Source organism: Pinus tabuliformis, chromosome 9, assembly GCF_031772625.1.
Source record: "Pinus tabuliformis cultivar Carrire ecotype Pingquan chromosome 9, CPIR1, whole genome shotgun sequence".
Lineage (NCBI taxonomy): Eukaryota > Viridiplantae > Streptophyta > Pinopsida > Pinales > Pinaceae > Pinus > Pinus tabuliformis.
In genome coordinates this window covers 1261445108-1261517196 of record NC_142307.1, presented here as the reverse complement: position 1 = coordinate 1261517196, position 72089 = coordinate 1261445108, and positions in this window count along the sequence as shown.

The window sequence follows — 72089 nt, the reverse complement described above, 5'->3', positions numbered from 1 at the left end:
TTGTGTTCTAGAAGACCTAAGAGGCTAAGATCATTGCATCCATTACATAAAGGCTGTTGAGATCAAGAAATAATCTTGCTTGATATTGGAAACATCAATTACATGTATATGGAAGTCAAAGTTTCCTCATTTATGAAGATTGAGCTAATTCAAACATCCCAAGGAAGTTATAATATGACACTAAGTTATCCATATTACAAGAAGAATGAAGGTTGAAGTGAAGAGAGATAAGAAGATATTTGTGTACCCTTACTCAAGCAAGAAAAGAAGACTAAAAGAATAGCCAAAAGCTCTATGACAACTCTATATTGCATTTGAACTTATAGTGGAAAAATGTTTTTTTTGGCATTCAAACTTACGATAGAAACATTTCTTTGAGGCATTTGAGTTTACTCTGGAAACATATTCAAGGCATCTATGATAGCACCACGAAACAATAATACAAGGTCAAAAATATACGAGGTATCCAAAGTTTTTATGAGTAAGAAAGTATAGGAATACAAATGATGAATTTCTTTGTGGAAGAGTGAGTTTTGTGGCATTGCTAGTCCGAGTTTTGTGGCATCTTGTGGGAAGTTCTATGGCTCAGTATTATGTGATTTTTGTAGCACTGCATGTCTCTATCTCTTATGCGTTTATGTGGCATTATTTTATGTTCATATTATATGCGAGCTATGAGACATGTTTTTATGTGATTATATGCACATATGTGAGGACATCAAGGACGTTACTCTATGATATATGTGAAATGTAGTGGGTAGATTTTGTCATATGTATGTTATATGCAAAGGGAAAATGTTTTTCATGAATATATGAGGCTCATCATCTCTGTGGTATATGCGAATATCTGATGCCCATTGTGATATGAAGTTGACCTCATTACAAATCTTTGTGGAGAACAAACTAGTGACATTTTTATTTTGACTCAATGGAAATTCACCTTGTTGAACCAAAAGTTTGTCGTATATAGTCTGAGGAAGGGACCGAAATATATGTAGATCATCTTTGTAATTAAAAGCAGAGACTTTGTAAAGTTTGGGGAAGAATTGTGATAAGAAATATGAAGGTATATAAAACTAATTTATGTGGCCCAAGAATGTGAAGCAACTATGCTACTGAGACTTCCTTCCTATACATAAAAGAAGGAATAATTACATCATTAAATCCAACCTATCTGATACAATGAAGTCTGATAAGGGACTAAAGATTATAAAGAAACTTAATCCTCCTCTATAGATAATGTATGTGTAAATAAAATTGCAAGCAATCCAAAGAAAAATCTATGGTTAGAATCTTAGTTTGATGATTGAAGGTTTGAGGCACCTTTGTTGAAAGAATATGATACATATTAACTAGAGAAAAAAGATTTGATTTCTACAAGGATGGATAGGTAAGAGGTCTTGAAGACTCTAGACATTGAAGTATCTAGGGTTTGTAAACCTTAGAAAAGAAATGACATCATGCTGGTGTGAGGAAAAGATTGGAGTGAGTTAACTTTTATAAAAAAGATAAGTACTTTATATCTCCTCTCTTTGAATACTACTATCACTGTTGTCTTTATCTTTGTTAGTCTCTTGCACTTTTCTTAATTGCATTTTTTCTCCCATGGCCTCATAGTAAGGATTGCAAGCTGATGACAAGGGTTGTCTAGATCTTGACAACAGATGAAGGAAATGGAAGAACACAACAAAGAAAGAAGACTTTCCAAGTCAGGAATACTGGAAGAGAAGGTAGTCGAAAGTATCTCTTATCCAAGAAGATTCAAGATCTAGTATGTACTAGATGACAACAAGAAATAAAGGTTCTCCCAGTAAGAGTGAGAATATCATAATAAAATGTTTGTCTTAGTTGGAAGAGTTTCCCATGTAGAGCATCTCATGATTGAATAAGGCTTCGTAGCTAGAGATTAATTGATTAAGAAATGATCTTGCTGATCTGTTTTCTGTCAATAAAATGACTCTTGAATCAATGTTGACTTTAGAGGGAGATTAGAAGTAGAATTTGACTTAAAGGGTCCTAGACTGATACACTACTTGGAGGTCTGACATAAAACTAATGAAATCTTCCTTAATCAAAGGAAGCATGAAATCAAGATCCACAAGAAGCTTAGAATAATGGAAGCAGAGAAGTTATGATCCATCTTTGTGTTGATTTCAGGTAGCATCAGATGTTCTATAGGTCTCAAATTTTGCAGCGAGACCTGGGCACATGTATTCCAAAGAACTCAGAAAGCGTTTTGGGAAATTCCACCCAAAAACGTATTTATTAAAGTAATTAATATTTTCTAATGGGACCATAAGTCTAAACTTAGGAAATTAAAAATATTAATGGGTATTAATCTAATTGTGGGTGTAACTTCTAGAAGAAGACGAGGATCAAGCTAAAATAATATTAGGCATTGATTAGTTTTTAATTTGGGCCATTGAATGTCAACGAGAAGATTATTTAAGGGAGTTTGAGATTCATTTGGAAAACACACTAAGAGATCAAGAGATCAAATTTATGAAGTGAGAAGTTCTCAGGAGGAAGTTCTTATCGAGGAGATTTCTTGCAGTTGAGGGGTAGGGATAGCATCCAAAGATAGATATTTTCTCAGCCAAAGAATCATCAGCAGAGAGAGGCAGAGAGTGATCCAGTAGCCTAGACACAGAGGCTGATCCAGGGCCATGAAGGGCCATGCAGAGGCAACACAAAGGGTGAGAGAGAGTCTAAGATTTTGTTGGGGAGAGTCAGTTTCAGAAGCCGGGAGCTGGGGTGTGAGGCTAGGAGGCTGAGAGTAGAGGCTCGAGGCAGAAAATCGATCAGCAAACTGCGTGACGCAATTCCTAGAGAGGTTGATGTACGGACTGAATAGGGCCTGCCAGGGGCACTTCATCCAAAGTCCGGATCAGCCGAGATTTTCCCACTGATTGTGTGAGGTAATCTCACAAATATTTCTACCATTATTTCTCTCTGCAACGGAATAACCGGAGAGGTATTCAAAATTTTCTACTGCTTAATAATAATAAACCCTCAAATCTGTGGCACCAGTTTTCCTACATTGGGCTTTTTTGGGCACATTTTTCCAAAAATAACGATGTCCGTTGTGTTGTATTTTCATTCTTGATCAGTCTCATGTTTATGCAAAATATTTAATTAAGTGAAGGTTGTAGTGTATTTATTACGATATTTGCCGTAGGAAATTGCAAGTAATGTGTTTAAAGTGATTTAACAAATAGGAGTAATATCATCAGTTGCTGCGGTAGGGATTTCTGGTTGTGGAATATTCACATGGTATCAAAGTTGTAGGTGAAGCAAGAAGAGTAATACCAGAGAACCCAACACTGAGTAGAAGAGGGAGATCGAAAAGCTGCAGGAGGCAAAAATTTGAAACACCAAGTGGGTTTGAGCAGTTCTTAGCTGGAGGGATGAAATTTTGAGGCACTCTCTCTTTGAGTGAGTCGATGGAGAGAAGGAATCCCAGCTTGAATTTTTGCCGAGGAAAAGGGAGAAGCGTTGAAGCCTCAACTTAAGGAGAAGCTGGTGGGACAGGTTTTTCTGCAGGAAGTTATTTGGGTAGAAAATCGTCAAAATAAAGAGGAGAAGCCTGATTGAAGGAATTGCTTCCTTAGCGAACTTCCATCTAAGGAGTTTGAATTCTTACTAGCTGAGCAACAACAAAGAGGGGAAAATATACAAGATCCAGAAGGGAGTGCGTAGGTCAGTCTAGTGTTGCGTAGAGGAGAGAGGAGGCTATTTGACATTACTATTTGGTAGAGATGGCAGTCGCATCTCTAGGAAGGAGGTTGGGTGATTTATAACTATAGTTCGGAAGAGCTACAAATGTGAAGGATCCTTGAGGAGGCCACCTCTCGAATCAATTCCTTGCTAAGGGATCCCAGATCAAAAGTAGCAGGATGGACTAGTGTCAGTTAGTGCATATGAGTGTTGGAGCGACAGATGCAATGGTTAGAATGCTAAGTATGAGCATCGTAGTGAAGAGTTGCAGTAGTGCAGGGAGGCACAGTGCAGTAGCAGCAACAATGCAGTGGCTTGAGAGGGATAGCGTGGGAATAAAAATAGTCATATATTCAACATCGAGAGACATTTATGCTGAGCACTTGTTCATATTTTGGGATTATTTTTATTTGCAGCGTAGCAGCAATTGGCAGTGGTAGTTCCAACAACAACACAGATGCAACACTTCAGAGGGAGCTGTAGTATGGATGCAATGTTGACAGTGGTAGTGTCAACAGAAGTACAATTACAATAGAAGAATAATAGTTGGTGGAAAACATGTCAGACATCAGCAATGCAGAGGACAATGCTTCAGAGTCAAAGCAATATGCATCAGTTTATATTGCTAGAGCACATTCCTTGCTAAGAGGGAGTGTTGATTTGGGGTAGCATCGAATGTGCTCTAGGCCTCAAATTTTGCAAGGAGGCTTGGGTACATGTATTCCAAAGAACCCATAAAGCGTTTTGGGAAATTCCACCCAGAAATGATTTTATTAAAATAATTAATATTTTTTAATGAGACCCTAAGTCTAAACTTAGGAAATTAAAAATATTAATGGGTATTAATCTAATTGTGGGTGTAACTTCTAGAAGAAGACGATGATCAAGCTAAAATAATATTAGCCATTGATTAGCTTTTAATTTGGGTCATTGAATGTCAACGAGAAGATTATTTAAGGAAGCTTGAGGGTCATTTGGAAAACACGCTGAGAGATCAAGAGATCGAATTTCTGAAGTGAGAAGTTCTTAGGAGGAAGTTCTGATCGAGGAGATTTCTTGCAGTTGAGGGGAAGGGATAGCATCCGGAGAGAGAGATATTTTCTTAGTCGGAGAATCATTAATAGAGAGAGGCAGAGAGTGATCCAGTAGCCCAGACACAGGGGCTGACGCAGGGCCATGAAGGGCCATGCAAAGGTAGTGTAGAGGGTGAGAGAGAGTCCGAGATTTTGTTGGGGAGAGTAAGTTTCAAAAGCCGAAAGCCAGGGTGTGAGACCAGGAGGCTGAGAGTAGAGATTCAAGGCATCAAATTGATCAGCAAACTGGGTGACACAGTCCCTAGAGAGGTTGATGCAGGGATTGCGTGAGGACTGTGGATAGGCAGCGTAGGGCCTGCTAGGCGCACTTCATCTGGAGTCCGGATCAACGAGGATTTTCTCAGTGATTGTGTGAGGTAATCTCACAAATATTTATGCCAGTGTTTCTCTCTGTAACTGAATAATTGGAGAGGTGTTCAGAAATGTATTTAGAATTTTCTACTTCTTAATAATAATAAACCCTCGGATCTGCTGCATTGGTTTTCCTGCATTGGGTTTTTTCGGGGACATTTGTACAAAATTAACAGTGTCCATAGTGTTGTATTTTCTTTCTTACTTAGTCTCTTGTTTCCGCATAATATTTAATTAAGTGAAGGTTGCAATGTATGTATTACGATATTTGTCATAGGAAACTGCAAGTAATTTGTTTAAAGGAATTTAACAAATAGGAGTAATACCATCAATTGTTACAGTAGGGATTCCGGTTGTGGAATTTTCACACTTTGTACCAATAGCTAATTTGTTCCTTGATACATTTGATTCAAGGTTGTATTGATTGGACTAACAATTTTGATAATACTACAAAGCTACTATTGGTGGTTGAGATGGTTGAGATGGGTTTCTTGGAAGAACACAAAGTAGGATTCTGTTGCACTAAGCATTATAGAGACAAAAGATTTGGCACTTTGTGTAGTTAGCTATGAAACAATTTTGGCTCCATAACATGCTTGATGGATTATTTGATGACGTGTTGGATTCAACCATGATATATTATGATGTTAAAATTTGTATGCTGATTGATAAGAACCCAATTTTTATGGAAGGTTGAAGTACTTTATGATTTGAAGAGCATGGTGCAGATATGATCCAAGTAGCTACAACCAATCTCCATGATTAAATATGTAGCCGATGTATGGGAAGTATGAGCACTTCGAAGAAAAGCTTGGGCTTGCGGATTTCTCCACCCAAGTTGAGAGGGAGTGAGGTTGGACACAAGTTCTCCATGTGTCATGTACTGTGACCAGGACTAACAACCATAAGTCAAGTACATGGACATGGATAAGAAGAATAGTGGATTGGATAAGAATCTTGGACAAACATTCTTGAGTCATGTACAGTAACAGACTATGATTAACATCCTAATTCAAGTACATGGACTTGGATAAAGAATGGTCCGATGGACTGACATTTCCTTGAGGGAAATGGCCTTATAGAGGACATACTTCGGTGATCCTAGGTGGTGTATGTGCCTCAGAGAGGCATTGTGGGGTCTTATGGAAAGCCTCCCAACATTATGCTCTAATCTAGTGGAGAGATAGAGATTACCTGTCAAGGCCTTGGTACTGTGATAATGTTGGTTATGATGTTGATGCTTATCAATCTAAATCCTTTCTTATATTAATATTTCAACTTGAGAATATCCTGTTGTGTCATTATGAATGCCTCCCTAGTTAAGAGGGAATGTTGGAGAATGTAACTACTTTCGGTCTTCATAATGTAAATTTATTAGTGATGTATTTATTCTATTTATTATGTTTTTATCAAAGCATGTTCTTCATGCTTGAAGAGTAAAAAAGAATTTATTATGAGACAAAATAAAATGTACTTGTCATGTCCCATTTAGACATTTGTAAGAGAAAGGAAATTAAATTTTATGTTGAACCATAAGTCCACAAGTTGACCAAGCCAATCCTCCTTAGACAAGTCAACCTAGTCCTCCAAAAGTAACTTATTCGACCTCCTGGACAACTATATATAAGAGACGAGTTCGACCTTCTTGGAGATCATCCAAGCGAAGGAGCAATAGAAACCAAGTCAAAGGAGAGAGAAGAACGAAGCCAAAAGACAAGAAGAATATTCGAAGTTGACCGAACTATTTGTCCTTGAAGAATCTTAGACGTGTGTATTGTAATTTCTATGAAAGAGGCCGATTTTTTTGAGTTGGTGGCAGACTGAAATTCGACCCTAGTCGAAGGTTCGAAATTCCTGGAGTTTGACCAGTTCGGAGCAGGTTTGACCAATGTTAACCTTGGCTTTTGAGGTGACTTGGAGGAGGGTTTGGAATCGATCTCTTGGTGACATTTTGGTCTTGGTCTTGGTCTTGGATATCTCATTTGATCTAATTCTATAAGAGAAGGATTGTTGGGTTTTACCCTTTCCAACAACCTAATTTTGGTGTCTCTTGTCTTCTTGTGATCTCTATATTTTCCTGAAAGATTGAATATTTGTATAATTGCTTGATGAAGAAGATATAATCAATAATAAAAAGATACATAATATTCACAAGTAATTATCAAGAAGAAGAATCAAGCATTAACCCAATTTACACTTGATTCTCCAACACTTAAAAGCCTAAAAGCCTTGATAAAATGATGACATGTGGGAAACTGAATAACAAAAATATTAAATTTAAAAAAATAATAAATTTGTTTGAGAAGCCAAGTGTCAATACAAAAAACTCTTATGAAAAGACGAGTAAGCTATGAGATATTCACTTTTGGATGCACACTAATGTTTAGGACATCATGTCCTAATGCTAAAAGGTTATGTATTATTATTTCATGGACTTTCATGATATATTATTTACCCTAGTTGACATTATTATGCATGATGATGCGTATAACAACACAATCCATTCTCTAATACGAGTGAATAGGGATGGCCTAAAAACTCCTTAATTCTATTAATTGATTAATTACGCCGTAAGGCGTTCCCTCTGGAAACGACTCCCCTCTGACATTACGTGTACATTTGTGGGCCTTTGATTTCTAATGTTAGACGATTAAAATAGTTTCAACCGTGCGATTAATTCTAACTAATTACAACCATGCGATTAATTCCAATTAACGGGTAGCGCTTGCTCTTCACTATCCATTGTCTGGAACACTTCTGCTACCAGAATGGCATTTTAAGTTCAATCGCCAGATGGCTTGTTCAAGGCCCAATTATAGACGTGTTTCCTGGTGTCAAATCGCGGTTAAAATTCATCACAACAAACATGGAAGTCGTATTCATCCTGGTAGGGTGGGAAATCATTGGCTGGAAATGTCTTATCTCTGTAGCGTACTATGGAAGATGGCAAAGCTGGAATCCAAATGAAAGATGGTATACCTATTTCCAGTTAGAGGACTTTTGGACCAGGTACATCGTTGAGTTGCAGGAAGCAGCATCCAAGAAGTAGAAAAGTATTGTTGATGAAAAGGTAAATAAAATGATTGGCTCGGAAGGAATACATTTTATGGGGTTTGTTGCGATGCAACGCCTTTGCAACAGTGACCAACGGTGCATCATCCTGCCTCTGTCAATTATTTGGGACCAGTAATCCCTTGGGGATCTCCATTAACCCAACACAGCTGTTCGCCCTCCCGGGGCTGTGCAATGTCAACTCCCCGCCTCTCACCCAGTGCGCAGGTACGCCTCCGTTTCTTGATTTTTTTTCTTCTTTTTCCTGTTATGAGATTTGAACACGAGACCTAACGACAATCTTTTATTCTTTTAATTTCTCCAGCGACAGGGATCCCGGTTGGAGCTCCAACTAGCGCGGACGTTCCTGTTAACCCTCCTGTCGCTACTCGTCCAGGTTTTCTTATTTTCCTGTCGTTTTTTATAGTTATCTTTTATGAATTAAATTATATATAACAAAGTCAATTCCTTCAATTATGGTCTCAGGTTCGAATCCTGCGGGTGCTCTTCCATCTCCTGGACCTTCTCCTACTGTAAATCCACCTACTGCAACTGTAAATCCGCTGACAACAAGCGTGGGTGTTCCTCCTGCGGAGTCACCTTCTGCACCTTCAGGTGGTTCGAATCCTGGAAATCCTATTAGCAGTGGAACTAATCCGTCCTCTAATGACCATCCAATTACCAATGTGGGCAGCGGAGCCGATACCGTCTTCACACAGTCAGCCTTTCACCTTGTGGGTGCTCTTTTAGTTTTGCTTTGCATATAAAAATAATATAGTTGTTATCTATGTTGTTATACAGACTGCATCCTGAATATTTTGATTTCTTTATATAAAATTTATAAATTATTATTATTTCAGATTTGATACTTTTGCCATGTGTATTGTGGAAGTTGTTTCTTATCCATCACAATAAACGTTGGTGAAATAATCAATCAATATCATTGCCATGGATTCAAAGACGCAACAAATTCTACAAATTATTATTATTAGTTTGAATGTGTTTGGAATAGTTTTTATTTTTTCTTCAATTAATTTATAAATATTATTAATTCTAGATGTGTCTGGAATAAATTAATTTTTTATTAATTTCTTTTTGTGTTCCATTAATTTATAAATGGTCATTATTTTATTTTTTATAAATATTATTAATTCTATGTGTCTCGAATAAATTAAATTATTATTATTAATTTATTTTTGTTTTCCATTAATTTATAAATGGTCATTTAATTCTATGTGTCTCGAATAAATTAAATTATTATTATTAATTTATTTTTGTTTTCCATTAATTTATAAATGGTCATTAATTTCTTTTTGTCTCCCTTTTTCCACATTAGGTAGCCCTGAATATTTTGGTTTGTAGTCAAAACATAGATTTCAATCGATTATTATCATGTGGTAACAGTGACTAGTTAGTTACATTGTTAATGAGCAGTATTCATAGAATTTATTTTACATTGATAGCTTGTTAAGATTTTTTCCTTTGAACTCGAATTTCATTATAATTTTGGAATTTTGATAATAAAATTATTTATTTTTTGATATTTTGATATTCATTAAAAAATATATTTCCAAAAAACAATTTCAATAGGTTTAAAAAAATAGTTTAAAAATATTTATATAATGTTTTTGTTTTTGTTTATTTTTAATGTATGGGAAAATTGGAGATTAATATTCATATGATGATTGGGTTAATTACAAATAGCAATGGTGAGTGGTTTAATCACCAATAACAATTTGTGGGTAACTTTTATATAAGGTTTGTTAGATAAGTAAATTTTATATAAATTTTATTATATTAAATACAAATACATACATGTTTCTTTCGTCTAATGTCAATCGTTGCTTATTGTTGCTTTGAATTCTTTATCATTGTTATGATTGATTTATCCTAGATACTATCGGGGATGAACCTCGCTGGTTCCCAAATCCATAGGGTTTCGAGATCGAAGCCTTCTAGCCCCCTACCTAAAACTCCAAGAATTAGCCGTGGAAATTGGTATGATTTCGCTTGGTAAAAGGTTCATTGAATCTATTGTTTGAGGGGCCATTAAATGGCAATTTTTTGTGCAATGATTTGTAGAGAAAACTGGAAGAGACACAAGTAAAAACTAAGTTCGAAAATAGCCAAGAAAATGGCTAATCTAAGAGGATCAGAAATGTGTCAGAAATATGAAATTTTGGTCAAGTCAATTTGGCATATGGTTTATTTGGGTTTCAAGTCTACTAGGTGTATATTGTGCATTGGTGAAGCTCACTGCCAGGGAACCACCCCCAAGCAATTCCACTTTTGGTTTTTTCCATTCCACTTTTCGAATCTCAGCCAGCAGACTGAGAGAGCCATCAAGCAAATATCTAGGTGTTGAAAAATCCAAGCATGTCACCAAGAATCAAACATTAAGTGCGTGCCAAGAAAGAAGAAGTGCGCTCACGAAGAGAACTCATGAATATCAAAAGCATAACGCATCCAATAAAGAACTGTACACATTTCCATATATGCGTTTTAAGAAACATTTTAGTGTTGGAACTTGGCAGTTTCATGCTTCTTCGTGAGACCAATATAAATGTACTGTTTCAACGTCATTGGTGGTAGATTTATGCAACATATTTGATCATTTAAGTTTAACAGATTTGCCTTTTCTTTTCCTACAAAGAATTTGCTCTTTATATGTGCTGGAGTTATTGGGATATTCTTTAGGAACTAGCAGGCATGCAAATTTATATTTTTAAATCCCTAATTCTCCTCATCATTTGCAAATTGTTCATCTGCATCTATGCTCAGAGAAGACAACTTAGCTTCAGAACGTTTGTAAGACAGAAAATGAAAATTGTAGCAAATATGGAGGTAATAATAAACACCCTATGGTGTCAGAACAATGTTTTCTTGGGTTTCTTTTGAGCCATAGCATTAGAGAGCCGTATATTGGTGAGGGACCTTTAACCCAATGCATCAGTGGCTTCATACAGGTGTGATTGGGGGTGCTCATCTTTGTAGGCAGAAGAAAGGAATGTCATTGATACATTTGTGATTATTGCTTTCAACAGAGCTCTCTAGAGTGTTATCAATCCCAGGTCTGGCATTTACAAAATGTGACTCAACTCTTAAAAATGAGGTAACATTCTCTGCACTTTTAGAAAAGAAAGAAAAATTGAACACTTGTTTCTGCAATCGCAGAGTATGGATATGTTGTTTGCATGATATCAAGGGAAATATCTTATTCAGCTGATGTATTCCTTACCTTCCTGTGCCATTTGTAATCGTGTTGTTAATATACTTAATAGTTTTCTTATGCACAACACTCATGTGTGAAATTTTCTAATAGTGATTTCTGGTCAAGTTTCCCAGCAGATCTATTTGTACCCTGAATGGCAGTCACTATTTTATCATAGAAATTTATACTTGAAAAGTGCTGATCTTACATTCATAATAAGGCCTCATGCTAATTGGAAATTAGTCTTGAATCCCTACAAATTACACAATTTAATTAATGTCATAATGGAACCATTTTTACAGCCAGTTTGATGATTTAATGCACCTGTTCGAGATATTCAACTTTGTTTCTTCAGATTGAATGTGGTTGTGGGAAGTCATGAAGTCGTTGTCGATGATGGTCAATGTAATAATTCTGTTGTATTTGGCAACAATGTTGAAGATCCAGTAGATGCTCTTAATGTAAAACGCTGGAACAACTCTTGATTTCGTTTTTGGGAGGTATCATCTTTTCTTCTCCCCATAAAGATATAAGCTATGGAGGATGAGTGGATGGCTATAACGACTTTGAATGTGTAGTAATCCTCTGGATGGTATTTATTGTGAGAATGTCATGCGCTTGAAAAGGTTTCCAAATCAAAAGAAAACACAGCTTGGACGTACACATTCTTAAGGAGAAGGCCATAATGAAGGGTTCGTCTTCCTCATTATCTGTACTAAAGATCCTCTGCATACATGCCAATGAAGAATTTGTTGCTATTTTGTTGAACACATATCTAGCTTGTCCTTTGGTAGAAATTCTACATGCACCATTGAAAGAAGCTTCTGGATGTAGGGAATTGGTGATGCAACATATATTCATTATGTGAGTAATAAGGAGCGGAACATAGATTTTCCCAAAGAAATTGAGGAAGATGAAGCCCTAGAAGAAATTCTTATCAAGGCATTCATGGATTGGAGAAGCAGGTCAAATATGGAAGCTTCTAGCTACTTAGGGTGTTTAAACTCCCATCACTGATTTATTGGATTGGGGAAGTTGTAACATTTTCTTGGCAGAATGATACAGTTAAAACTTTTGAGCTTTTCCAGAAATCCACCATCTTTTTAGGAAGAAGAAAGGAATGTCATTGATACATTTGTGATTATTTCTTTCAACAGGGCTCTCTTGAGTGTTATCGATCTTAGGTTTGGCATTTAAAAATGTGATTCTGCTCTTAAAAATGAGGTAACATTCTCTGCATTTTTAGAAACGAAAGAAAAATTGAACACTTGCTTCTGCAATGGCAGAATATGGATACGCTGTCTGCATGATATCAAGGGAATAAATTATTCAACTGATGTATTCCTTACCTACCTATGCTATATGTAATCATGTTGTTAAGATACTTAACAATTTTCTTATGCACAACACTCATGTGTGCAATGTTCGAATAGTGATTTATAGTCAAGTTTCCTAGAAAATCTATTTGTATCCTAAATGGCAGCCACTGTTTTCTCATAGAAATTTATACTTGAAAAGTGTTGATCATACATTCATAATAAGGCCTCATGCTAATTGGAAATTAGTCTTGAATCTCTACAAATTACACAATTTAATTTATGTCATAATGGAACCATTTTTACACCCAGTTTGATGATTGAATGCGGCTGTGGGAAGTCATGAAGTCGTTGTTGATGATGGTCAATGTAATAATTATGTTGTATTTGGAAACATTGTTGAAGATCCAGTAGCTTCACTTAATGTACAAGGCTGGAACAACTCTTCATTTCGTTCTTGGGAGGTATCATCTTTTCTTCTTCCCATAAAGATATAAGCTATGGAGGATGAGTGGATGGCTATAACGTCTTTGAATGTGTAGTAATCCTCTGGATGGTATTTATTGTGAGAATGTCATGTGCTTGAAAAGTTTTCCAAATCAAAAGACAACGCAGCTTGGATGTACACATTCTTAAGGAGGAGGCCATAATGAAGGGTTTGTCTTCCTCATTATCTGTACTAAAGATCCTCTGCATACATGCTAATGAATAATTTGTTGCTATTTTTTTGAACACATATCTAGCCTGTCCTTTGGCAGCAATTCTACATGCACCATTGAAAGAAGCTTCTGGATGTAGGGAATTGGTGATGTAACATATATTCATTATGTGAGTAATAAGGAGAGGGACATAGAGTTTGCCCAAAGAAGTTGAGAAAGATGAAACCCTAGAAGAAATGCTTATCAAGGCATTCATGGGTTGGAGAAGCAATTCAAAGATGGAAGCTTTAGCTACTTAGGGTGTTTAAAGTCCCATGAATGATTTATTGGATTGGGGATGTTGTAACATTTTCTGGGCAAAATAATACAGTTAAACTTTTTGAGCTTTTCCAGAAATCCACCAGCTTTATTGGGTGTTCTTATTCTCATAACAATTGGTATATGGCCCAAAGATTTTGTCACTGTATTCTTTGCATCATAGTCGAGCTGTAGTCAAGATATTATAGGGTTGCGATACTCAATGATTATCAATGGCATACCTTAGTGTGAGTAATATGACATGGGCATTATCACCTTTTGCTGCATCTATCACACAATGTTTTTAATTGCACCAACAAAAGTCATTGAATTGTAGTCATAACAATGCCAGGGCTCTGTAATGAATGTGAGGCATATATGTTCATAGCAATGAGATGGAATAGTGAATGGATGGGCAAGCAATGTTCTATTTGCACTTCATTTTATGATTGTGATATTGTCGGTGGCAACTAGATTAAACTTCCTCATTGGTCATATCAAAGATCTCTTAGGAATGGTTTATTTTGGTTTCAAGTCTACTAGGTGTATATTGTGCATTGGTGAAGCTCACTCCCAGGGAACCACCCCCACGCAATTCCACTTTTGGTTTTTGTCATTCCACTTTTCGAATCTCAGCCAGTAGACCGAGAGAGCCAACAAGCAAATATCCAGGTGTTGAAAAATCCAAGCATGTCACCAAGAATCAAACATTAAGTGTGTGCCAAGAAAGAAGAAGTGCACCCACGAAGAGAACTCATGAATATCAAATGCACAAAAGAGATGAACACATTTCCATATATACATTTTAAGAAATATTTTTGCGTTGGAACTTGGTAGGTTCATGCTTCTTCATGAGACCAATATAAATGTATTGTTTCAACATCATTGGTGGCAGATTTATGCAACATATTTGATCGTTTAAGTTTAACAGATTTGCCTTTTCTTTTCCTACAAAGAAATTGCTCTTTATATGTGCTGTAGTTATTGGGATATTATTTAGGAACTAGCAGGCATGGAAATTTATATTTTTAAATCCCTAATTTTCCTTATCATTTGCAGATTGTTCATCTTCATCTATGCAAGAAGAAAGAAAATGAAAATTTTAGCAAATATGGAGCTAATAATAAATGCCCTGTGGTGTCAGAACATTTTTTTCTTGGTTTCCTTTGAGCAATATCATTAGAGAGCCATATATTCTTCAAATTGGTGAGGGACCTTCAGCCCAATGCATCAGTGGCTTCATGGGATTAGATGTTCCTCTTCCAATAGTGGCAGATTTATTCAACATATTTGATCATTGAAGTTTAACAGATTTGCCTTGCCATCACATTCATCTCCTCCAAATTCAACTGAATTTCTTAATGCTGTCTCATTTTCTTCATGCAATCCTTCGGGAAAGCTTCCTATTTCCACCACAATCTAAGTGAAGATGGAACGGTAGCATTAAGAATTTCTGAAGTGAGTTTGCCCTTATTTTCTTATCGTTTTGGGAAATAAATTGGGGTTTATTAACATATTCCTAATTATTCACTGCATATCTCTGTACACAAAGCAAGTTCATTTGGAAGGGCATCAGTCTGAATACAAAGAGCAGTTTTCTCTTATTTATTAACTGTTCAGTTAGGTTGGATAAAGAACCATCTAGAAGATGGAAGCAGAATATTGAAGAAACTAGTTTTGTTTGTAGATTTTGGGAAATCCTCTAAAGACCCAGGATTCAGCATCGACTAGAGAGACAATTTATTTGATATGGTTTATAAACAAATATATGCTTCTGCTAGCATGGGAAGAGCAGGTGGAGGAGCCATGTTTTGGCAGCTGATGGCAAAAGGAATGAGCTCATATAGAGATGGTATGATATTGTCTTGTCTCAGAGTCCTTCCACAACATCTAACACCAATATGATGCATGTTCACTCACGAGGATGCACAAAGACTTTATTTGTACAAATTAGTCCTCATGAAAATGACATGGGAGAAACTCTGTGCTTACTAAACTTTTCCAATAGAGTTCAAGGATTAGAGCTTGGTCCTACTCGGAGGTAGCAAGATGTAAGTTTTCACTGTAGCATGGTCCTTGCCTTTTCTTGATATTTTTCTGACTCTCAAAAATTGTCAAAAAAACATTAATTAATGCTCAGAATAACATCTGAAATTCTTAATAGTATGAAAATAATCAAACTACAAGCATGGAAAGAAAAATTTAAAGAGCTGATAGAAAATCTCTGAGCTGTGGAGTTCAAATGGTTGTCTTCAACACAATTTAATAGAACATATGGTACCATACTCTACTGGATGTCACCCATCATTACTGCATCTATAGTTTTTGTCGGGTGTCCTATCATAGGGGATCCACCGTTAACTGCCACAACCATATTTACAGTGCTTGCAACATTCCGTGTGATACAAGATCCAGTGAGAATGCTACCTGAAGTTTTGGCTATATTAATTCAGGTTAAAGTCTCCTTAGATCGTTTTGGACAAGTTCTTACAATATGATGAGCTAAGACTAGATTCTGTTGTGAGGAAAAAACTTTCCAGATCCTAGTATACCATCGAAATTCACCAAGCCATACTCAGCTGGGATCCAGAATCTTCATTGACAAAGCCAACATTTGAAGGGAATAAATCTGCACATTAAAACTGGAGGAAAGGTAGCAATTTGTGGCTCAGAGGGATCAGGGAAATCTGCTCTACTATATACAATTCTTGGAGAAATCCCAAAAATTTCAGATGTAAGTTGAGCATTAACTACTCTTCTTGAGCAAAAGTAACCATTTCATAGTTCAACAAGATTGTAGATGCAACTTTTTTTCTTTCTATATACATAAATTCTTCCATAAAGTTTTTGATTGGACTACGTGCAGGTTGAAGTATATGGCAATGTTGCCTACGTGGCACAAACAACTTGGATTCAGAGTGGTACTGCCAGAGATAACATACTTTATGGGAAACCAATAGACAAAATTCAATACAAGAAGGCAATAAAAGCTTGTGCATTAGACAAGGATATAGAGAGTTTTGCTCATGGAGATATGACTGAGATTGGGAAGAGAGATTGAATATGAGTGGAGGACAAAAACAGAGGATTCAGTTGGCTAGAGCAGTATATAACGATGTTGACATTTATCTATTGGATGATCCATTCAATGCAGTCGACGCTCATACAACGTCAACTCTATCAAATAAGGAGGAGACAGTACATAAGAGAGACTCAAAGACTTGCTAATATTGCTTGTCGTAGTATGAAAAATCTGGTTTACCTCTGTATCAGATCTGTAAAGATCTTAGAATGAGATCCAGACATATTAATGTGAAAATTTATGTGCATATTAAATATAAAATATTTGAGTTTTGGGTTATCAAAGCTATAGATTGAGAACTACATGGATCGCTTGATAGGATGGCTGGTTTGATTTGTATATCAGGATTACTAGCTTCTTTGTGGTGGTAGTGTGAGATCAATTGGGAATTGCTACTCGTTTCATACTTCAAGAGGGAAATGAATTTCCCAATGATGGTGGTGATGAAGGAACCTAGCAAAAGCATAGAGAATAGCATAGTTGATTGGATAAAAAAATCAATTGTGTAAATACAAATAACACACCCTAGAAAATGATGTCTTCTTGAATATTGATCAATATGAATGAATTTCCTTTCACATTTCTTGTGTTTTGATTCTTTATGAATAGGAATTGATTCATTCAACTAAAATTGGTATTGTTGATTTTGATGGTACTGCTGTTCTCCAGCTTGATGATCGGGTGTTGTGCCGAATTTACAAGAAAAATGGTCATTCTCAGAGAGTACAAGGGGTAGAACGAGATGAATCACCAAGTGCAGATGAAGTGATGGCTTCTTTGCCTGATAATTATCAGCAAAACAAACTGCAACTGCCCAACATTGCCTCTTTCAGTGGGTTGTTAGAGAGTGACGATCCTTTCATAGATGGTTTTTTAAACGATGAAGCCATGGATGGCAATGGAAATAGCAGCAGACTACCTCAAGTCTAGTTCTCCAACCTCTCTCACAACAATTTCAGCAATAACAATGACAACAATAACGATTGTCGTTATGAAGTTGTCCAAAAACAAGAAGAATTAGTAGTGGATAATGACAACAAATTCAATTCTCTCAAGAGGACCCTCTCCTTAGCATATGGGCACGATGAAACCAAACTTGCAAAGAGATTCAACAACATGCAGAACAACTATAGCTACAACGTCCACATTAATGTTTTAGCCTTGCTTAATTCAATGCAGCCCAATCAAACTTTCCAACAACAAAACTTCCTAAGCGCACTGCGTCATAAGAAATATATCCTGGCAGGGATTTAGTTCATCACAATGTGACATGGTTTAAGGTCTTCATATTTCTAGGCAAATACATTAGAATGTTGTTTGAAAAGATTAACATGCCTCTCCTTAAAAAATTTTATATCGATATGGATACCCAGTTGTTGTTCGCGTGAATTCATTTGTTTAACTTCACCTTCAGCTAGGCAATCTTTAAGGTATCTAAACAAGTTCAGTGGATATGCATGACTACTTTTATTCCATTTCATAGGCACTTTAACCCCCGAATAGGGTTTTTGGCATGGCTTCCTCAATTCAAATTCATTATCATCGACCCTTGCTTTCAAAAAAGCCCATTCACATTTCAATATTCTTCCACACACTATGCCTTACGGCGTTTCCTTTGCAACATTAGGTGCAAATGCTAGTTTAGAAGTAGCTCAACTATATATATAAACAATAATTACAAACAATGACAATTACGCCGAACCTTTCAAAATATTTTTCTTTTGTTTTCCGATTCAGAAGTTAACATCCCGCCACGTAGCAACTGTTATGAAGTAAGATCATTGTACGCATTAATCGCTCATTGCTTCAATCGTTATATCTCCTTATTGTAAGGACCCTATACTAAAATCTAAGTCACCGGGTTTGGCGAAACAAAATTAATTAAATTTATAACCTAACAAATCTTAAATTGAACACGAATAAGGGAAATACGAAATACTAATAGGGATAATTTCATGAAATTTATTTAAAATTCAATTGAATTTTATTTCAAAATTTTTTAGTTTGTTATGAAATAACAAAAAAATTTAAAGAGATTCTTAAAAAGAGATTGTTTTCTATGCTTCTATGATGGTTTTGATCGGTTCTTATTAGCAAAATATTCCAGCTACAGAAATATGTTATTGCTCTTTATAGCACCTCTCTTATGTAAATATCTTTTATATTAATATAAATCATGCTTATTTTTTTCCGTAGGAAAAAAGAGATTCTTAAAAATAAATAAATTGAAAGTTAAAATTTGACATTCTAGCGAGAGATCAATAGAAATAAGCTGATTTTGAGAGAACGATATGAGTTATGTTATTAATTTATCTAGTAAAACACAATTTTTTTTTAAATAATAATTTATATTTATATTTATTTATTTTTTATTTTTATAATTTATTTATTTATATAATATTCACTTAAATTATATAATTTTATATGTTTATAAACAAAATAGATGATGATGATGATGATGATGATGATGATGATGATGATGATGATGATGATGATGATGATGATGATGATGATGATGATGATGATGATGATGATTTATATTTATATTTATTTATTTTTTATTTTTATAACTTTTTTATTTATATAATATTCACTTAAATTATATAATTTTATATGTTTATAAACAAAATGTAATATTTGATGATGATGATGATGATGATGGTTAACGTCCCCTGAGACCAAACAATGGTTTGAGACATATATATATATATATATATATATATATATATATATATATATATATATATATATTTATTTATTTAAATTTTGTTGTAGTCTATAAGTGTAATATATTTGTTGAATATATATATATATATATATGTGTGTAATATTTCAATAAAATGAATATATAAATAAAATAAAAAAGTTAAATATATAAAATAAACATATTTTAACTTTCTTTTATATATTTAACATATATGTTTCTTTATATATTTAACTTTTATATTTTACTGAAACATTAAATTTTTATTATAAATGCTTATAAATATATTATTTTTATTTTTATTTTTTAACTTTTTTATTTATATCATACACACTTAAATTATATAAATTTATATATTTATAAATAGTTATAATAGAACTATATTATTTCACGAAAATTTATATATTTATAAACAATTATAATAGAAGTGTAATATTTCAATAAAATATAAAAGTTAAATTTATAACCTAACAAAAATAATAATAATAATAATAGACTGCAACTATATATGGGGCCCCTCCTTGAGCCTCGAGCCTTGATGGGGCCCCAGAGAGAGAGAGTATAGCTTGATTTTTTAGGTCGAGTGAGTCTTTTCATTTTTGAGGTCGAGTGAGTCTTTTAATTTTTTAGGTCGAGTGAGTCTTTTAATTTTAGGTTGGTGGAGTCTTAGCTAGCCGGTGCACACAAGTAGGGATTTCCTTAGAGGTGGGGCTTCGAACCTCCAAGAGGGGAGCGGGTGTATCTGTACGTCGTTGGGTAGGTGTCCACTATGCCTGTATCTCATTTCCCAGAGTGCCTGGCTTTAGACCTGTATCACATTCCTCGAGATCCAGGTCTGCCAATATTTCCTGTTAGGGAACTGTAAGCAGAGCCAGTATCCCATATTCGGTTTCCTGTTTGCTTAGCCAGTTTCCGTTTGGACGCTCCAGGTCTCTACGAAGCCTCGTGATGCGGTCTTAGCCAGAATGTCATACTCGACATCCTGTTTGACTAGCCATCTCCTCTAGGATGCTAAATTCCTCACCTCATCCTGATGTTACCTCACACGGTTGTGAATTGGCCCTTGGGGCTCAACGAGACCCAACCCACCCTGGAAATCCCAATGGTGGTCAGACCACTGCAAGGTTGGATCCCAAAGGATCGTAAGATTGTATATATCTTTGGAGTGATGGCTCGCCCCCGGAAAATCCAAAAGCCTGAGGCCCTGACACCATTTGGTGGTTGAGGATGAATCTTGCACTCTGTGAAGCTGGGATTTGTGGTTGAGTTCTACTCCCACTCATGTGAAGCTGAATTTGTGCTTGAGACAAAATCATTCCACTCTTGTTAAGAAGGGGCTCATCTAGGTATAGGAGTACTCTGTTAAGGCCACTGGCGTGCCATCCACGGGTAAGGCAAGGGGTGGTGGCCACACATTACCTCACTGACTCGCATTTAGTTTTACCTGATAGGGTTGGTAGCTTGAGGTAGTTACGGTTGGTTCTGAGCTCACTCTTGCAGCACCTTTACACGCATTGACAAGTGTAAAGCAAGTATTTCAATGGGGAGGAAAGCATCATAAGTCCTTCGAAACATTGAAAGAAAATATCAGCATCACACCGGTCTTGGCCTTACCAGATCTCCAATAGCCATTCGAGATCAAAACAAATGTCATCAGATATGCCATGGGAGTTGTACTGATGCAACAAAAGAAGTCGATATGTTACCATTCAGAGAAGTTCTCTCAGGATATGATTAACTATCCCACTTATAACAAGGAGTTATATGCCTTGGTCCAGGGTGTGAAAAAGTGGAAACACTACCTGATCGGCAAGGAGACCATCATCCATATGGATCATCAGCCCTTGCAGTATTTTCAGTCACAAACCAAGTTGCAGCAATCTCTTCATTTCAGGTGGATGGGTTTTCTTCAACAGTTTCATCTGGTAATAAAGTATAAGAAGGGCACTAGCAACAAAGTGGCCGCTATGCTATCTCACCCTCCTATTTCTGCTTATGTTATTTTTCATAATGCTTCGTTATCTCTTGAAAGTTATGTTGAACAATATGCTAACGATGATGACTTTAAGGAGATTTATGCAAAACTAACCCATAGTTCACAAGTGGACAACTATCAATTGCAGGGGAAACTATTGTATCACCTTGGCAAATTGTGCATACCCACAAGAGAAAGGGTACATGTAATCTGGGAGGCCCACACCTCCCATGTGTCTGGTCATTTTGGTGTCGAAAAAAATTTGTGCCATGTACAAAGATTTTGTTTTTTGCCTCATATGAAGAACATTGTGACTCGCTATGTAAAGGGATGTGTGATGTGTTCTATTTCAAAGCCCTTTAATATAAAACTCGGGCTCTACACATCACTCCCTATTCCGAGTTGTCCATGGGAAAGTGTGTCGATGGATTTTGTAGGAGGTTTGCCTTTGTCTAGAAAAAGTCATGACTATTTGTATGTCGTCGTTGACCATTTTACTAAGATGTGTATTTTAATGCCTTGTAAAAAGTAGATCACTGTAGAGAAAAATGCTTATCTTTTCTTTTAGCATGTTTGGGTCCATTTTGGGATGCCCATATCGATTGTGTCAGATCGGGACTCTCGGTTTCTCGGAGAGTTTTGGACCGGCCTGTGGAAGATGATGGACACCAAGTTGAAATGAAGCACGGAATTTCATCCACAGACTGATGGACAGACAGAGGTTGTCAACCACACTGTGGTACACTTGTTGCGAGGCTATTGTGGGAAGCATCCTAAGTTGTGGGATGAACATCTTTCATATGTGCAATATTCCTACAATCGACTAGTGCACTCATCTAGACATCGTTCACCATTTGAGACATGTTTTGGCTACCTGCCAAAAGACCCTTTTGATATGGTCTTTGAAAGGGAAGATGACTCTAGTGGACGTGATGACGGGAACAAAGAGCAGTGGTTCATTTAGCAGATCCAGTTGATTCACCAAGTAGTACAGGAGAAGTTGGAAAAAAGTCAAGGCCGGTACAAGGCTCGAAATGAAAAACGTCAAGTCGACCATCAATTTCAAGTGGGCGACAAAGTGTGGTTCCATATCAGCAAGGACAGGATGAAGGGAGAAGGGAAGAAGTTGTGACCAATCTGGTATGGTCCATTCACCATCTTGGAGAAGATTGGAAAAAATGCCTTTCATCTTGATTTTCCGATATATATGAAAATGTACTTTGTAGTGAATGTGGAGAACTTAAATATGTATCAGCCACCATTGATTATGGACACCGAAGAGGTGGGCACAGTTCCTACAGTTGATGACTTTGCACCAAAGTATCTCGATGAGTTACTTGAAGACATCATCCTTGATAGAAGAACAAGGACTTCACGACAGGGAGATGTGGAATACCTTCAAGTTGGTTTCAAGGGGATGCACCCTAGCAAGGCAAAATGGTTGGAAAAAGAAAGAGTCAAGGAACAATTCCCTCACTTACCAATTGATTGATAAAGCTTTTGGCGGTCCAAAAGCTCCTCAATGGGGAGGATTGATCTAGGTGGATCTCTAGACACCAGTGTCATGGAAAAGGCTCAAAATTCAAAGTGGCGGAAAGGCGATTAACTTGACATTAGATTGAAGTGCTCATCGCCCTAATTCCAACTGTGCGGACGACACTCCAATCCAAGTCCGGATGAAGGAGATAGAAGCAGTCAAATTTGGGTTGACTTTTGATGACTGGGTAGGATTAATGAAGGCATAATTTGAACTTTTCTGGCGGACGGAATCTGACCAACTCCGGCCAGTTTCTGGGTGAAATCATTGCCTATTTAAAAAGACCCTTTCGGTCAAAAATCGAATTCCCAAAAATGCACATTTTTTGTTGTTATTATATATATATCTATATATATATATATCTATATATATATATATATATATATATATATATATATATATATATATATATATATATATATATATATATATATATATATATATATATATATATAAAGGGGGTGGCGAGCCACCAACCCCACCATCCAAACTCACAACCAAATTAATAAAAAAATGGTGGAGGGGTGGGCCACGACCCCTGACCCTCCCATGGAACCACAACCCAAAAATGGGGTGGGCGGCCATGACCTCGCCACCCCACAACTCACGAGTTTGCACCATATACAAATGGGTAATGGGTGGTGGGCCAGCCCTTGAGGCTCAGACCCAACCATGCACAAAATGGAAACACAACAACGTGAAAGTGGGGGAATGGTGGGCGGGCCGCCCAAGGCGGGCCCGACCCAACCAAATTTTTCATTATAAATAAATCTATTATGCAAAAAGGAGGAGGCGGGGTTTGACCGCTCGACCTCCTCCCTATTAATCGGATCCCCAACCAACGCACCACAATAGAAACCTAGGAAAATATGCTGGTGATTTTATACTTAAACGCTGTTTTTCAGTGCACCCAGGCAGAGGAGGTAGTGCACGTAGTTCGAGGTAGAATTTTGTAGGAGGGCTTAATTTTCACTCTGTTAGAATTTGACATATTTTATATGGTTCCAACACTTCTTGACACCATGAACACAATGGGGCTGCCTGTTTCTCCCTCCGAGTTCTGCATTTTTCGGCCATTTTTCAGTATGGAGGTATAAAACTCCTTTTTGTAACTAATTCTTGTACTCTTCTTTCTCATGCCACTTAATGAATGAAGGCCTCCCCATTGATCGAGCAGGGCCCAGAGACGTTGTCCAAGTCGGACGAACTCTGTTATCAAGTCTTGTTGTCTTCTTCATGCTTTATGTGTTTCTCCTCTTCTATCATGTGCACATTAAGTTTCCTATGTTAAGCTACAATTTATGCATGTAATTCTTTAACATATCTATAAGAAAAATATTTTGGATCAAATGAATATCTAAAAATCGACGTGCATATTACCCTTCCCTAGATTTAAAAAATTGTGATATGGCATATATTTTGTGTGTTTGAACTAAGTAAAGTGAAATAAGGTGTTATGTATACAACAAGGTCGAAAGGGGAAGCCAACGAAATCTAATTGTTGAATCAATACTTCCTGAAGGGATAACCCTTTAATTGAAATATATTCCTAGGCAAAGAAGCTGAAGTTCATCCAATGTGTCTCCAAGTGTTATCATTGCTAGAACACTCTCCAAAACTTCACTACATTCAAATTTTGGAGCCTACCAAACTGTCGCATCAAGTGTTGCTTTGGTATTCAACTGTTGTTTCAAGTCATTCACATGTTTCAAGTGTTCTTGATCATTCCTAAGTATTGTTACAATTTTTAGAACATCTCTAGTGTACTTCATGGTTACAATACCTTTGTTTGTTGTAAAATGACACTTTTGATTGCAGTCGCGCACACTTTGTTCATTGTACTTGGGGGGTGTTTCTAAACTAGAATTTTTTTGTGTATTCCTCATTGTTCAAACTTAAGTAAGTTTTATTTATGATTTGGTATGTTTCACACTTGATTTCATGTCTAAACTCATTGTGTTCGTCCCTTGTCCAATCTTCCAAACTTAGAAAAATTTTGGTTGCAAAAGTTAGCCCTCTAAGTCTAGGAGAGTGCATGTCACATTCTTAAGCCTTAGTTAGGTCTCCTTTTTTGTTCATAAGTGCACCCTATGCCCCCCAAGACCACATAGTGCACATCTAAGCATCTTTCCCCTTTCTTGTTCTGAATTGCACCCTTAAGAAATATTTCCTTCTTATTGAGTGTATGGCACACTTAGGAAGGTCAAAGATTCATTGTGTCAGCCTTCGAGAATGTGCCTTGCGCCTTCCTTGGCTCTCTTGAGTGCATGGTGAAATTGGGAATCCTGAAGCCTGATCCTTCAACCTTCAACCTTTCACCCTGAACCCTCATAGCTTCTCTTGCACACATGGTGCACTTAAGAAGGATGAAGATTCATCCCTTTAGCCTTCAACAGTGCGTCCTATTCCCTCCTCAGTTTCCTTAAGCGCATAACAAAATCTTGAAGCCTTAATGACCTTCTTTCATCCTTTACACCTACACCCTGTGCCCTCCCTTGAGCTTCCTTTCCCAATTGAGCGCATGAGTGCAGCTTGAAGCCCTCAAGCCATAAAGTACTCTATTCTTATCCCTTCAGTAGTGCACCATGTTCCTTGAGGTTCCCCTTGCTCTTCTTGAGTGCACTGTGAATCCACGAAAAAAATAATTGCATGAAACATGTTAGGATAAGATATTTTTCAGACTAATGTTTTCTTTCCATGAGCGATTAGCTGCAGGAATTTCAGAACAACATGGAAAAGATGCATGAAGGGAATCTGACAAAGAGGAAATTCAAATAAGAATTCAAGAACGAAGAACGCATGATGAGACAATATGAAGAACATTGAAATCATGATGATCAAAGCAGCTCAAAAGACTCTATATACTCAAAGACCCTTTGGAGGGTGATTACATCAACAACATGGAAGTTGCATGCAATGTTGAAAATACAATTGGAAACATTGTCACCTATCAAGAAATTCCATGTCATCAATGATAGTGACTTTTCATGTCCTCACCACATGATGATGTGGAAATCATGATGTAATTATGTAATTATTATAAAGACAATGAAGTAGAAATCCAAGAGTCATGTATGGAAAAAAGAGCCATGTGAATAAGTCCAAAAGACATGTAATTCCAAGAGTCATATGTAATTCCAAAAGTCATTTGGAAGTTCAAGAGTTATAAAAGTCCAAAGGTTATTAGAAGTTGAAAGTCATAAGAGGAACTCAAGAGTCATGAGGATATGAAAGGTCATGCCTCAAGTTATAAAAGGAGCCTCATTACTCAAGCAAAGGAATTTTAACCTTGGCTTCTCCCACAAGGAATGGGAGAGAGAGAGAGAGAGAGATAGTAATTTTGGGGAGCAAGTAGTGGATCTAATGCTCCACTGTCGGAGCAAGCGATGCTCATTTTACTTATGTATCTTGGAACTTTTGCTTAATACTTGAAGCCATCTAACCAATACATTTTCATGCATAGATTATGGATGTTTTGAGACTACTCTTTTAATGTTTACAGTTTATGTTGGCTTTCATATGTACTAAATTAATTGAAATATTTTTTCGAATTTGGTGATGAACTTCTTGGAAATGTGTTGTGATGATTCTAACGATTGTTGCATCTATGTGAACTATTTCGCTTGATGTTTAACAATTCTTCCTTGTTTATGTGCGTGCATCTTTACTAGATTAGTACTATTAATTTTATTTTAGGGGATCACTTTCTCTCTCTTATAGTGAAAGAACATTGATACATCTACAATTGAACATTTCACAAGGAACACTCTCTTGCTCATTAAAACACATGCACACTACTCTCTCATGGTGATTTCTTAAGCCATGGTAAATCTCTAAGTTAATGGAAATCAGGCCATATTTTTGGATGGGACTCCTACACCAAATGGTGTGAGGTGTAATTGGGACCTCATATTAGGGAGATCCCTTGTATGTTGGCAGGATCTAGCACCGTCAATAGGACATATCATACATGAACACCTGTTAAGTAAAACCAGAGTTTTAGAGAACTCCTTGTGGCTCCATTGTCATTCACATGAACAATATCCAGCTTATACATAATTTAGTTTATGATGGATATCATATTAAGGAGAGATGATCCCATACACACCATCGACGATATTTTCCAGCCATCTCCCAAGCCCAATATTTCTCATGTTTTTTTGTTCATACTCTTCATTTATGTGTTGGGACCCCTTATCTCTCTTACCAGAGCTCTATGGCTTCTCTACCATACCCAACAAATTTGTCCTAATATACTAAGAATGAAAGTTGCAAGGAAAAATTCATAAATAAATGAAGGTCAATAATACAAGAATGTAATTAGCAATAAAAATCATAAAATTTCAAACAAACTAGCAATGTCATGCACAAATCAGCAATCAAGGCAATAAACAATTCAAGATGGAAACAAAATTGATACCTCCACCATAAAGGGAATCCAAAGGCCTATAACTCCACCCTCAAATCAACAATAAGGGAATCTAGAATTTTATACCTCGACCCTCAAATCAGCAACAAGGGAATCCAAAGGTTGATACTTCCACCTTCAAGGGAATCCAGAGGCTTACACCTCCATCCTCAAATCTGCAAGGGAATCTAGAGATTCTTACCTCCACCCTCAAATTAATTCTTTTACATGGCACATGGGCCCAAACAGTCCCATACCTATTTGCCCTGACACATTACACAATGTATATACACATACACTGGGCCCAATACAATGTACACATGGCATAATACAACATATACATATATACAACATGACATCTACACGTGGCACAACACAACATGATCTAGATCACATTAATTCCATTATGATGATATATCCTTCAAACTTCCCTGTATATAATACAACAAAGGCACAATAAAAGAATCATATTCACATGATATAAAAATCGTAGAATATCTAGGGCTACGTTTTCCCACTTGTTTCCTTAGACAACTAAAATCCTACATGCCATCCACAGTTGCATTAAATAAAATAGCCCATAATTCTTCCACAAAAATAACTCCTCTCAAAACCTGTCAGTCATAATGGTATATAAACATTTGCATGATCATGAACATATCACAGATTACATATGTAAATTAATTTAAGGTTAAGAAAACCTCCTTCGTGCCATTTTCATGGCTTCCATTTCACTGCCCATTCTTTTCCATGGACTTAGCCAACATTCTTGGTTGTTATACTACTGTATACTTAATTATAGACATATCATACATGAACACATGTTAAGTAAAATCATAATTTTAGAGAACTCCCTATAGTGTCATTGTCGTTCACACAAATAGTTTTTCAGCCTATACATAATTTCATATATGTTGGCTATCATATTTAGGAGCAATTCTCTCACCCACACCAGTGATGTCTTTTCTGACCATCTCCTAAGCCCATCCTTTCTCATGTTTTTTTTGGTCATACTCTTCATCTATGTGTTGGGACCCCTCGACTCTCTTATCAGAGCTCTGTCGCTTCTCTACCATATCCAAAAAAAAATTCCTAAGATCACAAGCATGAAGGTTGTAAGGAAAAAATCATAAAGAAACAAAGGTCAAGAATACAACAATGGAATTCACAATAGCAATAATAAAATTCCAAACAAAGCAGTAAGGCCATGTGCAAATAAAAAAGCAAGGAAATAAATGATTAATGAGGCCCACAAATTAAAAACACAACATGTAATCATTAAAATAGAGAACTCCCCAAAAAATTGACTCGATTCCCATAAGACTCGAAGTTCAACACATCCTTCATTTTTACATACACACACACACACACACACACACTTACATACATACATACATACATACAGACACACATAGATATATATATATATATATCTATCTCTCTCTCTCTCCCTCTCTCTCTCTCTCTCTCTCTCTCTCTCTCTCTCTCTCTCTCTCTCTATATATATATATATATATATATATATATATTTAATTCTATACTTTTCCCAAGGTTCTCAACAACCTTGAAGTCCCAATTCTCTTCAAGTAACTCGTAGGGGAATCCTTTCTAATATATGTATCCATATATTATGGAGTGTGAGGGAATGCCACCTATTCCTTTTTCAATATAATGCATTACAGATTCATGTTCCTAAAGCTTGTAGGGGTTTTCCTCCTTCTTTTCCTTCCTATAGGGACAATCCCTTGTCAAGTATTCCTCCCCATAGGACCAACATGAGATGGAATTACTTTTATTTTCACACTCACGGGGCCTCTTTTGGGCCTTGCTAGAAGGAATTTTGTCCACATCTTGGAGATTGGGAGTGTACTGCAACAATCCTTGAAGGCTTGACAAGTTTTGCCCCAGTATAGAATTCAATTCTTTCTGGTCCTTTTAGCTCCTAACAAGCGTCCGATTCTCTTCCTTGCAACTTTTAAGCTCAACCTTCACATCCCTAAGCTCAGCTCTCAAGTCCTTGAGCTCAACTTCCAAATTTCTTATTGTCCTTTTTCCTTTGGTGGAATTTCCCTCTTTCTCCTTCTTGTTGGACTTGGTCCATTTCCTACTACACCATGCCACTATACATGCTTCCTTTCACTACCACTGAGTCTGGATATGTGCTGCCAGACACACTCAACTATTAGCTCATTAAATATATAATATAAATAAGTATACCAACTTCCATTTCACCATGCTAATCTAAGCACAAACCCTACAACTATTCACACATCTCCAAAATTCTCATTAACCACATGTCTCAAAATATTAAGAGTGATTCGGAAATTTTAAAAATTTAGAACTCCACATGCTCATGCATATACCAACTAAATTATAATCATTCTTTCCCCAATTTAAAAGATCATTCTTTTACCAAACTCTTGAGTATTAACTCAAAATCAGCCTCTTGATTGAGACTATTATTATCAGTTTAAAAATCAACCTTTAATTTTTAAAATATTAGTCTTCTAGGCAAGTCAATTAATAGCCATTTGAGTTCAGCCTCTTCACCAAGGGAAATTATCAATGGTTTTTGTAGTATAAAAGGTCAGTTAAAATGCTTTTAACATATAAACATGTTCCATTTTATAACTTATAATTTTATTATTATTATTATGAAATGTATCATGTATGTGCATGTAATCTCACAACCAATCTACACTCAATCACTTCAGATTCATTCTAGGAAATGATAAAAACATTGTTTGAAAACTCAAGAAGCGATTCTATGGGATAAAACAAGCTCCTCATGCATGGTATTATCACCTTGACAAGTATCTTCAACAACAAGGTTTCACTAAGGGATCTGCAGATAGAAATCTATATATAAAGATGGATGATGGTAAACTTTTAATAGTTGTTGTTTACGTAGATGACATCATATTTGGAAGCAATGAAGATTCTATGAGTTGGAGTTTTTTCTAAGTCATGCAACAAGAATTTGAAATTTCATTACTTGGTGAACTAACATACTTTCTTGGTCTTCAAGTTCAACAAACAAAGAATGGTATCTTTCTCTCATAGAGTAAGTACCTCAAGCATATTTTAAAGAAGTATGGAATGGAAGACTGCAAACCTATATGCACACCAATGGTAATAGGTTTTAACCTTAGTTCACATGATGATTCTCCCTCAGTAAATCAACCAGAATACAGATCTATGATCGAGAGCTTGCTCTACCTTATAGGCACAAGACCAAACATAGTGCATGCAGTTGGGATTGTTGGGAGGTTTCAAGAAAATCCTAAATAAACTCATCTCCATGCATTCAAGAGAATATTAAATTACCTACAAGGAACTCAAGATTATGGCCTATGGTATCCCAAACATGCATATTTTTCTTTTCATGCTTACACAAATGCAGATTGGGTAGTGTTGTAGCGGCTACAACCACCCTCCAAAATATTTCACATGCTTCATTTTGGAGCCTCCCTTCTAAATTACAATGACTCATCTTGTAGTGACCCATGTACTTGTGCTATGATTGAGCCTCATCCTTTGCATCATGGATTGTGTTTTCTCACTTGGTTTACTGTCTAGTACACAAGCTGATCTATTGAATTGGTTTCCACCCAATTCCAAGATTGCCTTAGAGAGTTGCACAATTCTTGAGGGCAACCAACATTGCTCTTGGGAATGGCACAGTTCAAGCTGACAGTGAGCCTTTAGCTCCAAAATTGCACAGAGCTAGTTGACATCCAATCTTCAGCTAGGAAATTGCGGAGAGCATGAGAGGTAGTCCAGAGCCACTCAGCCCAAAAATTGCACAGAACCCTCTTGCTCAGAATTCACTCAGTGCATGATCTAGTGAGTTTCCCTGTCCTTTCCAAAATTGTGCAATCTCCCCAGGAAATGCATCACAAATTTTCCACAAAAATAACAAAGTGAAAAGTGAAAAAGAATCCCTAGAAAATTGGGATCTATTTTTAGCAGTATGAAGGAGGCACTTGTCTTATTTTGGAAACTGTCGTCAAGTGTTGTTTTTTCCTTGATTTTTGGCCTTCTTATCATAAACCCTAAATTGGCCAAATCTATATAATCGATGCTACCATGTCTCATTTTCACATTCAATCTTGGAGATATGGAATTCCCGAGGAGATCAAGGAACCTTTGATATGATCGTCATCGCTTTTCCAAGTAAGTCTTGCTTTTCTTCTCTTTTTCTGCTTTTTCTATCACTTTTGCTTGTTTAGTTTATGAGAGTGTCGTTTCACTTGTTTTGTTGAACGACTATTGGCGTTTTAATTTGTTTTAGCTTATTGAAGTTTTTTTATTTTTATTTTTTCATTGCCCCTTTTTTGCACTAATGGTCATCGTTGTGATGACTCTCTCCATTGGATTCGTTTTCCTTCAGTTTGATTAATTCCTGCACTTGTTTCAATTGCATGCACCATCATCAGTTAGATTTTCACTCAACATCACACCATCCTTCAGATCTGCTCAATTTCACTCTCCCCTTGGGCAGATCTAGGCTTCCCTTGCCCAGATCTCACTTTCCTGCATGCACTATGCATTCTGGGAGATCAAGGTATGTGCCTTGGCTTTTGGAACTGCGCAGAGGCCTCCCTAGCCCAGCTTCAACTATGCGTTGTGCAGTTCTAGGAGCCAGTCTCCCAATACTAGCCACTGAGACTGTGCAATGTGCAGTCTCTCCTGACCTGTGCCCAGACAGAACTGTGCACAGTTCCAATTAGCAAGCCTCCCCCACTAACTGTTGGGATTGTGTAGTGCGCAGTTCTAGCAGGAAGCCAATCACCTCTGTGAACCAAAATTGTGCAATTTGTCCCACATTAGCCCATTTTTTTGCTTAATCTGGTCTTGAAGTTGATTTTTGTTTTAAGCTAACATTTCCATGCCATGAGTGTCCGCTCTATCTCTAGGTACAACAGTTTTTGAGTATCTCTCTAGCAGTTATAGTTAACATGGCCTCCAAGAGATCTGCATCAAAGGAAACTGTCAAGAGTAGTACTGGGGAAGCAGTTGAGCTAGTGTTAGTCAACTTGTAAGTTTACGAAGACACTCAGTTGTTCATTGACAAAGGCATAAAGTTGACATGGCAGTAAATCAATGATAGTTTTGTGGAGGACATCAAGGAAGAATTAGAGGACCGACAAGTTTATATCAATATCCAATGGTCAGGCTTATACAAGGTTGCATGCAAGTACCCCACCTTCCCATGTGTAGACATTACCAGCTAGATTGTCTCACACACAAACCTAGAGAATATGACATTGATCAGTGCATATGGGATAAATATTTCCACCTTCACGGCAGAGAAATTTCATCAGATGTATAATTTTCCTCAGTTGACAAGGCACATGGACACACTTTTCTATGCCACCCACAGCTAGGTGAACACAAGATATATATTCAAGCGTTGGGTGAAAGAGCAGTCAAATTTCAGAAAGACACCCAATCATGTTCTCTGAGGCTTGATGAGTGCCAGTATTGTAGCAATAATGTTGCAACTCCTGGGGCTACCAACTTTACTTCATCAACCTGGGGTTCGTACAAACTTGGAGGTGACAATGTTGTATACACAAATAGATGTAATGGTATACTCTTGTCACTTTTCAACTGGGGCGATAGACCACTAGGGTTTCTCAAACCAATCTTCTATTGACTAGAAGAAGTCTGACTACCAAATGGAGAAGGGAAAATTATCCTTAATGAAAGAAAAGGAATGTTGCCTACTTTAAGGAATGAAAGGCTGAATTGGAAGATGCTCGTAGAGTGACATGAAATTCTTTAGCTACTCATTGACACCATTTTCTTGCAAAGGAAACCTAGCTTATCCTTATTTATAACATGTGATGATATAAATTAACTAAGCATGGAATCTGATCTAGGGAGTACTATAAATGTTGCATGCATGTGCTAATTTAGAATTTTAGAAAAATCTCTTTTTTGATGTTTTCATTTTATGAATGAAAATGCTAATCTTTACTTGTTATTTAGCAGGGAAGATAGGTATGGAGGAAGAGTTCTAGACTGGTCTCAATGGTATGGAATCCAAGTGGAGGCTTAATCCAAGCTTAAATGACAATTTTGCTACATTAGGGCTCAAAACAGGCTGCTACAAGGTTTCTTGTAGTACTACTACAAGATGTCCTAGTTCTACTACAGGATGCCTTGTTTTACTATAGGAAACAGACCGAAAGCTTAGGAGATGGTATGGAAGATGAAATGAAGTGTGGGAAAGGTATATGATGGGGTAATAAGGCATGAAGGAGGTGAACACTATCTAGGGCTCAATCAAATGCTTCAATATGGTTGGATTTTCTTAATGGAAATGGCAATTTTGCTTACAAAACAAGAATTCAGATTTAGGGTTTAGTGGAATTTGGCAACATGGGTGGATAAGGCTTGGATGAGGAAAATGAGATGAGGTCCCTTGCAATTTAGAATCTCCTACAACAACATACATTCTTGTCTACATTTATGCACAAATTCATCTATACATGGGAAATATTTATTAAATGGAAGAAAACAGAGTTATTACCATCTAGTGGCTAAGTTCATGAATGGAAGTTCTTTGAAACCAATGCAAAACTTAAGAGATCAAAAATGAAAATTGTAAATCATCCTAAGAAACTCAAAGACAATGACCTACTCATCAAGAAACCCTATATTATGCAACAAAGCGAGAAATCTGTTTTTGGGTTGTATGAATGGAACCCTCAAGTCATGATCCCATAAGGGAGATGAGGTGAAAGCCACTATCACCAAATTTTCTAGAGTGTATTATGTCACTATGATACCATTGATATAACTATCCACAAATTGAACCAAACTAGTTAATCATCCAAATGATTTCAAATTAACAAAACATGAATTACTTCAGCAACTAACTATGAATGTAATCTAAGAATACATGTAAAAAAAGAGGAACCTCTACTACTAGGGTTGGGCCCTAACCCAAGAGCTTTAGCCCTTTGAGTCAACTCAGTGCTGGATCAAGGGAATGCTTCTCATTTTCATTAAAATATCAAAAAATACATAAGAGTCATCAGTCACAATGTCTTAGCTCAAAAATGCCTCTTGGCTACAATAAAAAAAGTCGAATCCTAATGAGGCTCTAGGACTTCTTATTTATACAACTGAAGTTACCAACAACTTCCTTAAATTTAGGGAGGCTTGGCTTCCAAACTCGAGATCAATTGGTATTCAACTATCACTAGCTTGGCTGCGAATCATCTTAATGGCTCGACTACTTGTAACTACGAGCTAATGAGATCTGGTGGAGGAATCTTCGAGTGAGTGAAGAGTTAAGGAGGGAGATCCAATCTCCTAAAATCTCTCTTGCTTGTCTACTTCGAGTACATGAATTTTAATTAGCCAAAATTTTCTTCAAAAACTGTGATCAATTCACATTAGACCACAAGACATGACATCTCATCTTTACCCTTCTCATTAAGAAAAATATAACAAAACATGTAAACAAATGTGAGAAAAGTTAATTTTAGTAAGCTGGAGAGTGGCATTAAGGTCCATATGATTTAGCCATTGATGAGCCTCATCATCATCCCCTACTGAAAGTGTTTCTCATCCTCTGAGAAACTCAATCTATGTGCATGTCTTTCATTGCTTTGGTGGCCTCCCTGACATTCTAGGCTTCTGTTTTAGTATCCTCCTCTTACGGATAAAATCTTGAATGTTTCTATATTTCCTCCCACTGCTTTCTTTCTTCTTCTTCCTTTCTCCCTTCTAACATAACCAAGAGTAATGGTGGACTGAGTTTCAAGCCAATCTAGTTGACTTTGAGTCTCTGCAATGCTTTCTTATACAGTGGGGTCCTTTCTAGTGCATCCCTCATTCTTTCAGGAGAATGATATTCCCTGATCTTTAGGCTGTAGTGTAGGGCGTTCCATCTCCTTTGGCATGATTGCTGGCTTTCATCCCCTAGAAATCTCAAAGTTTCCTCAAAATGAGTGACTTCTTGCTCTTGTGTAGCTAGGTATCTTGGTGCAAGTTGGGGATCATTGGAAATGAGGTTGTGGGTGATAATGACAACCATGGAGTTGGTATGTTCTGCTCTGATGTAAAGGGAATTCGTTTCTTCTCTTTTCAATACCCTTTTTACTTCTTTAGCCCTAACATCTTCATGATTCATCCATGATGCCAAGGCCATTAGTTGTAAGTCCCCTAGCTTTGGATTGAAGTCCCACACATTCAAATTCTTTATGGCCAAGCTATGTAGGTAGAATTCAGTTATCTTGGCCCTGTCCTCCAAGGTAATTTAGTCACAAATATCAATGAACTGCCTATAGTCTTGGAAAGGCATAGTTCCCCATTGTGCTAGGGTTTTTATCTAAAACTGCGACCATTGTTATTTGAGGTATAAGGGATATGGTTTCACTGGCATCCTGCACTAGAGTGCCTCCATGGAGAGACTTGCCATAGTTTCCAAGTGGCTGTATTTTTCTTTTACTTGCCTCCTTGGCCATGTGTTCTTAGCCTCTAGTTGAGATTTCATCACTCTTTCCCTATCTCTTATCCTACTCAACTCTCTGCCAATTTCTAGCAACTTTTCTTCCATATGGCCCACATCCTCTACACTTTTTAATTTAACAATTTTCATCCAACAATGTGTCCTTGCTTTCTCCTTTTCAAGCTGGAAGAATAGAGGGATTGAAAATTTTTGTGGTATTACTTTGCCCCACTCAATGAATGTGTAATAGGAGTTGAGGTTTGGTTGTGGGCTAGGTTCCTTCAACTCCTGGGACTCTCCCTTTACTATCTCTTGAGTATCTATATGTCCTTGTATTTGGGTCATTGCCTCTTTTCCTTCCATTTTCCTCTGTTGTCCTTCCTGATATTGTTTCTGTGTTTTAGTTTTAATTGAGTTTATTGTAGGACTGCCTTTGTTTTTCGTAGGCCTATCTGTGGTTCCTGTAGGAGAACTTTCCCTTTTTGAAAAGGGGTCAAAGGTTCCTTAACTTGTTTTACTGAGGTTGACTTGGTGACAGGCCTCCTAACATAAGTGATTGGTGACCTTGGGGAAGCCTGTTGTGTTGTGCCTTCTTCAGCTCTCTTTCCTAGAGGGACTAACTTCTCTTGTTATTTTAGTGAGTCCTCTATGATTATAGGAATCTTTGTAGGTGTTTTAGGTCTCCCTTGTTTTATCCTAGTGCTCCTCCTTGTTCTGAAGTATAGGGGAGTCTGCCTCTACCTCTTTCCTTTTGATTTGATAGGTGTACTTAGAGCAGTTAAGGCTGCAACTACCTCCTTCTCTGTGGCCTTTAGAGACAACCTTGGAGATTCCTCTCCTTCCTTGATTTGTATTTTATGACTTGGTTCATCCTTTTGTTCTTCTTCCTTGCTGTATTTTTCATCCTTTGTCTTATTTATTTCTACCTCCTCTTCTCCAGGATCTTCGTCTTCTTCTTCATGTTCCTCTTCTTCAGGCTCTTCTTGCTCTTCTTCAGCCTCTTATTCTTCTTCTTCATGCTCTTTTCCCTCTTCTTCACCACTAGAAGTAGGGTCTCTTTCATACTCAATGGCTTGAATTGCATCTTATATGTTCATGTCTACAAACGTTGACCACATAATATGGATTCTTAAGTCGTTTAGTGCATCTTCTAGTATGTGTTTGTTCAATCCATGATGTGCCAGCTGCTAATGCTTCTCTTCTTATACTTTGATGCTCATGTCTATTATTGATTGCAATAAAAAGTAAGGCACACTAAGTATTATATGAGGAGGTAACTCTTCCCCAAATCTCAGCTCATGGAGGAGTCTAGAATGGTACCCATAGACTATACTGAGTCTACCCTCACAAGAAATATACTTGAGAACGTGATAGCTTACTTCATCCCAAGGATATGGAATGATCCCCCTTCTAATCCCATTTTTTTCCTCACTTGGTTCTTATCCCTACAAGAAAAATTTATTCTTGGAAAGAGTTTTGCTAGCTTTGTCCTCTTTTCTCCATTGCAACCATAGAGGAAGTGTAGTGATCCTGCTAATGCTTTTAGGGGTAATTGTTACTGACAAACCCCTCACTATAGCAGTGGAACTGACTCTAGATAGAGGAATGAGTGAAATTGCAAATTCCCTCCCTATATCATCATCATATCCCCTAAGTAGCTTGAAGAATCCCAACCATTGATGCCTTGTAAAAATTTCTACCATAGGAGGATGTTGATGTATTCTAGTTGTTCTGGTGGGCTCCCTTCTGTTGAAACCCCCTGTCATCTTTTCTCTCTATCAATCTATTTGTATGAATTTTTGGTGGCTATAGCTTAAGAGGTTCCCTAGTGATGAGGGTTTAGAGTTTAGGAGGGTGATGACTACAATTTTCCTTTTACTCTACACAATTCTCCACATAACTATTCCTATCTCTATACACATTGTAATTATTAAAAGAAATGACAATTGATCTTTTTTCTCTTTACAAATGGAAGAACAGAGGATATGGCACCTACCTTTCACTGTAATGCTTTGGTTGAGGAGAATTCTTGAATTGTTGGCCCTAGGCACCGCCTCACAACATTTTTTGACAATCCTCTCTGTTTCCTATAGTTTTCCTATAGGTGTTCACTGTAGGATGCCGATACTAGCTTTCCTACTATTTCTTGTAGTTTCTCTGTGTTTCCTATAGGTGCTCACTGTAGGATGGTTGAGGCTAAGTTCTCCTTTTGATGGCTCCTTGAGGTGGTATCAGTTCTTAATATCTCGAAATGAACAATACCTTGCATGAAATTTAGGGAATATTTCTATTTATGGTTGATTTGATTGAGCGATGTGTTGGCTAGCTAAGTACATATTTCTCCTTTTGGAACATTGGTCCCACTATTAGTTATCATGCAACCATTGCTCATAATCATAACCCACTATTGTTAAACGTAAATCGATCACCATTCCAATTGATTCCCTTTTGATGTGACCTTGTCGCTTGTCCAGTTGGCTAGCACTTTAACTGTTATATAGGAAAATGACCTCCTCATCGTCTCATAGGGCAAAGACATGATGATTGAAGCAATGACCAAGTTCAAAAACCTTGTTTCCAAGCTAACGTTGCCTATACACTAGCAACCTACTTTATAAAGCTTCTCAGCAAGCCTAAGGGTTCATTAGTGACCTAAGTAACTCTACTTGTTACCTCGAGAACAACGTTAGTAAACCCTAATGAGGATCTAAGGGTCAAAGGAATGGATTGACTAAGAAATATCCCTATATTCTCTCCTAAATCAACTCAAAAAAGCAAGGAAACATCAAAGTTCAACCTATTTGGGGTATTACTAATCCTGATGGAGTATGCAAATGGGAAAGAGCTCAAAAGAATGACAACAACATTTCTTTTACCAAAGGAAACTCACGGAGAAACTTGGAAACCCTAACCTCACATGCTACGTAAGAAGAGCTAGGGCTATTGTGAGGGAGGCTAGATCATTTGAAAGGATAGCTTACTTGATTGTCGAGTAGAGTCTCAGACTTAAGCATAAGAAGTTGGTAAGAAGGGAGAGAGAGAGAGGAGTTGGAGAGGTAAGGGAAGGCTAATGCAACCGATGGTTGTAATCACTCTTTTGACATTAATACAAAACTGCGGTTGTACTGTCCACTTTGTGATGTTGGTACTATAAATCATTCATATGTTTATTCAATGTATTTTAGCATGAGCGGCTTAGTTATTGGCAACTAGATGTCTTTTGTATGTTTATGCATTGATTATCAAGGTTTTATGCTATGATTACACTTGTATTTTCTATATGCAGCACTTGATCTGGAGCCAGCTTAGGGGACTTATACCTAGCTAAATTGCGCTCTCCAGCAACTCCACATGAAGTCTTGAGGTAATGAATCCATTTCACTTTGATAGTTAGCTGTTGAACATGGACATGCATGTATCCTCGTGACAAATTTAGATAATCTTACAGTCTACCAAGGGTCCCAGAAAGACCCTTGAGGGTTCCTTCATATTCCATACACTGTGCATTAATCCCTATAGCAGAATTGGTGACTCCACTGGGGACTACACTTTAGTTCCCAGTTTTCCCAAAAAGTTCCTAGATCTCTCCTTCTTCTAGACCTTCCTGTACATCTTCATTCCTTTTCTGACCACTTAGGACCTTACAACACTCTTCTTTCATTGCTCATCCCTGGATCTGATCCCCATAGCCCTTTTTTGAAGTGTTTTTCCTCACTAACGCAGGTTACCAGTGTAAACAAAGCTTCATAAAGCACTGTGGCTTCACAACCAGAGAGTTAGTGCCACCAGTAACTCTCTATGGCCTCTAGCACAGAGTGTTAATCACCCTTTTTTTGATAAACAACTCTATCTGTGACCTCAAAGGGTTGGGAAACTTGCTTCTGGACTGATAAGGATCTGTAGCTGTGTTTGCTTGACTGATCCATGTCTTGAACAATTTTTTTCTAAGAAAATAGCTTTCCTTCTTAAAGTTTTTATTTTCATAAAAGAAAAAATCAATTTTTGGTTTTTTTTTTGTTTTTTGCTTAGCTAGTTAAGTTCTACATTATTTGGTTTCAATAGTTGTTAGTGAGCATTGAAAAGTTCTGGAAGTTATGCTAGTGTTGTACTAAATAGGATGCATTGAATGAATATTGTATGAATGACTCTCCCTTTGTAGAAGCAACTTATTCATCGAAATTCAAAATTTACAAGCATTGTTTTTGCATGATTTGAGTGAGAGTCCCATAAAATCTCATACATCAACACCCCTACCGAAGACCCTAAGAAAGTACACTTAAAATCTAGCTAATAAAATCAATCAACAAATATTTCTAGAGTAAACACACATTAGTTTAGGCTAGGATCTTGGGTTAGGCAGTGTGAGTAAACTGCCCAAGATCATACGCCAAAACTAGTGTCATTAAAGAGAGAAATCCTTCTGCACTCATACTACTGGGACCACTCCAGTAAAAGCAGAGTTAAATATGAGACAACATCAGAATATAAGTGAAGGTAGCCCGCCTTTTCTTACATCTCCTTTGGGTATTCTGTGTATTGGGGATCCCTTCAGGGATATCGGAGCTGAGTCGGGGACTCAGGTATCCTACCCCCATAGCATACTGTCTGCGATTATGTCCCCCTTGGTAGTGTATGTGATCTGAGGTATCCTTAGTGGCCATACTTTTAGGGACTAACACAAGGTGACTGGGGCGGGCTTCCCTGGTACCTAACACAGACGCACCTACTCTGTCTTTAGTTTTTTGGAGGGTGCTCGTCTTCACAAGAGTACTTGGACCCTCAATCTGAGGTTCGAGCGAAGCTCTAGAGTAACCGTAATTGTACATTTGGCCAACTCTCTCTGTTATTCATTGTGATATTGGGTTTCATCTCTAGTGATCGATGCTTATCATACAGGGTCATTTCCCTCTTCTTGTTGATTGATTTACTAAGTGTATCTTTTATTTTTTATGTGCCAGAGTGTTATCATTGAGACTTTAATAAACATCATTGTAAAATTTATTGATAAAACTTATCGGCCACTGTGGCTACATCCAGCCCTCATTGTCAAACTAGACGATTGTTAGGAATTCCCACACTCGCTGTGGAGGATCCAATGAGATCCAGTGAACCGGATTCCTCGTCTTCGGGAAATCAGTCTCCGAGATCTCACATAGAATCAATTTGGACTTCCAATGATTCATGCTTACCGGAGGATTTCTTTACTGAAGGATTTATTCCTTGATACAATCCTCTGATCATGAATCTGTTGGGACCACTCTTAGTTCCCATTGCATTTGTACCTCCTTTTTCTTCAGTTGGAACACTTCCACCTATCCCATTGACAGCTAATGGGTTGTGGGATTTTTTGGACACTTTTGGTCCCCCACCACTTCCCCAATCGACATTCAATACCACACTTTTGATGGTGAACCCTGTTATCCCATTTGCCCCAGTTTCAAACCCTATGGTGACACCCTCCACGAATGGAACCCAGTCTATTCCAAGTTTTTCCCCTTTAGTTTCAAACCTTGTACCTTCGACAAGTGCTACATATAGTGCTCCATATAACGCTCGATATAGCACAGTTAGCATGGGTCCCTTCAACCAAAAATATGGTTGGCATCCATTGTATAGTTCCAACCCCCAGATTCAAGTATCTGGGGGAACTCCTAATATGCATAAACGAAATGGAAGCATAACAGTTCCCCCTCCATTTTCAGGCATGCATGGTCAGTCACTGATTGACATGAACACTCCTTATGCTAGTCAAGGACTTATGGTTAGTTTTGTTGTGAGCGGGAATCCTTAAGGAGGTTCCAATCAATCCATGGGGGTGTTATAGACATTTTTGTGCCTTACAGCATTGAGCATGAAATGTCCATAATCTAAGGGATCCAAAGTCCCTAAACATGTTGTTCATACCCCTAGAGGAACAAGGCTAACAAACCACAGAAATTCACAGAAGTTCTCCACCAGAAACTGCTCAAAAACAAGTCAATTCAGGATCAATTCAATGGCTCCACTAGCTGTCTGCGCTGAATGTCAAAGCCAACACTGGCTACCTGCACTGCAATGCAGGTAGAAGCACTACCAGGGTGCGTTGAGCGAGAATTGCCAAATGGCAAGTTCATTCCAAGAGGTGTCAAGACCCAGGAAGCTTCCAGAATCTTCCTCAATGACACTTGCCTCAATGAATTCGACTGGTGATGAGTAAGAGGTTCCTAATCCCCAAGTGGAAGCAAGAACCTCCAAGTGGAATCAAGAACTGACAGAGGGAGAGGACACTAGTCAGATCTCAAGCTGACTCATCCTCTCTCCAAACATCTATATATGGATCTCTCCTCCATGAGATCTGGGGGCTGGAATTTGGTTATTGCAAAGAATTGCTGTTGGTTTGAGATTGGAATCATTGGGTGCTTAATGCTTTGAAGGGGGTGAAGATAGGAATTCCATTTGCTGGGAAGGAGATGCTGGATTGGAGTCCTCTGGGTTGTATCTCTTCCTGAACCTTGTTATTCATCAATAAAGCTATCTTGGTTTCTCCTATATACTGGTGTATTTTTGATGTATGATTGCATTAGTATGTTTAGTTTATTTCTAATCCTGAACTAGTTATGAATATGAATCCATGTCTTTGTGTAGAGTTCTCTTCTTGTGATCTTGCAGAAACCTCTTGAAGCTGGGCGAGCGAGAAGGCAAGTAGCTGGGAACTCCCAAAGAGAATAGGAATCAGATCAAGGGACAAACGAAAGACACCAGTTAGTCCATCTATCTCTCTTCATTATTAATTCATAAAGGAAGAATACTAGAATAGCTGTCTCTGTTTGTTGCTAAGGCATTGTCACACCTTAGGTGGATAGGATCGTCCTGCATAGGCATTTTTCCCCACAACAGGGGGCACCCTACTCATAACCTCAAATGAGTCAAGGGGGAACTACTTATCCTGGGGGCACTTCTATCCCCCAGCCTAACAATCCCTATGGAAATCCACAATACAATACCATACCCCAAAGCACCACTATACCACACAACCTATGTATAATATTGGGAACAACATGATGGGAGGACCACAAGGATCCTTAAGTCATATGACATCTCCTTGGTTCAATTCGGGGGCATCAAACACTCTACCTTTCTTGGAAATGCTTGATATCCTTGACTTGTACAAACTTACAAATGATCCCATCTATCATAACTTACTCTGGATGCCAATCCTGCATAAATACCGACATACATCCCTAAGTTTGAAGGGAAACAAGGGGAGCATCCGAGTACACACATCACCACCTATCATCTATGGTGTGTTTCTAACTCCATGGTGGATGATAGTATCTGGTTACGTCCTTTTCCCCACACTCTTACTAGCAACGCAGCCAACTGGTACATAGAGATACCATGCGTTTCAGTCAATACCTTTGGCGCTCTAGTGATGGAAGTATTAAAGCAGTTCCAGCTACCCATCCACTATGAAACTGGGACAGAACTCCTCACTTCATTACGTCAGGATACAACCACCCACATCTCTGATCATATACATGAATGGAGATGTAGGTGGAGGTTAGTCAAAGCTCCCCTCCCAGACTATCTCTTAGCGGATTGATTCTGCAAATCTCTACACCCCCAAATCGCTAAGGATGTCGCCTTAGGTGGTGCGGTCACAAAATACCAATCCATTCATCGTTCCCAACATTTGGATCTGATATATTCGCAGTCTGGCACTCTATACAACGTAATTCCCAATGCCCCTCGCAACTCCAATTCTCCCGCTACTCAGCAACCTAGAGCGCACGTCGATGGGATTATCGGCGCAACCTTTGGGGTTGTTGTAAAAAAACTCAGCGGTCACATTGCCTAGATGGCAGTGGACCCCTATACTAAATCCACTGCTATTCCTACCACCACGATCAACCCTGTGTAGTCTACACAAAAACTAGGTGGTAAGAATAAGAAGAATAAGAAAAAGACTGCTCATTCTAAAGAGCATTCAACAAAGTAGCAAAACCCAAAGAATAAGGTTGCTATGCCCCCTGACGATGGAAAGGATAAACCCACCAGATTCCCTTTCAAAATCTATGTCGAAGACCACATGACCTATCACTGCCCATGTCTTTAGGAGAGAACAGATTTCATTTCTAAAAAGGACACTAGTAGGACCCCTGCTGTCCTGAATAATCCTTTCCCCGCTCAGCAGTAGAAACACCTTATTGCAAATCAACCCCAACCCCCGCAAGGGTGCAATGGTGGTTCGCAACATCCTTTAGCTGGTGAAGGACCTTCTACCGTTTACACCTTTGAAATGGTAAACCTACAAGCCAGAGCCAAATCTTATGGAGCTCTTGTCGCTCATGCAGAGGAACACTCCTCAAGTCAAAACCCACTGCCACCTAATGATATTCATATCGAAAGGCTAGTTGATGACCTTGTGATTCGCCCCCCTAAAGAGGCACTTCGATGCACAATGCACAATACATCTACACGTGCTACCCAAAACTATAACATTGTAGAAGACTTGGCGCAAGAACCATCGGCTATGTTGGCACTCAAAGTATTACAAACATGTCCATCACAAAGGAAAGCTCTTCTTTTGGCCATTGGTGGTATCAACACACAGGATTCCATGCTTGCAATTTTCGACATGGAAAAATGTAAGCCTACCCTTTCTCACCAGCTTTCATTTCAGGTCCAAATCTTTTCGAAAGATAAAGGTATACATAGAAATGTCATTGACGAAGGTGCTTCTACCTGTGTAATGTTGGCTTCATGTTGGCTCGCTTTGGGTTCTCCAACCCTATCCCTGCCATCGAATTCCCTTAAAGCTTTCGATGACCACACTTTCATCCCAAAAGCTTACCTACCTAGCCACCCCATCACCTTGTATGGGAAAATAGTAATGGTGGACATCGAAGTCATAGATAGAAATCTCAACTATAATCTCTTGTTGGGTCACAGTTGGACTTATGCCATGACTGCCTTTGTGTCTATTGTCTTTTGCATCATCATATTTCCATTGGATAGAAAGGTAGTCACAGTGGACTAGCTGTCCTTTTGCACCCTTGATTATTCCTCGTTACCAAGCAGCTCTGTACCCTTAGTGGGTGGTGTACCTGACTCTTACATCAGTATTGGTACCAGTCTATTGAAGGGCTCTTTCCTGATGGGTTGTTTCCCTCTTCTACTGCTAGCGGTTCCACAAACAGTAAATATGGTTTCATCCATTCCTCACAAACCAAATGATCCTTGGATCCTACCGGCCCCTTCAGACATTGACACTTATGGAGAAAAAATGCCGCTGCCACTAGTTGAATTGGCCTACCAGGGCATCCAATCTGCATCCGAGTCTCTGCTCACTTTGGTCACGACCAATGGTACCACTTCTCCTCCCATAACTACTCCTTTTGATCCCCTCAATCAAGTCCTACATATGGACGAAGCTACTAGAGAGATCATGAGTTTAGAAGAGCGACCTTGGGAGGACTCGTAACATCATGTTTCGATATCTGATTCAAACATGATGCCTCTTCAAATCCTGTCATCTATCGCACCTAAAATCGTTTCCTCACCTTATATGACTATCCAAACTTTGGACTCAGAGGGAAACATGGGCAATATTTCAAAGACATTGCTCATCAATATTTCTGTCACGATAGGCATTGTAGAAAACATCCAGGTTGGAGTAGATTGAAATCCTGAGGAAATTGCAAGCTTCACCTACCCTTTTAAATACTTCCACGATGTTTTCCCTTGGTCTTATGAGGAAGTGCATGGAATATACCATTCTATTTTCAAGCATTAGATAAAGAAGTATCAAGCATTCTTTTTATGGTATTTTTCTTGCTTGTTAATCCGAAAAAACCTCAAGTCTCCTTCTTCGGGCTCGTTAAACTACCACGAAGAAGAGAGAGCATTCTTTTTATGGTATTTTTCTTGCTCGTTAATCCTTCTTTGGGCTTGTTAAACCACTACAAAGAAGATATGAGCATGTTATTTTTTGGGATTTTTTCTCACTCTTAAACCAAAAAATCCTTGAGTTTTCATCATTGGGCTCGTTAAACACCTAAAACGACTGTCTAAGAAACTCTTTTTCGCTCTTTTTCTAGCTCATTAAACTGAGAAAGATAATTTGAGCATTGTTTTTAGGCACTTTTTCTCGCTCATAAAATTGAAAAAATCCCGAGTTTTTTCTTTAGGCTCGTTAAAAACTTATGAAGATGATCCGAGCATTCTTTTAGGTGCTTTTCTCACTCGTTAAACTGAAAAATCCTGAGTTTTTGTCATTGGGCTCGTTAAAAATATACGACAAAAATATGAGCACTTGCTTTTTTGGGATCATTTCTTGCTCTTAAATCGAAAAATCCCTGAGTTTTTCCCTTCTTCGGGCTTATTAAATCTATGAAGAAGGAATGAGAAGTTCTTTTACCTCTTTTTCCTTTCTCACTAAACTGAAAAAGAAACTTTGAATTTTCTTCATTTGACTCATTAAAATTCGATGAAGGTATTGAGTTTGTCGTTGCCTGACTCATTAAAAATTTACGATGAATATCGAGTTTAGTCTGTCTCCTCATACTCGTAACAAAATGAGGTCAACATCTATTGAGCATAGGTTTCTCTTTATCCAGACTTAGTAGATTAACTCACGAAAAGTAACTGATTCGGGTATACTATTAAACCTTTGTCGCACCCGGTTAACAACTATGACAAAGGGACCACTGTGGAGTCATGCTTTATGATCTTTTCAGACTCTTTAAATATAAAAATACCATCGAGCTATCTCATATGGACTCATTAAATTACACAGATGTGAAGTGGAGTCACTCTTTTTACGATCCTTTTCAGACTCTTAAAACATGAAAAGATTGACGAGTTTGCTTGTTTGGACTCATTAAACTAATCAGATGGGGCATAGGGTCGCTCTTTTGCAGTACTTTTCAAACTCTTAAAATATGAAAAGATCGATGAGTTTACCCGTCTGGACTCACTAAATTAATCAGATGGGGAAAGTGGACAATACAACTGTGTTCAGTATTTGAAAGTGTGTTTTGGCAGCAGTCGTTCCCTTGAACATGGCACTCCCTCAGATAAACCTTCCTTGTGACGGCCTCTCAATATGAATCTTACCATCCTAAGAGTTTAGCCTATATACCCTGATGTTCTTGCATCTCTGTATCCTAACACTCTTTGGTGTTCATGAGTCTAGTGCTGCATGGTTAAAACCATTGTCGTGCCTTCTATTGTTCAAGGGAAAACCTTTTTTCTTTTGTTTCCTCCATCAAACCATCAAGCATATTCTTTCATCATTCCCTCTGTTGTTTTGACCCAATGCTCAAAGATTCCTCAAAAAACAAATCATTCTTGTCCTGTTTCGTGTCAATTGATGTAGGACACATTATTGCCTACCTTTCGACAGGTCTCTTCCTATCAACTTCAACACTCTATCTAGGAAGATGATTCAGAAACACTTTAGTGCCTCGGTACTTGCAGACATCAGTGGTAGGTTACTTTGTGTTTGGTCAGGGGTTCTCATTATTGGCTCCTGGTTAAACGATTCTATGAGTGTTCCACGACAAAATTTTTTTTCACACTCGCTAGATTGTACTGTGCATCTTGGAGACCATCACCATTATTGGTGGCTTCCTCGCGTCTGTTAATGGTCTCCATTATTGACTGGTAATCAGACGATTTCGTGCATGTTTGACATCAACGCATTTATTCAAATGTATCGATCTATGCTATTCAGTGAAGTAGAAATCAAGACCTTGGGTAGAGGCTTACATCACTCAGCCTTGTTTCCTCTCCCAAGTTGTGTATATTCTTTTTTGGAGACAGCTTATTAGAATGATCCTATTATGACACTGGTTCCGCATTGTGCTTATCAGCGGCCAACATCGTCATATCTCTTTTATGAGAAAACCACCTTGAAATAGCTACTAAGCATGCGAATGCATGACTCAGGACATGATTTTAGTTGTTTTATATATATGTGTTGTATCAGGTTTCCCGTACCGCCCGAAGCTCCGATCCTCCCTCTCTTTTTGTCAAGAAGAACAGAACAGTTAAGTATAAAGTATTTCGGCTATCGTCACAGCCTCTGATCTCACACTTTAGGGGTCATCTCTTATAAATGAAAATGACCTCCTCATTAGCTCAGAGGGCAAAGACATGATGACTGAAGCAATGACCAAGTTCACAAACCTTGTTTCCAAGCTAACGCTGCCTATACACTAGAAACCTTATTTATAAAGATTCTCATCAAGCCTAAGGGTGTGTTAGTGACCTAAGTAACTCTACTTATTACCTCGGGAACAACGTTAGTAAATCCTAATGAGGATCTAAGGGTCAAAGGAGTGGATTGACTAAGAAATATCCTTGTATTTTCTCCTAAATCAACTTAGAAAAGCAAGGAAACATCAAAGTTCGACCTATTTGTGGGATTACTAATCCTAATGGAGTATGCAAATGGGAAAGAGCTCAAAAGAATGGCAACATAATTTCTTTTACCTAAGGAAACTCATGGAGAAACTTGGAAATCCTAACCTCACATGCTACATAAGAAGAGCTAGGGCTATTGTGAGTGAGGTCAGATCATTTGAAAGGATAGCTTACTTGATTGTCAAGCAGAGTCTCAGACTTAAGCATAAGAAGTTGGTAAGAAGGGAGAGAGAGAGAGGAGCTGGAGTGGTAAGGGAAGGCTGATGCAACTGATGGTTGTAATCACTATTTCGACATTAATATAGAACCACAGTTGTACTGTCCACTCCATGATGTTGGTACTATAATTCATTTATATGTTTATTCAATGTCTTTTAGCATGAGTGGCTTAGTTATGTGCAACTAGATGTCTTTTGTATGTTTATGCATTGATTATCAAGGTTTTATGTTGTGATTACGTGTGTCTTTTCTATGTGCATGACATGATCTGGAGCCGGCTCAGGGGACTTCCACCTAGTTGCATTATGCTCTCCAGCAACTCCACACAAAGGCTCGAGGTAATGAATCCGTTTCGCTTTGATAGTTAGTTGTTGAAAATAGACATGCATGTATCTTTGTGACAGTTGTAGATAATCTTACAGTCTACCAAGGGTCCCAGGAAGACCCTTGAGGGTTCCTTCATCTTCCATACACCATGCATTAATCCCTATAGCATTAAATTTTTGGTATTGGGTCGAGGATGGCCAAGTTAACTGTCCACCTTTGCTTATAAAACCAACTTTCTACATATTCCTACAATTTTAATCATATTCGTACTTATGAGAGAGTGTGGATGAGGTGACATCCCTATGGTTCCCTTTGCCTTGTCGATGCATGTTGGAGGGTGGTTCTATTGTGCTGCTCATGACTCAGGTACATCTTCTCTACTGCTCTTTTTTGTTGATAGATTGTCCTCTTGTTTATGTGCAGGTGTTGCCTTCCTCTGTTGTTGTTGAGATTTGGAGAGGTGCCATGGTGCCTGTAGTTGTGCTTCTCCTATTCCATTTCATGGTTACTGAAGGTTAGGCGTGGAGCCCACTGCTACTTCAAAATAGGCTACTACAGGGTTTCCTATAGTACTACTACATGAAATCCTATAGCTGCCCTTTTTTGAATTTATGTGGATTTCCTTTGCTTGGAGGGTGAATAGGTATTGGAATGAGTGGAGGTGTGGCCATGGAGTGCTAGGTGAGGTAGGTTGTTGATGGTATGCACATTTGATAATTTTATTTTATTTTTCATTTCATTTTTTTCTAAGTATATTTTTTTATTTTATTTTATTTTATTTTTTTGATGGACACAGAAGGTAACATGGTCATGAAGGGTGTTGGCTGAGATGTGGTGGAGTCACTGGCCTCTTTTTCTATATCCAAAATAGGTATGCATCATAATTTTTCAATCAGACTACCTTTCCTGTAGATTTTCAGGACTCCTATATTACTACAGGAAACTCCTATAGTAACTATAGGAAATCTTGTAGAACTGAAAGAATTGCCTAAAATTTGGATTTTTGTTGTTGTTGGATATGAGTATGGATGAATTAACATGGGGGCCATGGAAGAGATTAAATGGATGAAGAAAAGCATGGGGTTTTTCATGGATTTTTTCCCTCTTGCATGCTCATTGATCTCTGTGTCCATTATCCTCTTGAAAACTTGCAAAAACCAGAATTGTTATGAGTGGGCAGGTTTGAGGTCCTTGCCATTATTTTTGTGCTTTCTCTCTCTCTCTCTTTTTTGAAAGAAAACTAGGTTGCCTCAAAGGAGGTTTTCATCTTGGTTTCCTGCCCTGGGTGCCTTTTTTTTTCTCCTTTTCTTTCTTTTAAACTCTTGGGCTATCTCGAAGAGGTTTTCAACCTAAGAGTGGACCTCAAGTGCCTCATGGAGGTTTTCACGTAGGTCTCTTATTGTTTTTATTTTTTTCAAATATTCAACAATCCTCAAGAGCTTGGTGAGGCGGAAGTCGAGACTCCTTTAATCACCATTACTGCCTTACTGATGCTACTGATGAACTCCTTCTTTGACAAAGGCTTTTTGTAGACTTTCAACCTATACCCATTGACAAGCAAAGGGATACCTTCTTCATAAATGGTTCTTATCTAAAAAACCCCATTTTCATGGAACTTTTCTATCACATATGGGCCCAACCATCTGGTCATCAACTTGCCTTTGAAATATTTGAACCTTGAGTCATACAACAGAGCCCAATCACCTTCTTGAAATAATTTGTCTTTGATATTTTTGTCATGCCAGACCTTTCTTTGTACTTGAGTCACCTCTGTGTGCAGGAGGGCCTGCATCCTAAATTCATCTAACCCATTTAGCTAGAGAAACCTCTCTTATTGTGCCCTTGTAACATCTAGATCCAATTGTGTTGCCATCCTTAAAGTGTTGTACTCAAACTCAATGGAGAGTAGAGCCTTCTTCCCATAGACCAAATCATAAGGGGTGAAGCTAGTGGTTGTCTTCCAAGTTGTATTGTAGGCCCAAGTGGCCTCCACTAGTCTATCAACCCAATCCTTCCTGTTGCTAACCACTTTTGTCAGAATGCTTTCCAATGCTCTGTTGGTGACTTATACTTGTCCATTGGCCTGAGGGTGGTAAGGAGTGGACTTCCTGTGCTTGATCTTATGTTGGCTTAACAAATTCTCAATCATGTGTGAGGTGAATTGAGTTCCCTGATCAGTGACTAGCTCTCTAGGGTATCCAAACTTGTAAAACACATTCTCCCTCAAGAACTCAACCACTTTCTCTTCTGTGGCTACCTTGACAGCTTTGGTTTCAACCCACTTTGTTAAGTAGTCAGTGCACACAATGATGTACTTTTTCTGTCCTGATGGAGGATCAATGGGCCCAATGAAATCCATGCCCCACTTGTCAAATGGCTCAAAAGTCACTTGAGGTTGCAAAGGAATTTCATCCATGGGAGTAGGTTTCCCCATTCTTTGGCACCGGTCACACTGGTTGGTATACCTTCTTGCATCTTGGTGGAGAGTGGGCCAGTAATAGCCATCTTGTAGTACCTTGAAGGTTGTCCTTTTGGATACAAAGTGACCTTAATAAGGCCCATCATGACAGGCCAGAAGGATGTCAAAAACTTCCTCCTCCCTTACACATATTCTCAGAATTTGATCTGGGCCCAACTTGAAGAGATTTCCCCCAATCCAACTGAATGGAGCTTTTCCTTATAATTATGCTCTCTTCCTTGGAGGACAGATTTGGAGGGAACTGTGTAGCTACTAAGTAGTTGGCTATGTCAGCAAACAATGGAGAGAGAATTGAAATGGTGAATAGATGCTCATCTGGAAGTTGGTCATCAACCATTCCTTCCTCACCTGCAGGCACAGTTAATCTGGAAAAAAAATCTGCAACTACATTTTCTCTTCCAATCTTATAAATAATAGTTAGATCACACTGTTGTAACAAAAGTAACCATCTAATAATTCAGGAATTCACATCAGGTTTGTTCATCAAATATTTAATGGAAACATGGTTTATATGTACAAAGGTCTGGTAACTAGTAACGTAATGTCTAAATTTATTCAAGGAATAGACAACAACTAGGAGCTCCTTTTCAGTCACTATGTAGTTCAACTCAACTTTGGACAGATTTTTGCTGATGAAGTAAATGGCATAAGGTAGCTTGTCATCTATCTGGCCTAGAGTTTCTCATATATATTTGTGAGAGGCATCATCATGTATGTGAAATGGAAGAGCCCAATTTTGACCTCGGAGTATAGATGCAATAGTCAACTTGTCCTTTAGGGTTTTTAGGGCCTCTTGGAAGCTTTTTGAACATAAAAATTCAGAGTCCGTGGTCAATTGTCCAAAAAAAGGCGAGACTACTTGATTGAATTCTTTTATTCATCTCCTCTAGTATCCATCTAAGCCTAAGAAACTTCTAACATCTCTCTGCTTCTGAAGAATAGGGACCCTCTTTATGATAGCTATATTATTTGGGTCTACTTACAGTCCTTCCTGGGATATTGAGTGACCTAGAATAGTCCCTGCGGTCATTATGAACTCACACTTCTCGATACTAAGGGATAAGTTCATTTCAATTCATTTTTTTAATACCTTTCCCAAGTTAGAGAGAGCCTCTAGGAAATCACACCCATAGGGGTGACATCCTCCTTATAAATTTCCACAGAACCAAAGACTAGCTCTACAAAGATGCTCAGGATTGCCCTTTGTAAAGTGGGAGGGGCATTGTATAAACCAAAAGGAAGGACCTTATAAGCAAAGTTACCCCAGGGATAGGTGAAGGTGGTTTTATCCTGGTCCTCTAGGCTGATGTGGATTTGATTGTAACCATTTAATCCATCCAGGAAAGAGAAGAACTTCTATCCTGCCAGACCATCTAATACTTGGTCAATGAAAGGTAGATGGAATGGTCCTTTTTGTGGCTTTGTTTAGCTCTCGATAATCCACACAGATCCTACACTTTCAATTTTTATTTGTAACCAGAACCAGAGGAGACACCCACTCACTATCTGAGATGGGGTAACTGAACCCTGCATCCAACAACTTCTGCGATTCTTCTTTAACTATATCCTTGAGGGATGGGTTCATTCTCCTCTGACATTGGTGGACTGGATTACAACCTTCCTTGATGTAAATGTGGTGAGTACATACCAAAGGGTGCACTGTCTTCATTTCCTTGTAACTCCAGGAAAAGGCATCCAAATGCTTTCTTAGCATGTCACATAACTGCTCTTCTTGAGGTACAAAGAGAGAGGGGTTGATTTTCAATGTTCTTTTTGGGCTGAATTCTATAATCTTAACCTTAGTAGGTCTTGATGCAACTAAGCATAGATCAGTCCAAGGGTTATCTTTGGCTTCCTTCACTAACTTCTCAAGAGACATGGTGTTAGGGGTTTGATTCTGGAGGATTTTCTCAATCAGGTCATCTTCAGTAGGTTGCTCCCCTCCTATAGTAACATCTAGGGTACAGATTAGGGAATAGTAGACTTCATCTTCTTCCTCCTCTTATAACTATAAAGGTAATTCATGCTCCAGAGATGGTTGAGAAGGAGGGTACAAGACCAATTTCTTAGATAGATGCCCATTTTTAATGGTCATTTTCCTAGCCTTGCAACTTATGTATGCATCGGTAGTGGCTAACCATGGCCTCCTAAGGATGAGAAGATAACCATTGAACTTGGTCTTAGGTTGGAGAACTAAGAAGTCAACAGGGTATTCCCAGCAATCAATGGAGACCATCACATCCTCAACAACTCCCTCAGGAACTACTTTGGACCTGTCTGCAAGCCGCAAGACTGTTGTGGTCTTTCTTAATGATCCCTAGAGATTTAGTTTAAGCATAGTCTCCTTAGTCATCACATTCATGGTAGCCCCAAGATCAATCAAGGTATGGGGGATAATGGTGCCATCGATGTGTACATCTACTACAGTACTTCCAGGATCTAGATACTTTGGGCAAATCACCTGCCCCAACATTAAGTCAGACAGTTGTCCAATGATATTAATGGTAGGGGTGTAGTTCTTTTGCCTTCCCTGATGTTTGAAACACTTCCCCTTGATTAACTTTTTGTAGATGGGGACATCTTTGATAGCTTGGAGAAGTGGGATTTTAACACACATATTTTTCATCTCACCCCGAAGTTCAGTCTCTTCTAGGGTGTGCTAGACAGGATGGGTTAATCTCTTAGGAAAAGGAGGTCAATTTTCTTGAGGGACACTTTCCTCCATTTCCTCTTCATGCTCCTTAGGTGGAGTTTGATTATTTGGAATAAATCTTCTATACCTTAGGTTAATTTCTTGAATTTCCACAACATAGGTAGGGTAGGATGTTTATCCACTACAGACCTGTTGTGACTGTCTGTTGTTCGGTTCGTATTTGGTTGGGCAGGCATCTGAGGTTGTTTAGGTGGAGTAGGGTGTGGCAGCTGTGGTTGAGATGGAGGTGGAGGCAGTAAAGCTGGAGATTGGTTGTATGGGGGCCTCCACCCTTGGGATGGTGCATTCCACTGAGGTTGTGGAGAAGCATATGGATGAAATGGTTGATTGGTAGGTTAGGAATGGTATTGGGTTGCAAAATACCAGGGAGAAGGTGTGGACAAAAAAGGATGAGAAGGAGGGAACCAAGGGGGAATGGATGTATTCTGAGTAGCATTGTAATATGAATAGGATGCCCCTTGCCTGCCTTATTGGTATGTTCGAGGTCCTTGAGGTATCCTTTGGTTGATGTAGCATAGTTGTTCAATCACCCCTTCAGTTCCTTGATACACAATTTTTAATCCAGGAAGAGAAGGGCACTTGTTTTTGGAGTGATTTTCCTCACATACCGAGTAGATTTCTATAAGATTTAGTGGACATTCATTCCTAGGGTGCCTCCTGGTGCATCTAGGGTAAAACATAGCTAAGGCTCTCTCTTATTCCTCCTACTTCCTCTTGATCTTCATGGTGTCCATTTGAAGAGCAAGGGTATGAAACATTTCGCTCTTAAAGTCTTCCAAAGTGTTCCCAATTTCACTTTTTATGGATGTGTTGGAGGAGGACGAACTAGCCAAAGATTGACTAGCCCTACCCTTCTTTCTAGTTGCCCTAGAATGATTCCTAAAAATTGTCTTGATATCATGATAGGGTAACTAATAGATGTTCCCTCTTGACCGGAGGTTTAGGGTTTCTAGAATATCTTCCCCGATCCCCTTAAGAAGGACTAGCTTAAGCGATTCAGGATCAAGGGTGCACCTGGCCCTTTTGTAGTTGAATTGGAAACTTTCCTCATAATCTTCTAAAGATTCATCATGTCCCAAGGTCATTCTAAAAATTTCCTCTTTGGTATCTTTGGACCTGCAGCAGCCCCTATACTTATTTTTGAAGGCTTGTTGCATCTGATCCCATGTGGTGATATTATCCCTAGGTAAACCCATGAACCAACAAAAAGCTGCATCTTTGAGAGTGGATGGGAACAATTTCAACTTTTGATCATCAAAAGTGTAATCATAAGTTATACATATGATAGAAAACTCGAACAAAAAAGTATCTAGGTCTTCTGAGCTCAGTCCATGGAAGTGAGGAAGAGCAGAGGGGCTTATATTTTTCATCCTAGCATCCCCATTATTTTCTCTGATGGGAAAATCACCCTTAGCTCTATTCTCAACTCCTTATCTGTCTCCAATCCCATTTCTATTTTCAACCATGGTGTAAGTTGGTGGAATGGTCTCTTCTTCTCTCCCGATAGGCTCTTCAAATTTCTCTGGTTGTTCACCTAATGGGTCCTCCAGCTCACAGCTACCGAAGAAGAGGGAAGGTTGGTCGTTTGATGTGGTGGGGGTATTTGGAAAAAATTTCCCTAAGTTGTCTCTACTCCTATTGTTGGACACAGATTGTCATTGATGTCAATATGGCAATATTCGAGGAGCAGATAGAGATGAGAGGAGTAGACATAGTCGAAGAAGAGGAGCACACAGAGCCATCGGAGCAGATGGAGACGAGAGGAGCAAATATACCATAGATAACGCTATCAGGAGCCATCGGGAGCCATATAGGCCACAAAATCTTATCGGATGCTAGCGATTACACTATCGGAAGCTTATCGGGCCTGTAAAGCCCATATATGCGTTTAATACATTATCGGAGCAGAAACCATATAAATATGCATTAACGTAAACGGAGGCGGAATACTATGAATCCCCGGCAAATACACTATCAGAGTTGCGCAGATGGACGGCAGATACAACACGACAGGCAGATCCAACGGTCATGGGCAATAAAGATGCATGCATGTTAACGAGCGGGAGGGCCATACTAAAAGGCGGTAAGAGGTTTCCCCGCACCGCTCACGGGAAAAGGTGGTTTACGTACGAGATGGCGTGATCCTGTAATAAAGCGCCACGTGGTAGATGGGATGGCGGGGAAACAACTTTCCCTGCGGGCTATCGCGTGCGCAAGTTTGCGGGGTGGGAGCTGCGAACACCGTCAGATCTTGTGGCGGATGATCGAATGGCTGGGATAATCATGCACGTTTCGGGGTTGATGTGACAGAGAAAGCCACGGGCCGGGATTTTTGTTAAAGCTTAGGGTTATGAGGAAATGGTCAATGGCTGGTCCCTTCATCTCAGACATTATGGTATTCAGCTCTTGCACTCTCTGGATTTCTCTTGTGCTCTCTTCAAGTTTCGTCGCAAATGAATTAACTTGGTTGTATTGCTAGAACAGTTGAGGCGTTGTTGTTAAACCCTTTCTCAAAGAATGTATTGAAGCATTGGATGATATGAATACCTTGTGACCACTATTCAACCTAATTGCTATCCATCTCGAATCTGAAGTGTTCTACTGCGACCGTTCAGAAATTTGGGCTTATATCTTTTATTATCAGAAGTCTTTCAAAGGTAGAAAATAGAGACATGTCCATCGTTTATTGGTGCTACCAGCCGAAGCCTCTTTCAAAATAATAATTTATAAAATCCTTACCTAATGGCTTTTAGACAGCTCGACATTCATCGGCATATTTCCAGGAAACTTCTTCACTCACCAGAGAATGCTAGTGGGTCACTTTTTGGCCCAGCTTATTTCTTTGAGCACAATCTCTATCTCAAACAATCATCAGAGTGGCTTTCATACTCCAGATTAGTCCCACAAGTACCCATAAATTCCTCGGAAGGACAAATAGAAGACAAAGACAGTAATGAGAAGAATTGGTCACAGCGATCAAGGAGGGAAGCTGAAAGATCAAGCGAGTCAGAGGAAATGACAATGACTGAGGAGGAAGCCTAAGAGACGGCGTAAGCGAAAAGGAATGGAAAAAGGTATGGGAATGTATAAAACAGTAGAAACAAAGAACTATTGGGGCAATTATGGTGGTGAAGAACCCGAGGGTGAGATAGTAGAAGCAGCAAAGGCAAAAGAGTCAGAAAAATCAGCGGAGGCTATAGAGGCAGCAGAAGCAACAGAGGCAGGAGAGCAGGAGTGAGACAACCTCAACTAAATAGAGTGCAACAACATACCTATTTATACCAAGGTTGGGTTGGAGCCCAAGAGGTTGGAGCCTCAGAACTGAATAGGACTGAAGTCATTGGGGTAGGTGCTCCTAAGTGCAGAACCACTGCAAAACAGAGTTGGTGCTTTGGAGGTTGGAGCCTCACTGAAGTCCAAGTTGGAGCTTGGCAACTCTTCACAATCAGATTTATACTTATATTGTATTTATTTCTTTGCACTGTCTTGAGTTTTAATAAAAGCATTAAATTCAACTGTTGATTTTTGTGTTGTGTGTATACATATACATATCTATATAGGTTGTTGGCAATCACTAGAACAATTAAAAAAAAATAGTAAGAAATACTGATTCACCCCCCCTTAGTATTTCCAACAATTGGTATTAGAGCAGGCTTCTTCATACTAGCCTAACGGCTTAAAGAAGGATCTGCAGCCATGATGAGAAACCAAAAAGCATCAGGAAGACCTCCTTTGTTCGATGGCACTAACTTTGCTTTCTAGAAGAAAAGAATGACTTACTACTTAATGTCCCTTGGACCTGAAGTCTGGAATTAGGTTCAAAATGAATACAAAACTACTTCCATTCTTCCAACAGACCAAGACGAGAGGAAAGCCTACATCGCAAATGCAAAGGCCATGAACTCCATCACTAGTGGAATCACTGATTCTGAGTTTACAAAAATCATGCACTGTACCTCGGCCAAAGAAATGTGGGAGAAGCTAGTTGGCTTGTACGATGGAGACTCAAAAGTCAAAAAGGAAAAGCTTCAAACTCACAGAAGACAATTTGAAAGTTTGAGGACGGAAGATGAAGAAGATATTGCAGCATACCTCCTCCGAGTAGCTGAAGTGGTAAATTCCCTGAAAGGATTGGACGAAAAAGTTGAAGAAAGTACCATTGTTCAAAATGTATTAAGGCCTCTTCCAGACATGTTTGACTCCAAAATAAGCGCTATAGAAGAAGCAAAGGATCTAGATACCCTCAAAATGGATGAACTCCATGGAATTCTCACTGCCTATGAAATGAGGAAAGGTGGCCCAAGCTCCAAAGATGCAACATTCAAGCCTCAAGGTCAAAGAAGGGGAAAGAAAGGAATGACTGTAGTGATGAGTCAAATGTGGAAGCCGAATTGGCTCAATTTGTACGAAAGCTGAAGAAAGGATCTAAGCTTAAAGGCAAGTATCCTCTTATCTGTTTTGAATGTGGTAAAATAGGTCATTATGCAGCAAAATTTCCTCATAAACATGATAGTGATGATGAAGGAAATTCTAAAAGAATGGCACATAAAAAGAAATGGTTTAATAAGAAAAATTTCTTCTCCAAGCAAGATGAGTTTGATGAGGATGAGTTTATGGTCATCAAAAGGAAATTAGATGAGGAAAGTGATCATGATGAAAGCCAAGAAGCATTATTCATGGCTCTCACAGATGATGATGACTCAGGGCTGGAAGGAAATGTAGATGGACTGTTAATAAGTTCCATTGAAGAAAATGAGAAACTACGGAACAAAATCATTTCTCTCAAAGTGGAAAATGAGGAAATAAGAAGGAGAGAAGATCTCTTGGAAGCAAAGCTTAAAGAAAAGGAAGAGAGTTGTGAAGAACGTGAGATCAAAATAGTGTCTCTGAGAAAGGAGTTGGAGCAAATTAAAAAGGTTTGTAAAAGCTCTCAAATACTTGAGACTATTCTGAAAAATCAAAAACCTCAACATGACAAGTCTGGAATAGGTTTCAAAGGAGAATCCTCAAGCACTAAGAATAATACGAAAAGCTGTATGCCGATGCACTTTCCTACAATCCAAAAGATGAAAAGTGCACCCCAGATCCCAAGAATGAAGAGAGAATTACTCCAAAGAAGAATGTGGAGTCGAATCATGGACACTACAGCAAATTCAAACCTGTACTCCACTAAGGGCCCATCGCAAATCCAAAGAAAGAGGGAGGAGTAATTCCCAGGAAGGAAATCGACTCAAACCGTGGTTGCTTCAACAAGTACAAAACCATCTTTCTTGGACACTGCTTTCACTGTAAAAACTTCGGTCATCAAGCCAAACATTGTATGGCTCACAAAAGTGAAAAGACAAAGCTAAAGGATAGAATAATCAACTCATATGACCCCAAAAGGCAGGGAGAAATCAAAACCTTTAATTCATTTGATCCCTTGACCAAATTTGATCTAATTTGCTCTTTCTGCTACAATAATGGACACTATGAACAAGATTGCCCACTCAAATGAACAAAGACGAATAGCAAGAGCTACAGCATGGACAAATGCGGCCTGGCTCTATATGCTCAAAATAATGGAAACCAATGGTTTATAGATAGTGGCTGCTCCAGACACATGACAGGAGACAGAAGGAAATTTGTCTCACTGAGAAAAAAGGAAGGGAATGTGTCCTTGGGAAGCGGATCTGGTAGATTTGTAGGAAAAGGAACAATTACTCTGATCAATGGAAAAGGAAAAGCTCAAGATGCTTTGCTGGTTGATGGACTCAAACACAACCTCTTGAGTGTCAGCCAAATCTGTGATCAAGGACATAAGGTTGTTTTCAACACCAAAGAATGTGAATAAGGAACTCTGCCTCAGGGAAAATTGTGGCAAAAGGGGTGAGGACACCAGACAACATTTATATTCTGAACAAGATTCAAGAAAATAAATTCTACCTGAGTCAGACAAATGAGAGTTGGTTATGGCACAAGCAACTTGGACATACAAGCTTCAAAAATCTGATCCATATCAGCAAGATCAAAGCTGTATGAGACATCCCAAGGCTATTCAAACCAAATCAAGCAGTATGTGGTCCATGTCAACATGGAAAGCAAACCAGAATCAGCCACAAGACAAAGGAACACTCCACATCGAAGCCCTTAGAGATCATCCATGCTGATGTATGTGGGCCAACTAGAAATCAAGCTCTCCAAGGAGAAAGGTACTTTGTGTTATTTGTTGATGATTATACTAGAATGATGTGGATATATTTCATAAAGTATAAATCTGAAACTTTTGAGTGTTTCATGAATCTAAAAGCCCTTGTAGAAAATGAAAAAGATTCAAAAATTAAGTGCCTTAGAACAAACAAAGGAGGAGAATTCACATCAAACGAGTTTAGTGAGTTCTGTAATAGTCATGGAACTAAAAGGGAATTCTCAGCTGCCAGAACACCTCAGTGAAATGGGGTAGTTGAAAGAAGAAACCGAACAGTCCAAGAAATGGCAACTATGTTATTAGCAGCAAACTTACAGCCTAGATTTTGGAGAGAAGTAGTAGGGACAACTGTCTACACACTGAATTGAACTTAATTAAGACCAAATTGTGATAAAAATCCTTATGAGCTATGGAAAGGAAGACTTGCTTCGATGAAGTACTTCAAGATCTTTGGAAGCAAGTGCTTCATAAAAATAAATGATGGTTCACCATGAAAGTTTGATTCTCGGGTTGATGAAGGGATATTTCTTGGATACTCTACACAGAGCAAGGCTTACAAGTGCTACAATTATCGATTGAAGAAAATAGTGGAAAGAATTGATGTAAAGGTTGATGAAGATCTTCCAGTAAAGGAAATTGAAGAACATGAAGATGACTCTCTCATTGAAGAAGAAGAACCTAAAGAACAAGAAATAGATGAGGAAGAAGAAGAAGAAGAAGAGGAAAGCGAACCACCTAATACCCCTTCTAAACGAAGTATGTCTAAAGACACCATCCATAAGAGTAGATCATTGGCAATAAAGATGAAGGTGTGTAGACCCGAAGAAGGATAACAATTACACCCAAGAGAAAAGTCATTGCCCTCCTATCTATGATAGAACCAGAAACATTTGCAGAAGCAAGTAAGGATCCTCATTGGGTAAAATCCATGGAAGAAGAAATGACCCAAATTGAGAAGAACAAGACATGGGAGTTGGTACCTTGTCCAAAGGACAAAAACATAATAGGAACCAAATGGGTGTTCAAAAATAAAATGAATGAGGAAGGACAGGTTATCAAAAACAAGGCAAGACTTGTCTGCAAAGGCTATTCACAAATTGAAGGAATTGACTTTGAAGAGACATTTGAACCAGTGGCCCGTATGGAAGCTATCAGGATTTTCTTGGCATTTGCTTGCTTAAAAGGATTCAAAATCTATCAAATGGACGTGAAATCAGCATTTCTAAATGGGGAACTCAAGGAGGAAGTCTACATGGAGCAGCTAGAAGGTTTTGATCTAATAGCAGGAAGGACTTAGTTTGTAAGTTGAAAAAGGCTTTATATGGGTTGAAAAAAGCTCCTAGAGCTTGGTATGCAAGACTGGATCACTATCTACAACAACAAGGCTTCAAAAGGGAGTGGCTGGAAGCAATCTATACATAAAGACAAATCAAGGTAAGTTACTAGTTGCTCTTGTTTATGTCGATGATCTGATTTTTGCTAGTAATAATGATGAAATGAGCCATGAATTTTCTCAAAACATGTCAAAAGAGTTTGAGATGTCAATGATAGGAGAGCTGTCCCACTTCCTTGGACTTCAAATATCTCAAACTAGAGCAGGATTGTGTATATCTCAAACCAAATATCTAAAAGACATGCTCAAAAAATATGGAATGGAGGATTGTGCACCCATGAGCACACCTATGACCACAAACTGCAAACTGAGAAAAGATGATGACTCCCCTCTAGTAGATGCAACTCATTACAGGTCAATGATTGGATCCCTTCTATACTTAACAGCTACATGACCAGACATAATGCAAGCAGTAGGAATGGCGGGAAGATTTCAATCTGCTCCCAAACAATCCCATTTATTAGCTGTGAAAAGAATTCTCAGATATCTTAAGGGAACTTCTGATTTTGGTCTTTGGTACCCAAAGGACTCAACACTGACTGTAGCTGCATACACTGATGCTGATTGGGCTGGTAGATGATCGGAAAAGAACTAGTGGAAATGCATTCTTCCTAGGAGACTGTTTGGTATCCTAGCTCAGCAAAAAACAGTCATCCATATCATTATCCACAGCCAACGTTGAGTATATTGCTGCAGCAGACTGTTGTTCTCAGATACTATGGATGAAGGAAGCTCTAAAAGATCTCGACATATGTACAGATTAACCAATATCCCTCTATTGTGACAACACAAGTTCTATTAGTCTTAGCAAAAATCCTGTGATGCACTCAAGAACCAAACACATACCAATCAAGTATCATTTCCTCCATGAACAAGTAGCTGAACAAAGCATCGTCCTGGAATATATCAGTAGTAAGGAGCAGATAGCTGATATTTTCACAAAACCTCTTCCTCGAGAAGCATTCAAACATCTGCGTCAAAAGATGGGGGTTATTTCTTTATCATCACTCAAGTTCATTCATAAAGATGTAGCAGGACAGGGGGAGCAGTTTGACAGGGGGAGTCCATATGCATCCCTTTGCCATTGATGTCAAAGGGGGAGAAAGTAGAAGAATATTGCCATCAATAACAAAGGGGAGATTGTTGGACACAGATTGTCATTGATGTCAATATGGCAATATTCGAGGAGCAGATAGAGACAAGAGGAGCAGACAGAGCCGAAGAAGAGGAGCACACAGAGCCATCGGAGCAGATGGAGATGAGAGGAGAAAATATACCACAGATAACGCTATCAGGAGCCATCGGGAGCCGTATAGGCCACAAAAGCTTATCGGATGCTAGCGATTACACTATTGGAAGCTTATCAGGCCTGTAAAGCCCATATATGCGTTTAATACATTATCGGAGCAGAAACCATATAAATATGCATTAACGTAAACAGAGGCAGAATACTATGAATCCTCGGCAAATACACTATCAGAGTTGCGCAGATGGACGGCAGATACAGCATGACGGGCAGATCCAACGGTCGCGGGCGATAAAGATGCATGCAGGTTAACGAGCGGGAGGGCCGTACTAAAAGGCGGTAAGCGGTTTCCCCGCACCGCTCATGGGAAAAGGTGGTTTACGTACGAGATGGTGCGATCCTGTAATAAAGTGCCGCGTGGAAGATGGGATGGCGGGGAAATAGCTTTTCCTGCGGGCTATCGTGTGCGCAAGTTCGCGGGGCGGGAGCTGCGAACATCGTCAGATCTTGTGGCAGATGATCGAACGACTGGGATAATTGCGCACGTTTCGGGGTTGATGTGACAGAGAAGGCCGCGGGCCCAAGATTTTTGTTAAAGCTTAGGGTTATGAGGAAATGGTCAATGGCTAGTCCCTTCATCTCAGATATTATGGTATTCAGCTCTTGCACTCTCGGGATTTCTCTTGTGCTCTCTTCAAGTTCCGCCACAATGAATTAACTTCGCTGTACTGCTAAAAAAGTTGAGGTACTGCTGTTAAACCCTTTCTCAAAGAATGTATTGAAGCATTGGATGATATGAATACCTTGTGACCATTATTCAACCTAATTGCTATCCATCTCGAATCCGAAGTGTTCTGTTGCGACCGTTCAGAAATTTTGGCTTATATCTTTTATTATCAGAATTCTTTCGAAGGTAGAAAATAGAGACATGTCCGTCGTTTATTGGTGTTACCGGCCGAAGCCTCTTTCAAAATAATAATTTATAAAATCCTTACCTAATGGCTTTTAGACAGCTCGAAATTCATCGGCATATTTCCAGGAAACTTCTTCACTCACCAGAGAATGCTAGTGGGTCACTTTTTGGCCCAACTTATTTCTTTGAGCACAATCTCTATCTCAAACAATCATCAGAGTGGCTTTCATACTCCAGATTAGTCCCACAAGTACCCATAAATTCCTCGGAAGGAAAAATTGAAGACAAAGACAGTAATGAGAAGAATTGGTCACGTGATCAAGGAGGGAAGCTAAAAGATCAAGCGAGTCAGAGGAAATGACAGCGACTGAGGAGGAAGCCTAAGAGACGGTGTAAGCGGAAACGAATGGAAAAAGGCATGGGAATGTATAAAACAGTAGAAACAGAGAACTATTGGGGCAATTATGGTGGTGAAGAACCTGAGGGTGAGATAGTAGAAGCAGCAAAGGCAAAAGAGGCAGAAAAAGTAGCGGAGGCTGTAGAGGCAACAGAAGCAACAGAGGCAGGAGAGCAGGAGTGAGAAAACCTCAACTGAATAGAGTGCAACAACATACCTATTTATACCAAGGTTGGGTTGGAGCCAAAGAGGTTGGAGCCTCAGAGGTGAACAGGACTGAAGTCATTGGGGTAGGTGCTCCTAAGTGCAGAACCACAACAAAATAGAGTTGGTGCTCTGGAGGTTGGAGCCTCACTGAAGTCCAAGTTGGAGCTTGGCAACTCTTCATAATCAGATTTATACTTATATTGTATTTATTTCTTTGCATTGTCTTGAGTTTTAATAAAAGCATTAAATTTAGCTGCTGATTTCTGTGTTGTGTGTATACATATACATATCTATATAGGTTGTTGGCAATCACTAGAACAATTAAAAAAAATAAAAATAGTAAGAAATACTGATTCACCCCCCCCCCCCCCCCCCCAGTATTTCCAACACCTACTAGGCATGAAAGGAGTTTGTTTTTTTTTTATGTTTTTTTTAGAACTTCTTGTAGAATGGAAAGAAAGAAAAACAAAATTGAAACTACTTGCTGAATGGAACTAATTGCAGAATTGGAAAGAAAGAAAAACCAAATTGCAGAATTGGAAAGAAAGAAAAAACAAATTGTAACTACTCGCTGAATGGAACTAGTTGCGGAATTGGAAAGAAAGCAAAACCAAATTGAAACTACTTGCTAAATGGAACTAATTGCATAATGAGAAAGAAATAAGGAAAGAAAGAAAGAAATAAGAAATCACATCTACTCAGACACCTCCTCGACAATGGTACCAAAAAGTGATGAGCACCAATATTGCAGCAAGAATGTTGCGACTCCTGGGGCTACCAACTTTACTTCATCAACCCGGGGTTCGTACAAACTTGGAGGTGAGAGTGTTGTATACACAAATATATGTAATGGTTTAATCTTGTCACTTTTCAACTGCGGCGATAGACCAATAGGGTTTCTCAAACTAGTCTTTCCATTCGAATTGATGTTGGTTATAAATAAGTTCGATCGGTCATCCCCCTCTTTCCATTGCAGATGCGTCCTTCCCCCCCTTCCCTCCTCTCCTTATTAGTCGATCCCCTGACGGGCCTCACACGTTACCTCTCCGTTTTCCCTGGTACTGCATAAGCCTCCGCTACTAGTGAAACTCCTGCCATTTCCTATCAATCTCGATCTATCATTGCTGCTCGATCTAAAACTAGCATGGATGCTGGCTCTCTAACAAGCTCTTGCCCTGGAAGGGATGAGCCAGCCCCAGTTCCCTTGACTAGAAGAAGTCTGACTACCAAATGGAGAAGGGAAAATTATCCTTAATGAAATAAAAGGAATGGTACCTACCTTAAGGAATGAAATACTGAATTGAAGATGCTTGTAGAGTGACATGAAATCCTTTAGCTACTCATTGACACCTTTTGTTTGCAAAAGAAAGCTATCTTATCCTTATTTATAATATGTGATGATATAAACTAACTGAGCATGGAATCTGATCTAGGGAGTATTATAACCGCTGCATGCATGTGCTAATTTAGAAATTGTAGAAAAAGCTCTTTTTTGATGTTTTCATTTTATGAATGCAAATGCTAATGTTTACTTTTTCTTTGGCAAGGGAGACATGAATGGAGGAAGAGGTCTAGACTAGTCTCAAGGGTTTGGAAGCCAAGAAGAGGCCTAATTCAATCTTAAATGACAATTTTTCTAAATTCGGGCTCAAAACAGGCTGCTACAGGGTTTCCTATAGTACTACTACAAGATGTCCTAGTTCTACTACAGGATGCCTTGTTTTACTACAGGAAACAAGTCGGAAACTTAGGATATGGTAGGGAAGGTGAAATGAAGTGTGGTAAAGGTATATGATGGGGGAATAAGGCATGGAGGATGTGAAAACTATCTGGGCTCAATTAAATGCTTCAAGATGGTTGGATTTGCTCAATGGAAATGGCAATTTTGCTTACAAAACAAGAATTTAGATTTAGGGTTTAGTGGACTTTGGAAACATGGGTGGATAAGGCTTGGATGAGGCAAATGAGATGAGGTCTCCCTGAAATTTAGAATCTCCTGCAACAACATACATTCTTGTCTGCATTTATGCACAAATTCATCTATATATGGGAAACATTTATTAAATGGAAGAAAATAGAGTTATTACCATCTAGTGGCTAAGTTCATGAATGGAAGTTCTTTTAAACCAATTCAAAACTTAAGAGATCAAAAATGAAAATTGTAACTCATCCTAAGAAACTCAAAGACAATGACTACTCATTAAGAAACCCTAGATTATGAAGCAAAGCAAGAAATCTATTTTTGGGCTATATGAATGGAACCCTCAAGTAATGATACCATAATGGAGATGAGGTGAAAGCCACTATCACTAGATTTTCTAGAGTGTCTTATGTCACTATGATACCATTGATCTAACTATCCACAAATGGAAGCAAACTAATTAATCATCCAAATGCTTGCAAATTAACAAAACCTAAATTACTTCAGCAACTAACTATGAATGCAATCTAAGCATACATGTAAAAAAAGAGGAACCTCTACTGCTAGGGTTAGGCCCTAACCCAAGAGGTTCAACCCTCTAAGTCAACTCAGTGCTGGATTAAGGGATTTCTTCTCATTTTCATTAAAATATCAAAAAATACATAAGAGTCACCAGTCACAACGTCTTAGCTCGAAAATGCCTCTTGGATACAATAAAAAAAGTCGAATCCTAATGAGGCTCTATACCTTCTTATTTATAAAAGTGAAGTTACCAACAACTTCCTTAGATTTAGGGAGTCTTGGCTCCCAAATTCGAGATCAAATGGTCTTCAACTATCACTGGCTTGGTTGCCAATGATTTTAATGGCTCAGTTGCTTGTAACTCCGAGCTGATGAGATCTGGTGGAGAAATCTTCGAGTGAGTGAGGAGTTAAGGAGGGAGATCTAATATCCTAAAATCCCTCTTGCTTCCCTACTTCGAGTTCCTGCACTCTAATTAGCAAAAATTTTCTCCAAAATTTACAATCAATGTGCATTAGGCCACAAGACATGACATCTCATCTTTACCCTTCTCATGTAAAGAAATGTGAGAAAAGTTTATTTTAGTAAGATGGAGAGTGGCATTAAGGTCCATATAATTTAACCATTTATGAGCCTCATCAAGGCTCATCAATAGGTATATTATATGGGTCACAATTCCATCCTCCAACTTATTAAATTATCATTTTCTCACATTTATCTACAAATTTTGTTATTCTATGCTTAGTGTGAGGATTAAAGATGTGTTACTATGTCATGTGGCCTAATGTGTGTTAAATGAAGGAATTGGACCAATTTTGAGTTAATTTGAGTGTAGGAACTCGAAGTAGACAAGAAAGAGAGATTCTAGGAGGTGGTCCACCTCCTTAATTCCTAAAATCAATCGAAGATCCCTAACTCTATCTCATCAACTCAGTGTCATTGGCAGCCAAACCAATCCAAGTCAAGGAAGAGTTAGATTCACCTATTCTTGAGTTAGGGAGTAAAATATCCCTATTTCCTAGGGAGTTGTTGGTGGCTCCATTTTTGTATAACTAAACAAGCTAAGGGACTCATTAGGATTCAAAATTTTTGTTGGGTTGTGTTATATTCTTTCCACAACTAGCCCACGTAGTTAACCGAGGGGGTTAGAGGGAGGGCGGAACCCCCCCTTCGTTGCACCGATTTCCTAGTGGGGGGGTCACAGGGAGTTTGACGGGTGTAGGTAACCCAACTCTATGGGGTTCGGGGCAGCGCCTTGGGAAATTTGGTTTTGGACCCTATGTTAGGTTGGGCGGACCCACCTATGGTTTTGTGCATGATTTTCGCACATGGTTTTGGACGCGATGGTTTTTGGTCCATGGTTTTGGAAGTGATGGTTTTCGGTCCATGGTATTAGATGCTTCAGCATGTATAAATATGTATTGTAACATTGAAAGGAACACAATGAAAAATCAAGCTGGTAGTACTGGTTTTGGGATCCAGGGGAAAATTTTTGTGTATATGTGTTTTATGTGTTATGTTCTCGCATTGTTTATTTTATATGTTTTAGAATTCATATGCAGGTAATTTCTGTACGGGGTTAAAACCTACATTTGGTATTAGAGATGTTTTGGCTTCAAGGGGACGCCTTTGTTGCTGAGGGGTTTCGCTCGGGCCTGTGGTAGACCCTGTTTAGTGGGAGATCTGCGAGATCGATTCTGGTGGTGAAAGAAGATGGCGAGCAGTGGAAAGATAGAGATCGAGAAATTTAATGGTTAGAGTTTTGAGTTGTGGAAACTCAAGATAGAGGATCTGTTGGTGGATAAAGATCAGTGGATCGCGGTAGATCCGAGTACTAAATTAACAGGAGTGTCCGATGAAGAATGGAACAAGTTGGATTGGAAGGAAAAGAGCACAATATGATTGTGTGTCTCGGATTTAGTATTACTGAATGTATCAAGGGAAGCTACAATAGAGGCTTTGTGGGACAAGTTAGGGACTTTGTACCAATCTAAGTCTCTGGTGAATAAATTGTTCCTGCGGAAAAAGATGTATAACCTAAGGATGAAAGATGGAGACTCGATGACAGAGCATCTGAACGCATTTAATAATGTGGTAAGACAGTTAGCATATGTTGATATTAAAATTTTAGATGAAGATAAGTGCATCAGTTTGTTGTGTTCTCTATCAGATTCGTGGGATAGTCTAGTTATTGCAATGGGTAGCAATGCAACTGCCTTGCAGTTTGATGAAATAGTCTCATCCTTGCTGACGGAGGAGATGAGATGGAAAAATATGGAGAGCTAGAATGGTGAAGCCTTGTCTATACAAGGATAGTCCCAAAATAGAAACAAAAATAAGTCATCAAGTGGGAGATCTAAATCTCTAGGAAACCCTGTAAAGGTGGTGTGCTGGAAATGCGGAAAGGAAGGGCACTACAAAAGGGACTGTAAATCTGAAGCTCCTGATAGAAGAAAGGGATTTGATGATGCTCCTTCTGCAAAGGCAAAAACCACCTCAGATGAAGGTGGGGATGTGTACTTGGCTTCTTCAAGTACACATGTAGATCATGAGGCATGGCTGATTGACTTAGGTGCATCCTTTCACTTCACTCCCCATAGAGAGTGGTTTTGTGAGTATGAGAAATACAATGGTGGTGATGTCTTCTTAGGGGATGATATGAAGGCTAGAATCGTTGGTCATGGAAAAGTAAAGTTGAAGTTGCAAGGTGGAAGGGTTAGAACACTTCCAAGTGTTTTGTATATTCCTGCATTGGCTAGAAATCTGATTTCTGTAAGCAAGTTGGATGATGCAGGTGTAAAAACAGTGTTCGAGAAGGATACCTTCAAGATGGTTTGGGGAGCACTGGTATTGATGTAGGGAGTTTAGATTGGAACTCTGTACAAGCTGCAAGGTAGCACAGTTGTTGATGGGTGCAAAAGTTCTGTGGTTCCTGAAAGTGGAGCAGAAAATCTAGTGGTCTCTCGAGAGAAGACCATGCTATGGCATCAAAGGCTTGGACATATTGGAGAGAAGGGCCTTCGAATACTTCATGGTAAAGGTATGGTAGAAGGTATGAGTAATAGCTCTTTGGATTTTGATTTTTGTGAAAATTGTCTATATGGGAAGCAGAATCGGGTGAGTTTCCCCTCTGGCGGTAAGAGGGCGAAACAAATATTAGAGCTTGTGCACAATGATGTGTTTGGACCTATGAGGGTTCCATCACTGGGTAAGTCTATGTACTATGTATCATTTATAAATTACTTCTCAAGGAATACATGGATATATTTTCTTAAGAAGAAATCTGAATTCTTTGATAGGTTTAAAGAATTTAAGGCTCTGGTGGAAAACCAGACAGAGAAGAAGATAAAGGTGCTGAGGATAGATAATGGTGGATAGTTTTGCAGTAAGGAATTTGAATAATTCTATAAGAAGTGTGGTATAGCATGGTAGAAGACTACTCCATATACACCTAAGCAAAATGGAGTTGTAGAAAGAATGAATAAGACGTTGATGGAAAGGGCAAGAAGCATGCTCAGTGGTGCCGGGTTAGGATAGGAATTCTAGGCAGAGGCGGTGGAGACTGCATGTTACCTGGTCAACAGGTCACCTTCATCAGAATTGGAGGAGAAGACTCCACAAGAGGTATGGACTGGTAAGAAACCCTCTCTTTCACATCTGAGGGTATTAGGATGTGATGCGTATGTACATGTTCCAAAGGAGAAATGAACCAAGTTGGATAGTAAATCTAAAAAGTGCATCTTTATTGGGTATAAGGATGGTTTAAAGGGTTATAAGCTTTGGAACCCAGTAACAAGGAAGGTTGTGTACAACCGAGATGTGGTGTTCATAGAGGTGAAAGATGTTGTTAAACATGAAGTCCAACCAAAGGAACCTGATGAGATAGAGTTTGAGCTAAAGGAGGAAGAATCAGACTCTACAACAGAGGAGGAATCAGGAGATGAAGAGCCACAAACTCTGGGTGTGAGAAGATCAGTTCGAGAAAGAAGGCAGCCAGAAAGGTATAGTCCATTTACTTTCTATTCAATTTTTTCTTTATCTATTACTGATGATGATCCCAGAACTATGAAGGAAGCAGTAGATTCAGAGGATGGAAAACTCTGGAAAGAGGCCATGGTTGATGAAATGGCATCTTTGCACAAAAATGAGGCTTGGGATCTGGTGGAGTTGTCGGCTGGAAGGAAACCCATTGACAACAAATGGGTGTTCAAGAAGAAGACAATTGCAGAAGGAAAGGTGGAGAAATACAAAGTTCGGTTGGTAGCAAAAGGTTAGTCCCAGGTGCCGGGAATTGATTTTGGTGATATTTTTTCTCCTTTTGCCAAGGTAACTTCTATTAGATTACTGTTATCTGTTGTTGTTGCTTTTGATTTCGAGGTAGAATAGATGGATGTGAAGATAGCATTTCTTCACGGGGATCTGGAAGAGGAGATCTACATGAAGCAACCTGAAGGTTTTGAGGTGAAGGGTAAGAAAGAACTGGTATGCAAGTTAAAGAAGACTTTGTATGGGTTAAAACAGTCACCAAGGATGTGGTATCAGAAATTTGATACATTTATACGGGGACTTGGCTTCACTAGAAGCAAAGCGGATCACTGTGTGTATTTTAAATTAATTGGTGATCGTGTTATTTATCTGGTCTTGTATGTTGATGATATGTTGCTGGTTGGAAATGACAAAGAAATTATCCAAGATTTGAAGACCCAATTGTCCTCCAAATTTGACATGAAAGATCTTGGTGCTGCAAATTATATTTTGGGCATGGAAATTAAAAGAGACCGGGAAAAGAGTAAGCTCTGGTTAAACCAGAGGAAGTATGTTGAGACAATACTGCAGAGGTTTATCCAGGATAATAAACCGGTGAAGGCTCCTATTCCTGTAGGTGTAAATTTATTTGCTGAACAGTGTCCCAAGACACAAGAAGAGGAAGAGGACACGTCCCGTCTTCCATATGCAAGTGCAGTGGGTAGCCTGCTGTATCCAATGGTCTGTACTAGACTAGACATTGCACATGCAGTGGGAGTAAAATATCCCTATTTTCTAGGGAGTTGTTGGTGGCTCCACTTTTGTATAACTAAACAAGCTAAGGGACTCATTAGGATTCAAAATTTTATTGTAGCCAAGAGGCCATTAAGCTGAAGCACATTTGACTATTATTTTTATGATGTAGTTGACATTTTTTGAATGATCATAATGAGAAGTTCTATTTTGATCTAGAACTGAGTTGACTCAGAGGGCTGAAGCTCTTGGGTTAGGGCCCAACCCTAGCAACACCAGTTCCTCTC